At 34.3% G+C, this 65,613-nt stretch overlaps 3 protein-coding genes across 5 annotated transcripts; 1 reads left to right on the forward strand and 2 right to left on the reverse strand.

Annotated features, from left to right (window-relative positions):
- Window positions 1-1,178: 1,178 nt before the first annotated feature.
- Window positions 1,179-17,467, reverse strand: LOC120325640 (RNA polymerase II-associated protein 1-like). 2 transcript variants are annotated; one of them, XM_078112124.1, is made up of 20 exons: window positions 16,952-17,467; window positions 15,797-16,525; window positions 15,399-15,513; window positions 14,250-14,436; window positions 13,425-13,595; window positions 13,051-13,205; window positions 11,863-12,023; window positions 11,062-11,308; window positions 10,286-10,523; window positions 9,127-9,296; window positions 8,507-8,647; window positions 7,876-8,038; window positions 6,872-7,017; window positions 6,146-6,337; window positions 4,856-4,978; window positions 4,426-4,568; window positions 3,747-3,879; window positions 2,701-2,872; window positions 1,768-1,932; window positions 1,179-1,409 (listed from the first exon to the last, which is right to left on the reverse strand). In XM_078112124.1, the coding sequence occupies exons 1-20, from the start codon at window positions 17,205-17,207 to the stop codon at window positions 1,230-1,232; spliced, it is 3,987 nt and encodes a 1,328-aa protein (XP_077968250.1). In that variant the 5' UTR covers window positions 17,208-17,467; the 3' UTR covers window positions 1,179-1,229. The 2 variants fall into 2 exon arrangements, with proteins under 2 accessions (XP_077968250.1, XP_077968249.1); XM_078112123.1 differs by having other exon boundaries at window positions 11,854-12,023; window positions 16,952-17,462.
- A 101-nt stretch (window positions 17,468-17,568) lies between these two features.
- Window positions 17,569-27,197, forward strand: LOC120325643 (serologically defined colon cancer antigen 8 homolog). The gene is made up of 13 exons (XM_078112125.1): window positions 17,569-17,955; window positions 18,495-18,629; window positions 18,817-18,942; window positions 19,882-20,111; window positions 20,725-20,869; window positions 21,747-21,893; window positions 22,334-22,511; window positions 22,936-23,009; window positions 23,460-23,588; window positions 24,341-24,473; window positions 25,056-25,230; window positions 26,303-26,504; window positions 27,102-27,197. The coding sequence occupies exons 1-13, from the start codon at window positions 17,698-17,700 to the stop codon at window positions 27,123-27,125; spliced, it is 1,956 nt and encodes a 651-aa protein (XP_077968251.1). The 5' UTR covers window positions 17,569-17,697; the 3' UTR covers window positions 27,126-27,197.
- A 934-nt stretch (window positions 27,198-28,131) lies between these two features.
- LOC120325962 (metastasis-associated protein MTA3-like) lies at window positions 28,132-50,871 on the reverse strand. 2 transcript variants are annotated; one of them, XM_039392151.2, is made up of 18 exons: window positions 50,604-50,871; window positions 46,941-47,008; window positions 43,914-44,007; window positions 42,688-42,814; window positions 41,821-41,884; window positions 40,212-40,326; window positions 39,748-39,847; window positions 35,042-35,141; window positions 34,289-34,477; window positions 33,633-33,766; window positions 33,455-33,528; window positions 32,753-32,913; window positions 31,945-32,179; window positions 31,001-31,153; window positions 30,121-30,216; window positions 29,527-29,558; window positions 29,361-29,452; window positions 28,132-28,960 (listed from the first exon to the last, which is right to left on the reverse strand). In XM_039392151.2, exons 1-18 carry the CDS (start codon window positions 50,632-50,634, stop codon window positions 28,750-28,752), a joined length of 2,076 nt encoding a protein of 691 aa, XP_039248085.2. In that variant the 5' UTR covers window positions 50,635-50,871; the 3' UTR covers window positions 28,132-28,749. The 2 variants fall into 2 exon arrangements, with proteins under 2 accessions (XP_039248085.2, XP_039248086.2); XM_039392152.2 differs by lacking the exon at window positions 50,604-50,871 and adding an exon at window positions 50,010-50,500.
- Between the last annotated feature and the right edge of the window lie 14,742 nt (window positions 50,872-65,613).

Genomic DNA, 65,613 nt, shown 5'->3' on the forward strand with positions numbered 1-65,613 from the left:
ATTTGCGAATGCTTTGTGATTGCTTCAGGATCGAATTGAAGAGCATGTTTACTTTCTCTAGTCGTCAGCATTTGCGCGCAGGTTGTCTCTACTTCTTTTCAAGCAAACCACTAATCTTTTACTCAGTGCAGTCAGTACTCATATATTTGATTACGCGTATAGTTATTGTTGTGTGTATGCATTTGTGTGGTCGGTTGTAACATAAAATTGTACAATGCCTTTTTCAACAAATTTTAGGTATATAATATAGGGCAAATAATAATGCGTCTAGCTAGCTCATAATTAGTTTGTTCTTTGAAACAAATACATCGTTTATTTATAGAGACTACACACCCGTCCTACATTATTATAGCAACTACGGACCATACTGAACTAAAGTGCTACTTTGAAGACGATTTTGCACTATTATTTATCTTCACCCACAAAAGCTTCTTCCTGATATGTTCAACTTTCTAGGACAATATTGCGCAACACCCCTCCTCAAATCAATTAAACGCTGAGTAACATTCTCGCCAAATACATTTCCAATCACAAACCAAGTGGATTTATCACACTCGCAAAGTGAATAATACTATACGTGGTATTCTGTACATATGGCATAATGTGCATTATCAGACAACAATAGGCTTCCTTAATTTACCGACAGTCGCTTTATATAAGGCGGAAGAAGTCCGTTACACCTAACGATGATGAGTTAGGATGACGGTGATCATGTCGTCATACGATATGGCGTTCACTATAACTTTGGACAACGACACGAGGTAATGTTGGCATAACGAAATCGAAAATCAAAAGAACCAAGAAAATAGAGTTAAAAAACCTCCATTAAAACTCCACATATTGTTCCTGCTCGACGATATTCATAGAAAACCCATCACGAATGTTGTAGTTCTGAAACCATTCAATAAATCTGTTCTGTTTTATTGATAAAGGTGGGTTGGCACATTTTAGATTAGGATATAAGGGACTTATACACGATCCGAGTGGTATATATGTACACAGTAGTTGTTCAGTGTGGTGAGATTTATGAAGAATACTTTATGAGATTTAGCCTCCTGTATAGTCCAAACCGTCTGTCAATTTCGGCGAAAGAATACTCCCTGGATACTGTCACAAAACTTGGAAACGGCAATACTGCGTCCTAAATCATGTTCTTCGCGGGTATGATTAGCCACAAAGAATTTGCCAATATTTTATTTGAGCATATTCAAGTTTGCATCTGGGCATAATCACACTGACAAAAATGCTATTGTCCTTTTTCTGTCCACTGCCATTTCAGAGGAAAATTGAAATCCAGTGATACCATCTTTAGGAGAAATATAAAGAAGGATATGTTTACGAATTTCATCTTGTTTGATCTTCATAACGCCATGATATATCTCCTTTCTACTTTCCAACGATACATCAACCTTGGCAGAAAATACATTTTCAAATTAAAAAAATGGGATAAAATTGACAATATTTTATGAAGACCCGCGCAGTTAGGTCATAAAAGAACTTTGAGCTACACAAACGTTTTTGATGTAGATAGAAAATTCTGGCATACATAAGGCAAAGGAAATAGGAAAATCGTTCACAATTGCAATGTCCAGAAGCCGAAACATCAGTAAATCATATACTACTCTTACGGAAAAAGTTAAAAATACATCAATTTTCTTCTATTTTGAAAGCATTTTGTTATGACCATTCTACTAACATGAACACTGATGTAGCTGTTGCACACTGCCAAAAAGCAGGGGGTTGTTATATCATTTAAAGGATCATTACCTCATCATTGAATAGAAATTGCGCTGTATGATGAATTGCCATCAAATAAGGTACAGGACATCTCAAAGCTGAACAATAACCTTGAGCTAAAGCACTGACATAGGAGCGAATCATAAATACGTCGTTTTCGACTGGATACAAATACCATGACACTGGAATCAACAGCTGAAAGGAAATGGTAATACATAATCGTCTGATAAAATATAGTAACAGAAAAATTGAATAGTAATTGGCTCTAATCAAAAGGCTCTAAACTGCTAAACAAAGCATTTAAATCTAAAGCATCTACACCTAATTCAATTCAGTAAATTCGTTCAATCAGACTTATAAAAGTAAACATAAAATAAATTTAGGAACAGGATATAAAACTTTTTGTCTTGTCATGCTCCCTGCTGTTGTCGAAATGGCCCTATCACGTGCAGCACACAAAGTTTATATTTCAGAGTGAAAACCTTGGTCCACCAATGTCGTTATTCACGTAACAAATCAGTACACATTATCTATCGTAATTTATATATACTGTTTTGAAGCTATCTCCTAAGACGAAAGGGAAGATCCATATACCCATGGTGCCAGCTCTGCCAACCAAATTGTGTATTAGCACCCCAATCGCACTCGACTGACAAGGCTAATTAAATTGATAATAAAGACAGCTCATGTTAAAAAGGTTGTATCGGGAACAACATGTATATAAATTGTGAGCGAGTCATAAACAGAAGCACAGAATAAGATAAGGTAATATTAGACTTGGATAACACTGCCAGGTTATTTTCAAATTTATTTAGGCTCTTCGCCATTATATTAAAATTCCATCAAGTGGTGATTTGATAATTGTGTTCATACATTTGAGCATTGTGCAGTGCGCTGTTGATGAAAGTTCTAATTTCTTACTATAACTCCAGAAAATTCACAATTTCAATTTGAATGGCATACCTTTGATATTGGCAGACTCAGTATCCGCAATATATCTCTTCTATCAGACCATAATGCTTTCTTAATATCATTGATGCCATTATTCAACTGATGTAAAGGAAGTAATACAACTGCAGAAAACAATTCGTCACCATACGATACTCCTTCGTATTGTTCCAAAAGTGATATATAGCTATATTGAAAATTTTGTACAGATTTTATATTACATGAAATTATGAAAAAATTTACTATATATGTTTAAGCAGTGGTTCCCAAGCCGCGTCCTGCGGGCCAATTACGACACACATAACGATTTAATATGGCCCGCCGATCTTAAGTGAAATAGTTTTACACTTTATGATTTTACATTTTTGTGTTCTAGATACTGCCAATTGTTACGTTATTGTCACAGTTGGGCATGTGTATATTTGTAACAATTCAAATATACCGGTATCGGCCCCTTGCAGGCACTCCCGTCTCTATGCCTCCGAATATCCTTCGGTTTCTATCCTTCCTATTTTGGCCCTCGGTAAACTAACTTTGGGAACCACTGTGTTGAAGACTTCGCTAAATTGCTAAATTGTTGATAGGGTTGCGCAGAGGTCGCATTTTGTTGGAGTTTTGCCCTGTAGATTTAATTGCTACAAAGATCATGACAGAGATCCAATAAAACATTTATTCAAGGCAGACAACTGAAGACAAATAACCGTGGTGTATCATAACCTGTGGTGGGATTGATGATGATTGCACAAGATTGTGATACTCAGCAACCCCGTACTCGTTTTATGTTTTAAACGAATAGCGGTATATTTGGTCTTTCGACCAAAGATATTTGTAAAGCGTGTCATGTTAAAGTAGCTTACATAGTGACATACATACATTTTCTAAAATGAGAGAACCTGTTGTTAGTGACTTTGATACAAAAGAGAACTTTTTATTGAAACTTGGAATCCAGTCATGAACTACAACCCCATATGACACTTTTCAATATTCGAATCTTTGCATCAATTTAAAAAAGTATCTGAATACACAGACACAGGACGTAGTGGGTATTAAAAATAACTCACAAATCATAGAATGATGATATTCCCGGAATTGGGCATGAGAAGTCGAGTAATTGCAGCGATTTGAGATCACAATAATGAGAAAACAAGAACATTAAGCATTTTTTCACATTGGATGTAAGAAAAATGTCATTTCCTGAAAAAAAAAACAGGATAGCATTAAGCAGTAATAAAGTAGGCTATGCCCCATTAGGAAATTTATCTTCAAAAACAACCAAGCAGTTCAGTCAAATTAAATAATTAGATTCACTCTGTACATTGAATAACAGAAATTCAGGACATGCATTATCTATTTACGCATATACTCAAATTTGTCATAAAAACGGTAAAACACAATTCTAAAATACAGTAAAAATATTCAATTTCCTCGTATATTATTTAAAATATTAATATTCCAATTTGAGCTAGCAATGTAATGTAAAAAATTTAAACCTGTCTATATGGAGCTTTTAGGTATCTTTTGCTATATGTAACCTACGTATCTAATACCAATCATTTACCACTGTCTCAAACAGGTTCAGGAGCTGTCATAATTAGAAGCATGTATTTAACCACCAAATGTAATTTAAAAACCTTACTATTTACATCAATATACAGTACTGTGGTTCCACCAAAATAATCTATATAATGATGGTATTGTGAACTTTCAAGTTAAACAAACACCGAGCAATAATTCACTCACCCGCCAGAAAAACACACATCAGGCGAACAATCTTTGCCGTTACAGAAACAGATGCAAGACATTCTTCACAAGAATATTCCAAAAGACAAAGATACAACAAACTATTCGAAATATGTGTTAAACTTCCTCCAAGTAGTTCACCCCTGTTGAAACAGCATTAGATAGGATTTAGGATCGAATTTTTTATATTGATTTTGGAGAAAGTAAAGATGATAGGGCGGCTTAATCATATGGCGAATCATTGCTTTTCTCCTGGTTAATAGTCCATGCTGGGTATAACAAGAGCTTATCAGCTATTTGTTCCATATGCATGGACTTGGTGGTGAAAGAAGCCATAACAGACCAGCAGTTACACGAAACACCCGGCACTAGATAATTACACAGCGATGCAGCGACAAGAGCAAAAAAAAACATTATGTATTTATTTTACCTGGAAATACTTTGATCATATATTTGTAACAAAGGTATGAATGACCAGTCTGCAGGGACAGATGACTCATTTTCATCAGATCTCAACAGAAAGGTTGCAATGTTGTCAACTTTCTTATGTATTCTGAAAAATTGAATATCAGTTAATAGGTTTGTTTAGTAGATTCTACAACCAATCACTCCATAGTATTTCACAAAAGGAAACGTCTCACATTCTTGAGACTAATTAGGATTGTGAAAAATGACATTGATATGAAAAGCTATAATGAATTGATTTTTCATGCTTCACGAATGCTACTAAAAACAAACTCATTATGATCAGTGGACGTTAGTTAAATTGAAATGATCTGTGAGATAAACAAGCGCAATCTAATACTGACACCAGATGTTGACACTTTTTCTACAACAGACCAAAACAACAATTCATTGGAAAAAAAATCAGTACCCTCATTTAAATTATCAGAAGTTAGAAGAAAACAATCATAACATTGCCAAGCTGTTTGATAAACAGGACATTATAGGACCAAAAATTTAAAAAAAACATTATTCATTGATACTGTCCGCTATCATAAAGACCAAATGTAAAAATTATTTGTTAATGGTACTTTGTTTTTACACATAAGATGGGTTTAAAACTGCTCAAGTCCCTCAAATAAATCAAATGGCAAAACTATTATACAAATTCGATAATACACAAACTGCAGCTATTTATATCAATTATAAAATTCTTTGCTAAAAATTAAAAAGGGTTGACATATGTTAGCATCGGTTTCAGAATAAATTTACTCTTTTACTTGTTATATATCTGTATTCAAGTTAATATTTTATATACTGTAATTTATGGACCATTAGGTGCACTTTGAATCTTTTTTTTTCAATCAGTTGTGCGGCCTATAAGTAGATACGTCTGATGCAGGGGTGGGCAAGGTTTTTGGACAAGGGGCCAAAAATTGTGCCCACTTAGACTGATGGGACATGTAAGTGTGACGTAAATAGTTACATTAATAAACAGAATGGCATAAACTATGAACAAAAAAAATGTTAAAAGACCTTCATGTTATGGGTACGTTAACGTTTGTAGACACTCAATCGAGGCTGCGAATGCGAAAGTAGGAGGTGTGAGGAGCACACCGTCAAATCGAGTAAGCGAGAAAATGTGAAGTTTCGTTAACGTCCCCTTAACATGTAAATTATCAGAAGTAAAAGATTATTTAAAAAATTATCAGAAGAAATTTGGTAATTGAAAAGTAATAGCATCTTGTATATAATATACCGTACTGGCATATCATACCTGTCTCTGGACTCCGAGAGTATTTTTGGATCAACATATAGACTTGAAATGTATGTAGAACGGATAGATGAAAGGCTTGATACTGCTAAAGAAATTGTACTATCTGGATCACTTGCTATTGCTGATAAACTTTTAGAAACATCCATAGATGCCATTGACTGTGTTAGAACCGTGGTTGGATTTAGAGCATTTCTAAAAAATAAGAAGCGAGGCTGTGAGAAGAAAATTACATGTTCTTATCAATAACGTTCAGTTCTGCGATCGATGCACCATGCACTGGTTAAATAAAGGAGAAATGCTTGACTCCTTGCTATCGTTATTATTCAATTTTTGGCCCAGTTCATTACCTGAACGCGTTGTTTCAAACTCAAACGGCTGACTTTTATATTATGGGACTGACAGAATAACAATAAAATTTTATCAATCAAACAACGAGAATATCGGTCGGGGACCGAAGACTTATCGATCGAAACTGCAGTTTCGATTCATGACCCTATAGTGACACCGCGTGTCCCATCACTAATTTATTAATAACTCGCTAATTATACGACATAATTCATCCAAAATCGATAGGCTTCTGGTCCGAGATATGATGAATGCACTTGCAAATTTGGAGCAGATTCAACCACGCCTTTGTGAGATATCGCGTGCATCTAACAGACAAACAGACAGACAGACAAATACCTATCAACATACTTACCGATCTAAAGATCTATAAGTAATTACCTTATTAAATCAGGATGAAAAATGACGTAAGACAACAAGCAATGCATCAAGTGCTCATCACCAGAGCCAAGTTGTGTAAAACATCGAAATGCTGCTATGTAGAAGAAATGTCCATGCTGAGTGAAATTTTTCCCATAATTTGTGACCTTATAAAAAAAGTGTTAATGAGATGATTAAGTTAGTTAGCCAATGGTGTAACTTAATGGTGCACTTTGCCCATATCGGCCCTAAGTGTTGGAAATCTTAAATTCGAATCCCCATGCCTATCATCTGTTTTGAATTAGTAGACAATACCTAACCATTTAATATGAAAGCAATTTATTTACAGAAATTCTATGTCTATAATTAAATTTTGGCGAATGAAGGATAACGTTATTATGGCCGCAAAACATCTGCACAAATACTATGCAAGTATGGGTTTAGCGTCCTAGTCAACCATGTTGACCCACCACACCATGTAATCAATTAGGTAGGCAATGACGAATTAGCAATATTCCGTCATTCCAAAAAAAGCAGCTCCTCATTAACGGCTGCTTATACAATCCTTATTCAAATTGAAGGCGAAGTATAAAAAAGTAGGCTTCGGAATCATGTAAAATCAAATACTTTAGAATATAATTTTAAATACTGCAAATTTCATGTAAACTAAAATTTCATGAAATTATTGATTGATTATGCAAATCGTAAGATAAAAAAATGTAACGTTATGAAGAAGATACTCTGAAACAGTGTTCTTCAAACTATTTTCATCATCTTGGGTTCATTTCTATGATGGTGGGTCATTTTTTTTTAACATAAGTTGGTGTCGAAAAAGATTTTTAACATAGAATAGAGAAGGCACAAGGAAGATGAGTAAGTATGGCTAGTTCTGACAAAAATGAGTACCGCGGCCCTCATTCTCGATCAACCAGGAGGTTGGGACACCCACTAAAAGACGCAAATACAATTCAAAAAAAATATTAGTTTACAAAATCCTAACACAAAAGAAAATATTCAGTACCCACCACCAATTGATAAAGGTTGACTGACCAATACAAACAATATATTCTGGCTTTCATGTAATAATTAGATCCACATCCATCAGAAGATAACATCCATTGATAATTTTCTACTATGTGTGTGATGGTGGATTGAAACACTGGAGCTTGACAGCAGTTCTTATTAATTCTGTAAAATGATGAAACATGGATCCGAATAAAAACAACAAATTCTGTCTCGGACTCAACTCTGCATCAACGAGAAATGTCATTGAATATCTCTTAATTCTCTGCATTACATATTTGTCGGCAGTTGCCGCATCATGCTAAGTGTTAAGAACATGCTTGCCATTGTGGCCCTGATAATCATGCGCAATTTCGCAGGTTAGAATCCAGTTGGTGATTTTTTGGTGCGAGAAGATTACTGGACTCCTCACCATCCTAGGAAGTGGTTCATATGACCACTGGTCAATTATGGCTTCCTCCACCATCAAGTCCATGCATCTGAAACATATGGTTGGTTAACTATTTCCATACCAAACATGGACTGGTAACCGGATGAGAAGTTGTGGTTCGTCATATGATTACGATGTCATATCGAATTTCCTCTCCCCAAGATAAATATAAAATTCCTACCCTCCTCCCTGTTATATCTTACCTGCAGATTGTGACACAACATTGAAGATATGACGAAAGAAGTTGAAACTTCATTAAATCTTCTGAATTTGTTAATCCAACATCAATTTCAGGCAAAGATGGTATTTTTTCACTTATCTGATCACCAACAAGATTTTCGAACCTGAGAACAAACAATGGCAAATATGTACACCAAGTCAGAACTGATGATACTAACCACAGTAATACTTTAGGAATGAATGGAATCAGCTTATTCTATAAGGGGTGTGATTTAAACATGCTAACTCCATATGTTCGAAGTTCAACAGAAAATTTTTTAGAGTTAACGAACTATGTAAACTTTCATCATAATCAAGTTTCACACTTTTTGAATGACTTTCAGAAAAGTTCAGTCTTTTTGTGAGTGCTTGGAGTGACGTGAAGTTTGCAAATGTAATTTTAGTTTCAAATGCAACACAGGGAAACTTTTGTGACATTTTCTAGTAAAGAACACTTGTACATGTAGTTGAATAATCCTCTACCGAGAAGGTGATTCACTTGACAATTAGGACCATATATCCATTTCTATTCCTAACTAGCGTGCAAAATTCTCATTTGAACCCATGGCACTGCAAAGGTGAGAACCACAGCATCAGTACTTACTTGAGAAGTTGTATACACTTGTAAATAGAGGGTAGAACATTATCTGACAATCTTTCAGAGTAAGATGCCAGATTCACAGAACTATATTTCGAATCATTACTCTGCATTTCCAAATATGATGTCAGAAAATCGGTTGTTATTAGAAGTAATGAAACTGAATTACTAAGTTGCTGGAATAAAAAAAAAATTTGAAATCAGGTATATTAGGTAACTTAACATTAAATTTGCAAGGAAACATATAAATAACCTGGGATATGCCCTACTAAATACAAGAGAGCAGTGCTCAAATATATCGACACATAGTTGAGAAGACAAATATGTTCACTACAACGTCAACAAAATTCCAGTCAAATGTTGAAAGAATCATACTGAATAACAGATAACCGTATGTCGCTAAATTATAAAAATCCCCACAATTTGGACTAAAATAGAACCACAAACAGCTCGGAGAAAACTGGAAAAAAGTGAAATACTAAAAAATTTGAAATCGAATGGCCCATCAATTGTGTGGGGAACCCTTTTTTAAAATAACACCAAAAAAATCAATAACAACTATTCAACAAAACAATCCATATATGCACTTTGTGTCCAATTATTATCCCACAAAAAAATAAAATGCAACCTCATCCTCCTTCCTCTAAGGAAAGACTCCATTTCATTAAAGACAACAAAAACGAAGCATGTGAGGAAAAAAAAATTCAGGAATAAACTCATCCTGATCAAACAAGGGTTAAGAGAAAATACTTTGTATCAAAAAAAAAAAAGTTTCCACTCTTTAATCTGCATCATATAACCGGTATCATTTGTCAATGTTTTTTTGAAATACATTACTTCATAATACACTATAAAAAATAATAAAATCTATCCTTTTCAGCTTATAACTTTTTTACAATTCAATTTCTAATATTAATTTATTAATTTGCAAATTGAATTTGCATATCTAATCTTTGAAGATCGATTTCAAAATTTTGGTTGAAGTTTCAGTGTGGTAAGACCAAAAAATGGCCGGAACTGGAGCCTAGCCCCGGGACTGACAAATGAAGTATATTGAACCTGTGGCTTCGGAGCTGGTGCCATTGTAATTCATAACCAGCTTCCCAGCCCTGGATTCAACGCCAAACATATACCGTATGTCAAATTATAATCATCAATAACTTACATTACTTTGAAATATATCTGTTGCAATGCTCATAATAACCTCATTTTGTTGACCTATTTCTTCGCATTGAGATGTATTCTCAATTTTTGTAGATGAGAAAACAACTGAACATAATTTTAAAATCAATCCACATTTTTTCAGTGATCTTTCATTGAATTCCGAATCACCATTTTTGTTACAAGAAGATAACATTGTGGTACATGATTGGATTTGTAAAACGATAATCTGAAATAATTCGCTGCAATAAAAATAAAATTGTTATTTCCAGAAATATTAGCATAATAACAAACAAATAAAAAAAGTAACTGCTGGTAAATCAAATTTTCCTCCTTTCTTCATTCAAGTATTTATATACTCGACTTGGATTGGTCATTAAACATGAGGTTTGGGCAGTCATTTGGATGGAGTCTCATCAGATTTTCTCTTTGGGACTGAATAAGAAAAATCCTACCTTGTGTATTATTATGGATTTCTTGACATACCCCACTGGATAACAACTGCTTACCTCACTATACCAATCATACGGAAATGTTACACAGTACGGTTACAAGACTCGGTAAAGAATGGAATAGTTTACCACACAATTGATCTAGATACATGAAAGTGCAGGACACCACAACAGACTACATGAACCACCCAACAATCTAGCAAACCTCTTATACATATTCTGCAACGGATTCAAACAACACAGGGTGAACAGTAGTGCGAAATCAAGTGTGTTCTTAACACTTAGCAATATGCACCAGATAATCAATAAAAGAGAAACTAGCAGTTACCTGAATAAGTCACAGAGAAATCCATACGAGCAACAGACAATCCATAATTTCAGAACTTCTTGCTCAGTTTCTGAATAATTTTCATCTTGATCATTAGCAACATATCGCACTATTAATGCTTGAACATCTTTGTGGTCATTTAATAATCGAGATGTAAGATGTCTTCCAGCGATACATAACATTCTTAGTAATCTGATAGCTTTCGGAAATGGATATTTAAAAGAATTTCCTGGTTTGTCTCCAGAATCTGAAATTCAAACAAGTAATAATTTAAAAAACATACTATTTGTGTCTGCAAAAGATTAAATATTGTTAAGCTATGAAAAAACAAAAATGATACCCATCATTCATAATTTCTTTATGTGTCTGACATTCTCGCCTTGACAAAGTTCAAAGCTAAGTTTATAGTTACGCTATACTAAATTGCTCAATTTTTAATGTATTTTATTGGGTATGAAGTGGACCTATGAATCATTTCATCATTTTGTATTCTTACTCTTGTTCTTTTGTTATGAAAAAATCGCTTTTCTCATTAACTCCTGGACCAATTGCTTTGAAACCTTCTGTGGTTAAAGATTGTATTTTTCACTAGAAGGCTATTACCGTACTTTTATTTGTTTCAAAAAATTTCGTGGTCTCTAAGGGATTTCGACCAGCGCTCGGGGATTCCAGCAATCCCATGCAGAATAATCAGATATGCAATGGCAAGCGTATTCCTAACGCTTAGCACAATGCACCGCATCGATGAGCTCTATCTAAAAATCAGAAATGTGATGTCAAAAATATAATCACCAATATCACCCTTAACAACAGGAATCAAAAACTTGATAATGAAGGAAACCAATCTTGGACATTCGAATATTTCAACTGATGATTTGATAGAATGTTTACAAATCCTTATTAAAATATCCAAACAATGATTTATAGTCACAGGTGATGGTCGACAAACTTCTAGAATATATCTGAAAAAGTAATTAAAAAGTGTTGAAAAGTATGAAACGCGAGTTCTTCGCATATCACCAACTTGTGTATCTTCTAACTGTTTGTATTATAATACAACCAAATACACAATCATTTACATACGCAACCATGCATATTGAAGAAGATTGATATAAACAGATTGGACAAAATAGCATATCCTAATTAAAAGCGGCTTTTTAATTCGAGTTTCAATAAAATTCATAAAATACTACTAAAGTTGATGGGATTTTCAGTTATATGGTAAACCACACCATTTCTTGTCTGGTTACCAGACCGAATAGACAAAGGCAAATAGTGGTACCAGGACCATGCTGCAATGATATGTTCAGCAATACTTCACCAGAATACCATCTCTCATGAGCTATGAATGTGCAACCTCTGTTCTCTAAGGATGATCAGTGATGAAATAGTAATAATTAGTTTATATGTGCTCTGACTGAACCAACTGTTTTTCTATGAAATTAGTATTCTTATAGTTGAAACATGATCACTGCCAAACTTATCAAAGGAAATTGTGACAATATTATGGTTTCAAATTGCAAGAAATTGAAATTAATTGCATTGCAAGCCACCAGCTGGATATGGGCATACATGGTTCTAATCCCTGATAACACATAATTTCAATAGCTGTGAATATTGACACTCCAAGGGGGATTTGAGCAATGTTCCCTCTAATTTTTTGTAGTATGTGTGCGCAGAAATTTTGGTGTGTGCGCACTTTTTTGGAAATGACTAATATTTGTGCAAAAACCAATGAAGAAATTTTGGCGTTCTAACCGGGTCATAAGTGGGCCAACAACAAACTTTCTCAACCTGCCAACCGAGCACATTGTTACATTACATCGAAATACGTCTGTGCGCAGTAAATCTATGCGTGTGCGCGGCCTCTGAAAGCTGTGTGTGCGCGCACACGCGCACACCTTAGAGGGAACACTGGATTTGAGTCCCCTCCTTTTGAGATTTTCAAAACCAGAAAAATTCACTAATCTGTATGCAATACCTCATTACCTTATTCTTTGTAAGATTTTCATTTTGATAAGACCAGCAATAACATCTTTCTCAGCAATTTCATAATCAGTGTCATCTTGTTTTATACCAACATTGGGGTTTAATTTCATTGTCTCACAACCACGATTTGATAAAAACTTCAATTCAGAAAGTTCCTGAATGAAAAGTGAAAAGTACAACAAAAACTTTGTTTTTCACAATATTATTTTTTGGATTTATAGCAACAAAAGGTGCCAAAATTAAATTAAAACATTAAATTAAATTAGAAATTAAGAAAAATGTGATCCAGTGGTCCTTATAATTGTGCTCAAATTGTTGCGCTCTATAGGGAAAGGCACTAAGGCCAATTTTTTCTATATTCAATCCTAACCCACCTCAGTATGATTAGATGGACAAAGCAATGAGTGTAATGCAGATACGGAAGCTTGAAGAAGAGTTTCAGATTGTTCATCAAGAGACCAACGCAATAGAAATAATATTCCTGATTCAAGTAAATTCTTCAGTACTGGTTCAGAAGTGTCTTTGACATATTCACCTGCTTTAGCCTGAAAATGACACAAATAGTTAGCTACATAATATTAGTTAATTTAATGATTTTTTGAAAAGGATAATCAACAGGAATGCAATGAATTAAGGGCCAAAATAATCTGATATTTGTTCGATACATAAAACGATTTGCCCAAAATCTGCTCCTAAATTTTCAATTATTGAAAATAATTTAATGGAAAAGTCTGTTACGCTTACATGCTGGGGTATACTATGTTACTCTTTATTTTCTATATAACTCAATAGTCATCAAAAATAATACCATTCGATAAAAACACTAGCCTAACACTGGTAAGCCTCAATTTTGAACCCTGTTTCAAATTGCTACGTAGGTAGCCCAATAATGTCAACTTCTGTCTCTTGGTTTAAGTAATAAAAACATTTGGATAATTCACTCAATTAGTGGTTATCATTTATGCAATGTAGTCATGTAGAGCTCCCCAAATGTCTTCCAAGATTTCACCCCTGCTTTTATGTTTCTGTTTGTGATTTTTAAATCAGTGCATTCTCTTTAGTGCATTCATATTAGTTAATAAATAGAGCTCGCAGTCTCGCTCCAAGCTAACTTGTATAAAGTCAAATATATAGGTATATAAAATAGTTTCTATACAGTTCCTATCGAGTGACAAAATTACAAAATCTATAAATTCTACCTTCGCTAAAATTTTTCCAACTAAAGTCATTGCAAAAACTCTTTGTTGAGTAAAATTTGAACGTGAAAGTATAAATAGCTCTTGTAGATTATAACCAGGTAAGTCAGGTTCATCGCCGTGATGATGAAGACCAATATGAGATGGAATATTAATGTTGTCATCCAAAATATTGCCATCAAAATCAAACCTGTAAAATAGATGCAGGAGCCAGGAGTTAAGATGAATATAAGTTGGCGGATTAGAAACCAGGGATGGGGAGCCATGGAGCTGTGACATTTTGGTCAAACATGAGTCGGAGCCGGAGCCAGGCTTACTATGGAGCCGAAACAACCAGAAATTTTAGTGGCTCCAGCTCCCAACCATCTTATTATCTTTTAACATTCATAATTTGACCAATACTTCATACAAATAATAAAATCTGTCCTCTTGAAAGTTTCAAGTTGAATTTGTATATTCAAAATTTTAATTTTAAAACTTGAATACCTTATATCATAGTTTTAAGAGCATTTTGTATAGTGCCGAAGCTGGAGTGATTATAAGCGAGAGACTTGAAGTAGTTCAAGTCAATATAACAAGAAAACAGTTATGGATTTCAAAATTTCATATCTGTGTGGTTGTTAATGTAAGACATGAACCACAATGCAGAAGTGATGAATCCAGCAATCCTTATACACCTTCCTTTTAATCTGAGTACTCATAACTTTTTTATTACAATTATGAAAACAAGGGGTCAGAATATAGAGCGATGGTTGTGTCTTTTAATAAAATGTTACAGCATTTGGAAATGCAATTTAAAAAGTTCATAACCGTAAAATAGTTTAGAATAAATATATATTCTAGATCGGGATATGTAACCGTGGCATAACAAAGTAAAAGTAGAAGTTAATGCATATTTGATGAGTAGATTTTGGGAATGAAGATAAGTTAAAATGAAAATTATTCATTTTTTTTACAGTATTTTAGAAAATTAAATGATATATTGTGATACCTTTGAGAAATTTTGACTACAACGAAAGCCTTAAAAATTTTAATCTAAATCTGCCTTGAATACCAATAATAAAATGCAACAACTTTGTATCCACATCTCTACCACAATCATACACATTAGTAACATAATAAACTAGACAATGTCAGAAGAATAAATCTTACCTAGAAGAAATTTTAGGTTTGTTTCTATGTTTTTCTGGAATCATTTCCATCCATGCCAATTTTTCTGTTTCAACAATATCCATGTTTACAAATTTTTCTTTTGTTGTAAACTCATCTGAAAAGTTAGAATAAAGTATATTAACAAAATCTTCTAGCTACTTATTCCGCAGGCCATTTTTTTCATAACAAAAATTTTGTAAAAAGATCCATAGGTTCACTTTGTGTCCGATAATATGCTTGAACAATATACACAGCAAAGGTGATGCAGATAAATAACAAGTCATCATCACCATATAAAAACTTAAAAAATAACTAATCCAAGCCTTGTAATGATTAATTAATTTTAAAAATTTATTTCAATTGTACAATGCACAATATTTTAAACTTTCTATTATTACCCATATTGCCATCATTTTCTGTATCCATTTGTTGATCTCCTGAACTGATTTCATCTTCCCGATCGACACTGGTGTCCTCCACGACTTGCTTCGCTAAATCTTTCAAAAAGTTCTCTTCCTTTGTTATATGTTTTGACACAGATCGATTTTGTAAAAATTTCACCAATGTTGGATTCAATTCATGAATCAGTTTATCTTTTTCTGCAAGTATTTCTGTTTCAGACATAGTTGAAATTTTTTCTATATTTTCATCATGAATTTTCTGACATTCGTTGCTTGAAAATTGCGATGGCTTTTGTGATAGGCCATCCCCAGATACTATTCTTGATTTTGGATATAATTCCTTCAGTTTGTTAATTGAAATTGCCTCTGGAAGTGGTTTCAATGGACATGCTTCCACAATAACCGCTTCATTATTTTTCTTTCTATCATCCATACCGTAATCCCTTAATGATTTATTCTTGAATTGTCTTGCAAAAATGCTCTTCCGTGGACTAAATTCATTTGTATTTTTATTGGCAGAGTCTACGTTTTTGTCTGCCCTGAGAAATACAGATGGAAATGCACTTGTTCTAAAAGTAGGAAATGTTATTGGCATTTGATCCATATTACGTTCCTCAATTTTACTCAGAACTGCTGTAATGTGAGTGTCATGTTCATCCATTTGTGTTTCCATATCTTCATCCTCTTTGTTTGCATTTTCACATGTTGTTGAACTTGTACTTTTCTCTACAAATAAAAAAATAAAAATACATTGTGTAAAACTGAAAATTATTTTGAAATATGTGTCTATACCAAGAACAACTTGTCGTTATCAAGCCCTTTTATTTAAACAGCAATAAGTCAATAACAAAATCTAATACTGTAAAAAAAAATTAAAATCAAGCCACTGTTGATCTTGACTTTTCTGCATTTTCAAATTTAAATTCATAGAATTTACCAGTTTATACCGACTCCTAAAGCAGTATAGCAAAGGTTCTTCATTTGTTTGATAAACATGATTTAATTTAAAATACATTTAATATTCCATAACACAAATAATTGCATTCATATGTATCAAATATGACAATTATGCCAATATATTGCCTTAATACCGGTACTGTCAGACAGCAATACACAATCAGACAATGTTCACTCAATTTCAGAATCAAATACCTGCATATGTAACATCCTTTTCATCATTCCTTTCAAAGGGGGACTGTATTTTGGGCTTTTTGTTCAATTCTTCTAGTTCATCGTCATCTATTTTCACGATATCTTTGTCATTAGTATGTATAGCAACTGGAACTTCATCACTTTTGCGTTTTTTGATCACTGTTGTTGCAGGTTTAGATCCACTTGCGAGAAAATCCCGTTGAAACGCCAGTAAATCATCTTCCGTTTCGTCTGAATTCGGTCTGTTAGTAAACATGTTTTCTAAAATTTAATTTCATAAAAATTACTCCAATTGATCACCCGTTAATCCAGTTAAATGTGAAGAAACAACACAAAACAATCAAACAGCAACACATGTGATGCGATGGGGGAATACCCGGATAAAAATTATGTTGTGGTGAGAGTGCTTGAGTCGATTTTTGGTTAGAGCTAATACAAATATTCTTGTGTTTAAAAATAATTTATTATTTATGTTTAGTATTATATTATAAATAATTTTAACTAAGTTAAGGTATTCACGGTTTATATATTTTGCTTTATTCATACACAGGATTGCCACTGTAATAATGTGTGAGCTTTCAGTCGTCACAAACTCGGGGCACCACAACCGCTTACTCCAATTTAAAATCAAAATAGCCTATTTTCGTTGTGGTGTTTTGGTTTGCGAGTGCTTGGTATTCGCTGCTATTGCTGTATTGTGTTTTTCTGAAGTCTAGTCAATGTTATAGATTATTGGAGAAAGAGATATGTCATCTTCCAAGAGGAATTCTAAGCACGGAAATCGACCAGACCATAGATCGGAGAGAATTCCAACTCCTAAGCACGGAAATCGGCCAGACAATAGATCGGAGAGAGCTCCAACTTCTAAGCACGGAAACAGACCAGACCATAGATTGGAGAGAATTCCAAAAAGAGACAAAGATGGCACTGAAGAAATTCTTCAAGTTTTATCTCATCAAGTCGAATATGTTGACCACCTAGAGAAGGAAAACAAGTTTGTTAAAGTAAGGTTCAGAAATATTATAGTAGATTGTATGATACTGTACCGTATTGAATATTTTGAGATTTTTTTAAACTATTGTGTATTGATCCATTGATCTCGTTTTCCCTCTTCCAGTCTCGACAGTTTTATTGGGTATCCCGAAGTACACGCCCACAAGTATTTCCAGTTGGCATAGCTCAACAATTTTTGCTTAGGCATTCCTAACCCCCACCTGACACCTGACCGAAACTTACATCACTGCGAAGTCACAGTTACGTAATAAGGCCCTCCAAAGTATACGGATGGTCGTCCAAAAAGCGCAGATGATCATCCAAAACCGAGCAAGCTATTTTTTGTCGTAGCGATACTGATGAAAGAGAGATCGCTTGTGTTATGGAGTTCGTTTTAGTTGGCACTGATGCCATTTCGGACAATCGTAGCTATACGCAATGGTCAAATGGCTTATTTTATAAGAAAACTTTTTTCGCTTAAGTTATGTAATATCTTTTTTCCTAAAATCAATCATCAAGTTTGAATCTTCAGATTTCAAATTTTTTTTAGGATGAATTACTAAGATTTGAAAGAAGGTTGTCTGAAGTTGTTAAAGAAAATCAAGCATTACACGATAATATGAGATCCAATATCATTCATCAAACCATTGCTAAAGCAAGTATGGTGGCAAATGAGAATGAAAAGGTATTGTTAGTGAATTCTAATACTGTAGATATGGATTTGAAATATATCAGAAGTAAAAGGTCTATTCGTGTTCTTGTATTCGTTATCGCTAATGAGGAATTTGTCTAATTACAAAATGCCCTTATTTTTTACACTTTTAGTTTTATCATGTCAATTTCTAGTCAAAGCTATATATTTTTCCTTATAGGAATTTGTTGATGAACAACAAAAATATTGGAATGGAAAATATTCATCATTGAACACATCTGTAGTAAATGATGATAACAATGAAGAGTTCAGAGGTCAAGCATTGAAACAATGGAAACAGGAAATGGTAACTCATTTCAAATCAACTTGACTGATCTGCTTTGTAATAAACAGGGTCTTTAAGTTGAAAAAAATTTATACAAAATTCATATTTCAAGCAATTTGAAGCTCCCGACCGAAGCTCCCAAAATTCACACATTGAAAGGAAATTTCAATTGTAGCTGGGAACCAGGAAAAAACCAAATTTTGATACCAAAAATTTTCATGTGTGCAAGTCTCTTTAATTATAATTATCTATTAAAAATGCTTAGTCAACTTATGCCTTTCGAGTTTCTGCCGAAAATTTTGACTTCAATTATTGCCATTGGAAAACTGAAATCCTGGTTCTGAATTAGAAACTGAGTGGTACTCCTGAAGTATGCACACCAAGATGTTGCATAACCTGAACCCTAACCTGGTACACAACCTGAGTTCAGGTTATGCGCTATCTTGGTGCGCATACTTCAGGAGGTCCAACTGAGTACCAACTTTATCCAGGTCCAACTGAGTATCAACTTTATCCAACTTAAATCTAAAGCACATTTAGAATCAATCTTAAGTAAAACAAACCACTAATTAATGTTACCAATTAAACAAGAAAACACATAGTAGCGAATCGCTGACGCTCTCGGGAAACAAGTAAATAGTAAAATGAGTAAAGTTGAGTGAAGTAACAACACACTATAGTACCGCAATTATTTATGTATGCTTTTAAAACATGGTTAGGTTGAGTAAAGTAAGAAAACACTATGGTAAGGCAATTACATATGTCTGATTTTAAAACATGATGCAGCAATCATCGACGAACTGCAACTTCATAAACAAATAATTATATTGAATTGCAAGTTATCATATTACACACTGTAACTGTGGGTGGGGAGGTGTTGGAAACATGATTTCAACTTGAAAGCCCTAATGATTTTCTACAAATCATTTTGTATTGATCCTTCATTTTGTTTGGTTCCAGGAAAACATCAAAGCAATCTACGAAGCCAAAATTGAAGGTTTGGAGGCGGAAATCCACACAACGAAAAAGGATTTGGAGAATGCACTTCATGATAATAACGATTTAAAGGAAAGATTAAAAGCAATGGATGCATTTTTACGAACACCAAGTTCTGCAGATCAGAGTGTTCAATTGAAGAAAGAACCTCTCGCATTAAATGCAAATATTCCTTTGATTGAGAGATTAACAAAGTAAGTGTTGGACATGGTGTTTTGAACGTTTCCAAATAAAATTTTTCTTTTATGTTACTGAACCATCAATGTTACTTCTTTGTTATCATGACTGGCTGCTATGGGCAGAGTGGCCACACGATGGCCTAGTGATTATAGCATTAGACTTAACTGCGTTGATATGGCAGTTAACACATCTCAGATTCAAATCTCATGTTTGCCACCCATGGGAGGGCCATAGGGACAGCCATCTCGGGCAGCAGATCCAAGCTGAGTGAAAGCTGACATTGGGTGTATAGTCTTGTGTGACTGATTGTGGTGATGGTGAGTCTCTCTTCTCTTCTCTATCATTATCCGAAACACGCCCTGTGCTGGAGAAAAGAAACACGCAAAGTATTGAAAAATGCATTATTCCATGACCTAAAAAATTGGAATCAAATTTTTAATAAAAAGAAAATATAAAACAAAAATAAGGGGGTAATAATCACGTTATCTTTGTTCTTTATTATTCTTGACATAATTTTTCATTCTATTTTTTGTTACACAAAAATATTTCATAAATCACTTGCCGCCCAAGCATTTTCCATTCTCATTTCAGAAAATTCTTAACTTGGCGTTTAAATGTAATTAACAGAGAAAGAGATGATTTGATGAAATCAGTTGCTTCCATGAGAAATTCCGTGATGGAAGCACAGAAAATTGAATCTTCTCTTCGTCAAGAAGTTCAAAGGAGTTTAGCGATGGTTGAAGATATGCTACTTGAGAAATCTCAAACCAAGGTTTGTATTTCTTATGGAAAATTTTTTTCTTATATTTTCTTTGTATTCTATGTTGCTTCAGGTTCTCGCTAAAGATGTCAATAGATGAAATGTCTGTATTGATAATCAACTCTTTAAAAATATTTCAGAATATCTATCCTTATAAGATTTTGATTTAATTCTTAATTAGGCCGACAGTAAATATTATTGAACGTTTAACGAAAACTGAATGTTTTCCATACTGGCACGAAATCTGTTCGCCTGTTCAGATAGCGAGGCCTGTTTGTCGCCAAATTTGAGACTCTGAGTCGCCGAAGAACGACCAAGCTCGTCGTGGCGAACAGTTCAGTTGCAATGTCGAACCCTGTCCCGCAAAGCGCTCCAAAGTATCTTGTGGAACACAGTTTGAGAAACGCTGTTATAGACAATATTTAGTATTTTTAATCACTTTAGCTGCATATATTTTTGTGCCTACCTGACCACTGCAATTAAGGCAAAATACTGAATGAAAGCAATATAAAAGCAAAATACAGCAATAGAAGCAAAATACTACGATTCAAGCAAAATACTGAACGAATTGTTTTTCTATAAGTGGCCTAGTAAATTAGAACATTGGGTACTCGCGTAGTGTATGTGCCAGGTTAGGATTAGGCCATAGGACTTCAGTCCCTTTACACAACTTGTTGTAACGTAGTTACCTCCACATTGGTACATATATTTCTGAAACACCGAATATTGTACATAATTACGCTGGAACTTCATCCAAGGTGTAACTAATTGAATATGCAATGTTGAACTGCAAAAATTCCTTAATACCTATAATGACTGCTTGCATGAAGCCTTGTTTAGAGTGGAGGCATGAAATATTGCATAAAAAAATGCGTTGCCATTTTTTCAGCTTGAAAATGACAGATTCAAAAAAGATTACGATTTGATCAAACAAAGACTCGAATCAGAGATATCATCAACACAGAAAAGAATTGCAGAAGCTTCATTTCATCAACGACGTGCTTGTCAAGATGAAATGAATGAACTTTCGAAGAAGGTTAGAGTTATATGCAGACTGGGCAGCGAGTTTGAAATCACAATGACTTCTGCTCCAGCCATAGAGATTCATTTTTTACCTTTGAGCTGGACCTCGGCTTTATAGCATTGAAGTGTTTGTTGGTATGATCACTACCATAAAACGTCAGCTCAAATGCAGTTGATATTAGAAAGTGAATTTGAAAAAAATTATGAAAAAAGTTGAAAAAAATTATATTATTCTAATGAAGTATTGGCAAATAAGAAATGTAGATACTTAGAAACTGGGGGAAACTAACATTTCTGGTAGCTTCGACTCCAGCCCCATCTCCCATGGTGAGCTTGGCTCCTGCAACAACAAAATGTCACGCCTTCATGGCTCCAGACTACGGCTTCTCATCACTGGTTTTTAATCATCGATGTCTGAATAACAATGATATTATATTCTCTATCTCCGGACAGGTTGGTGAAATGACTGCAATTTTATCTACTTATGAAAATACGATTGAAACAATGAGTAGAGAAAGAGTAACATTGACAACACAACTTGACGAAGCAAGGAGACAATTACTCAGTGCTAACGAGGATCTTGGTAAAATGAGATCAGAAATTGAGCATGAAGTTAGATCTGCTGTTAAAGGTATTCCATTCGAGATTTATAATAGGTTGATCATAATAGTATACAGATACTGTTATAAATGGCATCGATCAGCCCTAATTACAGTACAATATATCACGATTATTTCGTTTTATTTTGAATCTACCCTAACTGTAAATATATTTTTTAACATTTATACGTGCCTGCTTCCACTATCCAATATTAGGTAATGAATCTTTTTTAATACCCGTGGGTTCGCAGGTTCGAATTGCGTGAGGGATAAATATGTGTGAGAGTCCTAGCCGCCTTAGGGTGGTTTACGTAATCGCTGGACGGTTACGGTGGAGGAAGCTAAGTCTATGCATCTGTCACAAATAACTTGCTGAATAATCTCATACCTGACATGGACTGGTATACGAACAAAAGGCAGTGGTTCGCAGCCGCAAATCCTATCTTACATCAACAGGTTATAAAGGAGCAGAAGACGAATTGAGGAACACTAAAACTAAACTACAACAAGAACTCACTAGAACACAGCAGGTATGTTTGAAATGATTATTGCTTAAGTTACACTTTCTGCCAAACCCATTTACTGAGAAATGCCCCTCCTACCCCACTTATCTTGATTTTATTCAGCCTGAACCGTCATACTTACCTTTACAAATAAAACTGAATCTGGACATGAATGGCATTGAAATTTTTGTTTGAATATTGTTGAATCGTTGTTATTAGTGATAGATATGTTCAAACGTACTTGGATCAGCACGATTTACAATCATTTTTGGTTTTAGGCCCCAATATACAGCTTTTTATGTTTAAAATGTTGATATATTGTGGCAGCTCTGCCTTGCATTGGTTGCATTCTGGTGATCAGGCGAAGTCGTGAATACTGCGCTACTGGTAGTCTTCTGTGACAGATTGCATACCTGTACTACTTTATTTTAGCCTTCCATATATTTGAGCATTGCTCTATTGTATTTTTATAAACAGGAAAGAGTTCGTTTTGAGCAAGAAGCTACTGATCAACGACGACGTCTCTCAGCTGCTCAATCTGAAGCTCTTGCGAGCAATGAACTAAATGTAACACTCACTCAACAACTTAATGATGCTTTACATAGGGTAAGTTTGGGGATTACACAAATTTGTCTTGGCGGTTCGGCCAATTGTGTAAAGCATTTTGAGCACACTCAATATAGAAATACTGATAACTATTTGTGTGAGACACATACCATAGAAAATGATTGAGTAATGCCCACAAACATTGATGACCAAAACCAATTAATCCACTATTCTGAATACTGAGTAATAATAGTGGAATAACAAAATGTTTCTTGAAATGAGTCATGAAGACAATGTATATTCAAGGAATATTTGGAAATACTGGAGAAATAACCAATGTTGTGTTGTGTTCAGTTCATTATTTTATTTGTTATTAGTTCATTTATAATTTGAACTCCTCAATTATTCTAAAAATTGAGACATTAAAATACAAAATTTCGCATTATTTCAAATACTCGTTTTGTTTTGGAGTCCCTGACCACATCATCATCCATATTAGCTTGTTGGCTACTGCTTATTCCATCAGCCAAGTCCAAAGTTTGGGTTGAGTATCTAATCCTATACCTGTCCTAGTGACCAGATAAAAGACTGTGGTTCGCTTTATGAATAGGCCACCTTGTAGTCTTCCATTTGCAAGAAATATAAAATCCTATCACATGATAATGTTTTTACTTTTAGGAATTTTTATTTTTATTTCAAGATATGCATGAAATTTTATCATAAAATCATTTTTTTTTTTTTTTTGAGCTTGAATCCATTCACCCTTTGGGTCTAATTATTGATGCTTATATATCTTATTTTGTACTTAACAGTTGCAAGATGTTAGACAAGAGAGAGAAAAAATAGAAAAAGAATTTCAAGAGGAAATAGATATGTTAAAAAATGAATCTGAAGATAAACAGAATAAATTGGAAGAAACGATTCAGAGATCTGGAGTGGAATATGGTTGGTGCATATTTCATAATTATGTATAATGTATAATTACAAAGTGAACACAGGGATCATTTTCCAAATTATTGGTGTGAAAAAATTGCTTTTCTCCATGACGAATGGACTAATTTTGAATTCTAAGTACATAAATATACATGAGATCATTAGAAGACTTAATTTTATTGTGTCGTTTTAAAATTTTTTCAATTCTTTTCTCTGTGTGATATTTGGCGCAAATTTTGCCATTCTTGTGTGTATTGTGCCACCAAGTGGCATTCGGTCTGACCAGTCTTCCATCTTTCCATCCAACAGCAAGCTCAACTGAGACCAATACCAACATGTATCGCTGTGGTGGTGAAATTTAACTTGTAATTTCAATTTAGAGCATATGTATGATCAGATAACAGATTTGTGGCCTTGCTATTTAAGCATTACTCTTTTGTTTCTTCAAATATTTTGTTAGATGTGGGTTTGAACCGATAGATGGAATTTGCTATAATTATGATTGTTCAAATACATATATTATTTTCTACACAAAGTATATAACGAAGAAATCATCTTGTTGAAGGATTTCTCTAATTTTTATTCCTTTTTCAGAACAAAGGCTTTCCGATTTAGAAGGTATTAGTTCAAAACAATCCAACTTGATTCAAAAATTAAAACAAGAAGGAAAAACAATGGAAAATGAATTGAGGAGAGTTACAAAAAAATATCGGAAAGAAAATGGATCATTATCGCAAGACAAAGCTATTGCGACAGCTAGATTAAATAGGTGGTTTTTATTAATTATGTCCTTGATGTTTCATGCTTTTCAATAGAACGATATAAGTATCCTTTGTAATCAGTTATTTAAGACTTTGCTAAATGCCAGTACATACGCAGTATAAGTATATTAAACAGTTGGTGCTCCAGAAGTGTGTGTACCAATATGGAGGTAACTAATTTTGTTCGCATACTCCACATCAAGTTTTATAAAGGGACTGAAACCTATGGGCAGAGGAATATTCACTTGGCTAACACAGACAGTCCCCAAACTCGTAATGGAACTAAAATAAGAAAAATTGGAATATCACCCTAACCTGGCACACACACTACGAGAGTACCTTAAAGTTTATATTTACATGATGTTATGATAAATTGTACAATTTTTTTATTGAGCTTTATTGTTAACTCTTGCTGTTTGAGTGTATAACTGATTGAGTTTTTGTTTATGTATATATTCGCATGTTGTTCTCTGTTTAATATGACCTATGTCGATATTCCATAATATTATATTAAAATGTATTCGGAATAGCAAATTATTCAGTTTTGACCAGTGTTCCCTCTGAGATGTGCGCGCGTACACAGCTTTCAGAGGGGGCGCACAGGCATAGATTTACTGCGCATAGACGTATTTCAATGTAATGTAACAATGTGCTCGGTTGGCAGGTTGAGAAAGTTTGTTGTAGGCCCACTTATTACCCGGTTAGAACGCCAAAATTTCTTCATTGGTTTTTGCACAAATATTGTCATTTCCAAAAAAGTGCGTACACACCAAAATTTCTGCGCACACATACTACAAAAAATTAGAGGGGACATTGGTTTTGACCATCCCCGGGCACACTCATACACATTAATAACATACCGTTTCGAAACGAACACTGTTACTTCGGAGAAAAAATTATTTTATTTAAAAATATTATAAAAAAATTGATTCTTGTTAAGCTGGTATCAAAATATTATTCACCGAAGTATTTCAATAAAAAGTTTCAGGAGTTTAAAAATCAAAATCCTCACTTCCCCAGAAGGAGCTTTTTCAAGTTTTGCCCTTTTTGCTTAAAGCCCTTGCTACACTGTATATTCAGACTCGTTGTGGCAAACGCGGACTTAGAAGAACAAGTAGTTCAACATGGTATAACTCATCGTGAAATGCAAGTTCGTTTGAGAGAACTAGATGAGAGAAACAGAAGATCAGCAGGATACGCTACAACGGTTCTTGAAGAGAATGATAAACTTGTTTTGGATAAATCAATGTTGCAGAAAGAAATTGAGTTCTTACAGTCACAGGTATTGCTATTTTCTTCAGGTAAATAATCAGTGTCAATGAAAAGATTAATGCTCATATGTGGACACGAAGATCAAATACTTTAAATCAAAATCAGGCCCTATTGCCATAGCAAATTATTCGAATCGGTTCAGACGAAAATTTTAAATAGCCACCATCTTGTTTTTGTCCATCGATGGTTGGGGTGGATTTCTCAACTTTTTTATGACGCAATTCGGATATAGGACTCTTTTCTTCAAAGTGAGTTTTTAATGAAACTTTATTATTGTGTGTGAAAGCTCAGCGAACTGTCAGAGTCAGAATCTGTGACATATCTTTCAAGTATTCAAGATTCTGAAAACATCAGATGTTAGAAAATACCCACCCCTGGTCACCATTTGTTGAGCATAAGCTCCTTAACTTGAGGGGGGAAACCCAGGGTACAGCTCCTGTCTATTTAGTCAGTTTAACTTGAATATGAATGATCTATTCTTATCAATACAAACTAAGGCAGTTTTGTTTCTTTGAATATTTTTGTCTTACGTTTTTATAGCATTTCATAGTGGCCACGTAATATGCACATTCTTGAAATACTAATGTTTTTATATGATTTTTTATAGGTCATGAACCAAGATTCCACCTGATGTGAATTGAATACATTTTATACTATTTTTATTTTCTTACTATATTGCAGTATCAATATATATTTTTTTAAATAAACTGTTTGAATTGTGTCAGACACAGAGAGAAACTTAGAAACAAAATGGTAGTATTCTGTCTCGCCAACACTACACTGTGTTATATGACATAATACTAGCTGACAGCAATGTCCGAATCTGTTGTTGTTCAGGAAATGTGGAATAGTTGTTGACAAAATTTTTGAATCACAAACTAAAAATTTTTAACAGTCATTCACAGGGAACACTCAGATTTTTTGATTGATAAAAATGTCAGTAGAGCCATCCATGGGCGTTTTTTGTTTTTTTCAATTACTGAACTGCACCAATTAATACACGAATGTAAACTTTCAAGATACGACAAATTTCTGGTGTAGCATTTTCGTATTTTGACCAGGGGAAAGAGAGGGAAGATGTCTCAATCATATGGCGTACCACGACCTCGCGTCCAGTTACCTTGTCGGGCACAGGATTAGTTAGCCAGTTAGCTCAAATGCACATATTCCTCAATTAGCACAATCCCGATTGATCAATCGCAGGTATACAATTAGTTAAAAACATAAATTTATTGCAACACTTAAAGCATTTGAAGACCCAACAGGCTGTTTATCTCCCATTTACAACTGGAGCTTCTGCTAGCTCTCTTCGACCGATGTGTCAGAGTCTGAATAGGAAAATGATATTGGTAGTTCGTAACTACCCAAGGCAATACACCTATGATAAGGACAGGATACCACTAAATACAGTTCCTCCGGTAAGAAATTATTATCGCTGCAATAATAAGGATTTGCCCAGACTGTATTAACAAAATCATAGAAATGTGGCATGCATTTGCTTTGTCAATCAGACCAATTGAACACTTGGGTGGTACCTGATGGCCTGGTATGGCTTCACCTGCCACATTGGACAGTTACGTCACTTTTACACCCATTTATTCACTCCAACCCAATCCACACACAAACCACAAATACTCTATTTTGGAAACTCATCTTTATTGTCTCTCTTAAACTATCAAACCAAAATTTTAATTCCCTAACACTTGCAAATGTATTCACATATTACAATAAAAAGGTATAAAGCTTTATACTCATGTAACCAAACATCCTTCCAAGGGCAAGCATACATTAACTCTCCTGCTTGACATGGTTTTTGCTAACCTGATACGCCATATAACTGCATAACAAGATGTGCTAGATACGGCTCTGGACGTCGTAGAGTAAAAAGGAGATAGACTTATGAAGCGTACTGTCTACCTATTTTACATTCCCAAGAGAATAAATTGGCCAAAAGCAAAAAAAAATGATCAACAACAATAGGAATAAATAGTTGAAAATTGAAATGTACAAAGCGCGTGGGTATCAGAATCCTCTATTATACAGTCCACGAAACATTTACGTTTTTGGCTGAACAGTTTCTTTTTTCAAAGGTAGGACAGACTCCAAAATCTTGATATCATTCGAACAATTTTTCTAGCGTTCAGACTGAACATTCACGCAAAGACCTCGACAGTGGGCCAATATACTCGCCCATCGAAGTGCCATTCAACTTTCTTGAACTAACAACATAGTCCGTGACAACATTAACGATACATTTAATCATCAATAACGATGGGTTCTTGAACCGCTGCACCGGTTGATACAGTGGCACTCGCTGGTGGAGTACTAGTTTTACTTTGAGAATCAGGCGGCAGAATAAGGGCTAATTTTTCCTGAAGAGCTTTCGTCGGCATAACCAGGATGGATTTCTGTGGTCTGCGTGCCGCACTTCGTTGATCACCAACTGTAATCTGCTTTCGAAATTCTCTGAATTTGAGAAAATAAAACATTCGGATTGTTGACTATTGAAGGAAAAACTATGTTCAAAGGAGTGTTAGCATCTTTCGTCAAAACAGAAAACGCCATTGGTATTCTACATGGTTAGGTCACACATACCAGCTAACAATCTTGCATCATATAAACCCAGGTTGGCAATTGCCTATTATAACCAAGTTGATATACTGGGTTTGCCTGTATCTACACTCATGTGATTTAAAAGACAAATTTAACATAGTACTTAGCAAATCAGTAGTCAATTTAAGATGAAGACGAGAGGTCTTTGAAAAATCTTAAAATAAAAAAAAATTACATGGCTGAATATTGCAGTGCGAAACACAATATTCTATGAAATACGATTTTTTGTACAGAAAGGAAAAAATAGTCATACCTGACTTTATCAGTGCAAACGAAGAACATATCATCAGAAACATCATTTGCATTAACACATCTTTTCTTTTTCTGAGGACCGTTCTGAATTTTCTAGATTACACATAAAAAGTGGTATTAAATTCAGCACTACTATCAAGAATAAATCTTGAAATGTCAATACTTACATATTGATTTCCTGAAATGTGACCATTTTTCCCTGGAAAAATAAATCAATTGATAAATATTTGATCTTGAAAATAATGCGGAAATGGGGTTGTTAGACGCCCCCATAATTGACTGTTTGGGCGCTATCTGATTTGTTGCCAGTGCTTTTTTGACAAATTTTGAAACCTTTTTTAAAAAGTTAAATCAGACATTGCATTGTAATTTTGTCCATCAACAAAAAGACTATCAGCAATACTTTAAGTCAAATCAGCAACTTTCATATTTTCATTTTCGATGAAAGTAAATTTTGTGCATTTCCCAACTTTATTTATTTCCAAAAAGCACAAACGACATTTCATATTCATCACAAAGAAAAGAGCGTCTACCAAAGTCAAGCCAATAATGCGGCTTAATCATATATCAAACCGTGCAACTTTTAACATAACAACAAGTGAATTTGTACGGTATCACAGATTCACAGTCCTTTACCATAGTATGCCAGCATACATTTTGTGATCCACCTGATATTTTTATTCTTTTGAATAAAGAAAGAAAAACTCCACAAATTTGTACATATTGATATTACACGAAAAAACTCAGTAATTGGTACTGACCTGTGACTCCATTTTCTCGTGGTCTCTTACTCCCTGCCATCGGTGAAGTTTTATTTCGAGCCATTGGATTGTTGTGAGATGACGTTCCGAGAATGGCTAAAACGATAGCAATGTTATATATTAAAGAAGAGGAGGGTATTGCAGAGTAATAGAAATTTCAGGCATTAGCTAACCATGGGTATCCCTGATTCAAATACAGCTGAGACATTATATATCCTGAGTATTTTGAAAACTGACATAGCAGTTGGAGTGTTGGCTTCGTCAATGTTAGCATTGAAAAGAAAATATAAAAGCAAAGCAATGTTGTCCTTGTTTTTTTTATCAAAAGTTAGTGGTGGTAACTGTTTGATTTTGTGTCGATATGAATTTCTAAACTTGGCATATTCTGAGGTCTTTACAATTGGGATAGAATAGAATTTACGTATTTATCCCGTGGGAGATAAAAGTCGATAAGACAGTTTATTCATGCGGCAAACCACGGCCTCTCGTCCGGTTACCAGTCCAAGTCGTGTATGGGATTAGTTAGCCAGATATTCGTTTTCGTAAGCATGGACTTGATAGTGAAGAAGCCGTAACCAACCAGCGGTCACATGAACCACCTTACGGCAGGCAAGGAGTCCAGCAACCCCATCGCACATAACCAGCCCCTACCCCCCCCCCCCAAACACGTGGTATTCGAACTCCTGCAAATTAATCAGTGCGATGGCGAGCATATTTCTAACACTTAGTATGATCTGCCACATGCCACACCACCGTGCGATTAGTTGATATAAATATGAAATTCATGACTAAACAATACTTAATTCTGCATAAATACAAAGTCAATTGCCACATTGATATTAAGAAATATCCATCACCAATTAAAAAAAATGTATCTTACATTTATTACTATTAATAGCAGGCAGAGATCTGTCCAATTTGGTTTTGTTAGTCGCAAGGGTGATTAGTCGAACTACGACAGTGGACAACGGAGGCCATTTCTTTGGAGTGAACACCAGTTGTTCCGGTGAAGTATTCGGAAATCTCAATTGGCCTGAAATATATAGATTTAAACAAAATTATTTTCCGCTTATGAAAGTGGTAAATTTCTTTGACAAAGCTGTCGCGTAAACTTGAACCTGACTCTAACTGAGTCATTTAAAAACGACACCCAACTCCTGGTTGTCAGATATATTTTGACTCGGGCTCCAGCTTTGAGTAGGCTTACCATATATCTGCAGATTGTACAAGCCAATTTTGATCCGATACAGAGGCTCAGTTATAGTTCGAACTTCTGTCATACATTACGCACATCAAAATTAGATGTAAGTTTATTAAAATATCCTATATTGGTCTTTGCTTCAAATATTGGAAATCTTCATTCAAATCATTAGAAAACTCGCAATTTGTTTTCGGCATTTTGATGATTCAATGACAGTACAGTTGGGTGTTAGATTAACGTATGATTCATATGAATCATAAATTCAAAATTTTTACTCCAACATCAATATAAACATGCAAACTTATACTACGAATCAGCACAGAAATGGAAATGTAATTATTTAATCAATATAAGTCTATTAAATAACCTATAGGCCAGAGAAGTCCAAAACGAATTAAATATTCGTTTACATTCGAAATTCGGTATATTCGTCGTAGTAAATAAATACGGAATAGTAAAAAAAGGAAATAAATTCACATAGAAAAACAATGACCTTTTATATTTATGTCGTTTTAGATATGATGACCTGAAGATATAGGATTCCTATCATTTTCAACATAAATGTTGCCCCCAATTTAGAATGTATTCGTTGTATCCTATTTGAAAAAATAAATTGCACTCACATTCAGCCTTGATTGCAGCAATATTGATAGGATGAAACGGGCGTCGACTGTAACGTCTTGGCCCCAGGATATCGCTACATAATCTCCGAGCAACCCTCGTTAATTTCGTTGCACAGAGAAAGAATGCCTGTTTTGTCTTGAGGGAAATACGTTGTGATCCTCCTCGCATGTTTGAGCCGTGATGATGGTTCATGGACATCGGCAAGATTTGATGAGGTGGTCGATACCTCAGTTCCTGTAAATAATTATATTATGGAAATTCATTTGATAAGCATGCAAGAAAACATTGAAAAGCACAAAGTAATCCCAATTTTTGAAAATTTTCTGCTACATGTAAGTATAAAATAATGCAGATAAGAATTCATATGAAATCAAATGACTGTTCATTTTAACTTACCTGCATTTCCGAATTCAAACTTACAAACATACATTGAAAGTTTTGAAACATGACTCAATTTAGATAATATTTCATATTTGAAAAAGTTATTCTAGAATGTATTTGAACAGCTGTTTATTCGGTTTTGGCTAAGCCAACTTGATATTTATTCGGTTTTGGCTGAGCCAACTTAATATTTATTCGGTTTTGGCTAAGCCAACTTGATATTTATTCGGTTTTGGCTAAGCCAACTTGATATTCATTCGGTTTTGGTTAAGCCAACTTGATATTTATTCGGTTTTGGTTAAGCCAACTTGATATTTTTTTCGGTTTTGGTTAAGCCAACTTGATATTTATTCGGTTTTGGTTAAGCCAACTTGATATTATCAACTTGGCCACGATTCCAAACGACAAGGTGGAAAGATCACAAACCTTATCTGTTCCTTTTATTTTGTGATTCTGCAATTTTTCTGATCTGCTGTTAGGGGGCATTTTCAGTCCACCGTACTTCTTCCAATACATCCAGCAAGTGGCGCACAACCTACATCCCATCTGAGGTGGTCCCCAAGAAAACCAGTTGTAAGAATTTGAAGCTGTAAAATAACAAGATAAAATTTTGCTATAAATTAATAGCAGAAATCAGTGAAAGATACAAGTGAAGTATGCGAATAAAATTCTAATGAATTTAAGGCCATCCAAAGCAGACCGTATTGGCAGAAACTATGCTATGAAAGAGTAACCTCGTTAACCATTTGGTAACAAAGATTTGACTTTAGTTAATGTGAGCTCAAAACTTAACATTAGAAAACTATTATCTAAACTAGATATGTATGGAGACTTCTTCGAAAAAAATTGACTTTTACATAAAAAAAAACAGAAAGATAACTATCATTTCATAGAACTCTTGTGTCAAATCGAACGGTTGTTGATGAAACTCACCAAAAACATGTTTTATTGTTAGCAATGTGGAAGTTAACAGTGAGTACCTATTTAAGAAATTAAAATCTAAACCTCCTTTATGTAGAGCCCAAGTTCTAAATATTCGTATAAGCAAATACAATTATTTGGAATATTGATATAATCAAAATAATAATACTAAGGCCTTACTAAGTTACGAACAACAAGGTTACTTACTGAAACATCCTTCACAAAGTCTATCTGCACTATCACCATTGACAACTTTTATTTGGTTTGGATTCGGTTTGTTGCTGTGAGTTAATAATACATAAGTGGTAAATTCAAAATAAAATCTATATATCATAAAAAAATATTTTGTAATAAAAGTGCCCTAAAAATAGTATCAACAACTTACTAATTAGGAATATAGACTTGTTTTAATTTGCTTTCAGCTTCTGCTGCTTTTAATCTTTTCTGTTGAACATATCTGTCGGATGTCTTCCACATGTAATAATATTCAACGATACTTGCGAGAGATTTCCAGGCGAGCTAAAATCAAAGAATGAATCCATGTTAGTTCATCTAAAAAGCAAAGCATCGAGATTGCTTTAAAACTTGAATCCTGGGAGCGAACTTTTTAACAAACTGGGTTATGAAGTTGGGAAAAAAAATTTGAAATATAACTCCAGACTCCCTGATTGACAACAATTTTGAATAGAACTCCAGGTTGAAAGACTACAACTCCAGCCCCCAACTTTGAAAAAACAAAATTTTAGACTTCTTTCTTCAATTGACATTCAATAAAATTTGGGTCATAGTTTTAATGTTTTTTTGATTTCTATTTGAAATTATGGCTTTGATTACCACCATTACAAGCTGGATAATTTGAAATTTTTATTACAGCTCAGCTCCAGACTTTGGTTACTCCTGCAAACAACAGCCCATATTCGTACATAATTATGGCATACCTCAACATAGGAGTAAAGGATAGAATGATGCTTAAGTTCTTACAATTAAAACCTTGTTGCACTCAAGAACTACAAAAGATCTAAATATACTTAATCAACGTACAAAGTCTTGTCTTATGTCTGCGAAATCTTTTCCATATTTTTCTAAAGCTTCTTCGAATAATCCTGCTTCAGAAGGCGACCATTCCTCCATTTCATCTTTACAAAGTACTGGTCCACCACGAGGCACCAAATTTGATATTGCTTTTGACATGTCGTATCCGCTATTGTGTAGTGTGTCCATGGCGTGGAACTGGAAATATTAATAAAATTAGGAAAATGACTTTATATTAAGCAGGCATGTACAAAAAGGTACAAATTCTAAATTGCAAGGAATCAGATTCAGGAGATCTTGAAATTTAGACCAGTGTTGTCACCTTTTCAAAGACTTTGAGTGACAACAGTCATATGAGCAAAACTATTCAACATGAACTAGGCTAAATGCTAGGAGACTCGAAAATAATTTTGAGAGTCGTTGAAAATGTATAAAAAAATGAAAACTCGCTGGGATTCGGACAACAATTTGCAATGATCTTTGACTATACTTGATTCACAACTCAGAGGTTCAGAGACTTAAAGTCAAGACAGCATTGTGATCAAACAAAATCATGCAATTACAACTTCTAAAATTGGCATACTGGAATTTCTCTTATCCCATCAAAGATTCATGATTGGCTGATTCCATAAGGATTGCCAATAAATGCAATACAGCTCCTAATTTTCCAGCATTAATATAATTGGTGACTATTCATCATCAACAATAAAAAATAGAGGATGAACTGCCCATCCAATATTCATAACAAAATAAGAAAATTACCAATGTGATATCTCTGGAAGCTGCAGCTGCACTCATGTGTAAGCTTGGTTGTCGAATAGAACTGTTGCAATCTAGTGCACGTGCAAAAGTACCGACGGATCTGTAGAATATAAATGAAAAATAAGTCAATGTAAAATAATTAGAATAAAATATATTTAATTCGATTAGGGCATCAAGGCCAAATGCAAAGCTGTCACACATTCATCTATATCCTATTAAATAAAGCACAAGAAATTCCTAAAGCAATATGGTTTGTAAGATGTGTAGAGTAACGATAGAGGATTTATTCCTCACTTCAGTAGTTGTGATATCCTAGACCAGGGTAGTGCAACATTTTTTGACGGTGGGACATAATATAACTTCAGACATAGCTGAGCTGGGCCATACACAAAAAATTAGTTTTTCCATGTACACAAGAATTTAAAAAATTAGCGACAACCAGAGCAACACGGAAAGGCAAGAGGCAAGGGAAAAAAAGAAAGGCAAAAATTCGCATTGCCCATTTTTATCTCTTGTATTGTATTATTTTGGTTTGATGGTCAACTAATAAAATTTTGGACCAAAATGGTTAATATTGTAAGCCTACACACACATCAACTGGTGAGGGATTTTAAATTATGAATTTTCACTATTTTTTACAAAATTATATATTTTTACCCTATTAACAATAAAAATAGAGTATTTGGTTGGAAAATAATGGGATTCCACTATAGTGTTCATGCTTTCAAATTTTCAGCTATGAATTGGAATTTGCATATACTAACTTAATCTTGCATACAAGTGGTGCATTTTGTGAATAATTTTATCGAAACTATTTGCGTGGGCGTGAAATTAACAGGGGGAAAACAATAGGTCTATAACTATAACGGTGAAATCTTTAAAAGTGGCAACTCCTTTCCCAAACAAAATATATTTTATTTATAAATCTCTCATTAAAAACGGTATAATGAATTGAGTGTGCACCCGTACCGGAAATAGCCCAACAGATAATGCTACGTTTCGATAAACAAGTGCGTGTTATCATCATGCTCGGTCGGCAGGCTTAATCGAGACAAGGAATGACAGACGGGCAGGAACTATGCTATTTCGCAATACCTAGGACCTGTGACGTCACAAATATTCATGCGTCGACTTTTTTTTTCCCGCGCGAGAACACTAAAATTTATCAACAAAAGCCAACGACGACCAGATCACTAATTATCTTCCACAATATACGCCCCGAAGCTAATCTTTCAATTTTGCACAACTTTGACATGGCCCAAATGTGATAATGCCAAAAGTGTGACATGTTAAAACAAAAATTGGTAGCCAGGAATATGATAAGGCATGGTCAACTTAATAATTTACCACGCATAACCGATGGAACTGAGTCACGACGTGGAAAGTGTGATATATGCGCTCAATATGCCACGCGCGGCCCGATACAGATTTGCTTTATATGTTCATACCACTACTCGCAGTGTACACCACAAAATATTTTTTCCTAAACAAATCAAAATAGTCGGCCATTTTCTTTGTTTCCGTGATAAGTCAGTCAGGTAGAGGGGAGGGCAAAGAGGCTTTTATAATCGTGACGACGACGACGCCCCAAATGCGTGAGACGCACACCCACTCATATACACGCGTGTGTGTGCCTTCTTTCACTCTTCTTGATAATTTCTCAGTATTTATTCAAATCTGGTCAACGATGTTGTGTGCATGTTGATGTCTGCCGAGAAGTCCTGTCTATTGTGTACCACGAGAAATTTTAACAAACGATCGAGACAATTGAAATCTCAAAACTTGAAATGTAGCCGTTTCATCATGTATCGGTCGAAAAATGGATTTCAAAAAAATTGTAATTTGGCCGAATCACAAATTCGAAGTATTCTTGTAACAGGCAAAGTATATACATGCATAAGCAATATTGATGATACCATTGGTTCCAAGTTTTCAGTACATAAAATGCCATATCGGGGTATAGAGTCCAGGAAACTCATAAGGAGGCATATAGGACTATACACAATTTTTTTAAACGGGCAAAGTGAGAATTCTGAAAAATGCTGAGCATGGTAATAATTTTGACGAAACGCTTTTCTTCTTAAAATTAAGAAGACGACACGAGGACTGTAACTTCGATTGCAACTGCCGGAAATGTGCATCGAAAAATGGAGGCAGATGATTGGATAAACTTTTCAGAATACATTCGCGTATACAAATGTGGTTCAGAACGAATACACTTTGCATAATGAATGTAAAAAAATAGATTTCGATTTTTCTTCGAAATAATTCGCACGGCCCCGCGATCACGATGATAACCAGTATTCCTAATTAAATTGTACTAACAGGTGTGTTCGATATTATTAAAATGTATATGTTGTGACACGCAAAATTTTTATGAATATAACATGATAGATAGTTAACACCTAACGCCATAAAATTTATCAACGGTCAGGAAACTGGCGTCCAATTTACAAGCTCAGTAAGAAAGTTGAAGTGCATTGATCGAGCACTGCCATGAGTTTCGGTTGTTCTAAGGCTGCCTTTGTCGGTATCAAATAAGTTTAAATCAAAGCATGTCAAAATGTAACGGCCATCGTACGGGGAGCGGTAGTTTTAGACAGGCAAGATGCTCGTGGATTTATAGGATTCGGTGCATGTTTTGCAATTAAATGGGCTGATCGGAGTAAACATACAAAGTGGGATTTATGGTAGAACGTGGATCGCATAAAAGTAATCTTTACCAAAGACCGAATTTTCACAGATTTTCTAAATCTAAAAGGTAATAAGAATTGAAATACATAATTTGGGATGTGATCGGTGAATATGTGACAAATAAATAGTAACATTTTTATGAATATAACACAAAAAATAAAGCTATGGCCCATATTGTTACAATACGATACATCCTTTATTTACGAAATCGTTGTATTCTGACGTGAAAATCTCGCCAAATCAACATGTCCGTCATACGAAATACGAGCGATCAGTCACGGACTAATGTCAATTCGACGACATCTAGCAAAAGAACATTTGAGACTGACCAGCGCTGGGTTGGTCTCATTTATCGACGAAAATTACGGACATAACATAAATTTAACACCACAACTGTTTTAGGTTTGACTGTAATTAGGTTCATTAAATCGAAAGTGCAAACTTTTTTCCCGGGAATATAAAGCCTATGCTACTTTTCCATGACTGCTTATTCAAATTACAAAATGAGCGCTAATGATATATTGTTATTTGCTTCACTACAATTTCAGTTAGTTTTAATTATGGCGAAAGATATACAGAGAAGATAGGGAAAAAATTTTAAATTAGCTTATCCTGAGATAAACATAATCAAAGAACAAAATAAAATGGTTGGGCAAAAGCAGGACATTACAAATTAGTCGATGTGTGCCGTTGCATTTTCGTACCGATCATGGAAAATGGGCGTCAATATTTTGCAGGTTTATTGGAATGGTTGAAACACCAACAAAAACAACAATGGTATCTATTTGAAGACAAACTATTATTCAACACCACAATGATCACGTGATTTACTCATTCGTCGAATTAGTCACCAAGTCGATGGTGGATTACAATGTATTCAAAGCGTTGATGAATTTCGTGAAATAAAAATATTGTGATCATGAAGCTCGTGAACAAGTTTGTCGCCGTGAGACGTGAGACGACGGATAAAAAGAGGAGTGTCAGCGTGGCACCTGTCTCAAGTTTTAAAAAATATTCCAAGAAAATGTGTGAATGGAAGAATGGTCAAATTAACATTGTATATATTTAACAATATATTAAGATTCATTCCAATGATTTAGTTAGGTTTCTATACAAAATTTACTTCTAAATTAAAAATTTCAAAAATGATTTTACAGTAAATTCAAAAATGTTTCAATTAGCATATTTCTGAAGCAAGAGGCTTAAAACATGAATTGGGAAAATAAATTCAGCATATATGCTGTCACGCTTAAAATAAAATATATCATAATCAATCAGAACAATGTTCAGATCACAGATTTTATTTTAGGAAAATGGGTTCCCAAAAAACTTGTATTCTTTTTACTGCTGCTATTTTAAATAGACTTTTTACAGTGGTATTGTAATTTACAGCCTTTCTTAATACATTGATTATGTAATAATGTATGCTTGGACTGATCATGTTCATGCAATAATGATTAAATCTTATAATCAGGCATAACCCACCCAGACTGAAGCCAGATGAGTGTATATTGATAGAATTATCTTAACCACTTCCATTTTTTTGTCAAATAACTATATGGAATCCTTACATAATCCTTACTGAAATGAACACATATACATATACAATCACATTCGTGAATATGTTTTATATAGCACTTTAGCAAGTCAATCTTTTTTTTTTACTCTGTAGTTGGAATGTCTTGCTAACCATAGTACAATAGGAAAATAACTGTTACATAGAATATAACTATTTTTACACTATTATTGAAGCATTATCTTTGCAATAACATTTCATAAGCCATGCAGATTTGGAATACGATAAATACAAATGAGATTGCCTATTAGGTATTCATTTTGTTAATGTCATGCGCTTAAGGTAATCTAGAAATAAAAAGGCGCAATATAAGTTAAACCAAGATAAATTTTCGCTATAGTTAGTTACTGTTAATGACAAGGGTGTTTAATTATTTAGATGACATTTAAAGTGTGCCAAACCATAATATTTAAAATAAAAAGGACCAAGTTAATACCTTGCTATCACTAAAAATTGGTCTATTTGTTGTGTGGTAGCTGAACTTTTATTGGTCCATATAGGAACTTCTAAAATTTCTGAATCTCGCGGATCAGGACCTAAAAATAAATGATATAATTCAAGTTAGAATCCTAAGTGATTCGATAGTCTTGCTGCACACTAACACAAATATATTTCTGTAACGTTTCGTCTGACCTTGGTCAGAATAAAAATTAGTCAGACTTTTTATTAAAACTCATATCTGAGTGACTGTCAAATGTTGTTACAGTATGTAATAATAATTAATAAATATCTGGGCCCCATGTCTTGAATTAAATGTTGGCATTCATATCTAATTGTGAATAATACAAAAAAAAGGGCAGTGTCACACTAGTAAATCTGTAAAAAGAATGAATATAAATCACAACCAGAATCAGAGTACTACAAAATACTTCAAAGTGTATAGAGCTGAATCTTGCTCACCTCCAAGTAAGGGTGGAATTTCTGCCTGATATTTAGAACCTACTCGAATTTCACCCTTGTCAGCAAGTAACGTTTTCTGTGCGGGATCATATACCAATGAATAAAAAAATGTATCCTGAAAACAAATACAAATTTATATATAAATAAAATAGCTCGCTATTAATAAAATATTCAGTATTCTTATTTGCAAGTAGATATATTTTTCTTGCTTCTTATTTTGGATGATGATATGGGCATGTCAACCAAAACCAATGATAAATATTGAGGTATAATGCTGATCTTAGCATTCAGTTTGCATGGCATAAACAATTCATCCAACAAACCACTGTATACCAAAGAAGCGTACTTATTTAATGATTAATAAATTTCTTTTCACTTTACTCCTACAAAAAATTGAAAAACCTTCCATTTCAATCAAATTCAACACCAATCAAATATTCGAATAGGTCCAAAATACATTGTATTCAATATTTTAAATTGATTTCAGGAATATTTTAGAATAGTTTTATTGCAAAAATTTTAAAATTTTGAGAAATTTAAGCCTCGTGATAACGTACCAAACAGAGGCCTTCATTCATTTCTGAAAACTGTGAAAAATCAATCAAATTATTTGTTAATTTTCAAATGAATTCTTTGAATGTTTAGCGCTTGGGAACTTCAATGTCAACTGCCTTGTCAACGTCAACAGTCGACTTCCTCAAGATTCCGATTACACACAGTGGAAACAAATTAGACAGGCTTAGTTATGTGAGCTACATCCACTTATCAAACCCGTTTTTTAGCAGTTTCTTTCAACTTGAGTTATGACTACATGTCATTATCAGACACGGCGTGTACCAAAGTGGATAGTTTTGGTATTATGTTGTCGTTATAAAATATCGTTTTCTCTTCAATTACTGTACCAATTGCTTAGCTACTTTTATTTGTTCTTGAATTTGAATTCTCTGAGATTTGATATTTCATCCAAAATTTCCCTATTTCAATTTATTCAAGGAACACCGTTTTTATTCCGCCAAGTGTGTTATTTTAATTTTGCGAACTCTGTGCTACTCCGCAGACACATTTCCAAACGAATCAACTAGGCTACCGGCACTGCATTCAGTTATTGGACCTTTGTGTTCGTATACTCCCGCTTTGTTCTCTTGTTTTTAATTGAATGCTTAAAAAATGCTTTACCAAGTCAGTTTTTCACTGTCATTAGTCATATAAAATAATTTGAAGGAGGTACTTCATGAGAATGGAGGAATGTTTACTCCAGCTAAACAGTTATTTTTCCTATTTCATATATCTATGCATTTTCCTGTAATCAACTTATTCCCTCATAACCTCCATTTCATATTAAAAATATCACAAGCAAATTAGCTGCAATCTCCACAGGCTTTGCAAATTAGTAGCAAGATAAAAGATACAGTTTGAATGTATACCTCATGTTGATATTTTCATTATGTAGGCAAATTTTTAGCTCCATATTGAGAACATTATTTTTCCACTGCAGACAATGCTCTAGCAACCTTAAATTGGCATTCTTGGTTTATAGACTCCACGAATGTATAAACAAACGATATAATTGGCATGTACGAGTAGTTTGAAAGTACAACAAACAACTTACTTCTTTGCAAATATAATGTCTGAGATCTTCTGTTTCATTTAGTAATGTTACACTGCATTTTCCCCTAAAATGAAAACACAAATTTGTTTATTATCAATTTAACACGTTCAAAAATGTAATAATCAGAAATAGAGACAGTATTGGCCACATGCCTGCAATATTCACATAGCTTATATCCTCACTTCTTAATAGGGCTACCAGTAATATGTGATAACATTTTCACATGAGCAGGAGTATTTCAGGAATTCTACATGCCTAGTGTGAACCGTACGTAAGTCAGTGTGAAGAACTTGTTACTGTCAGGTCTTTTATTACTAATTGTGTGAATGATTCATAAAGAAACATTGTTTGTACTTTAGATCAAGGCTGTCCAAACTGGAGGGCCTGTCGCCCCAGTGGGCCGCGAAAGGCTCAATGGAGGTGACTGTAAAATCTTTCCCGACACTTAACTTAGAACAAGATATAAATCAAATTTGAAAGATGAGGATTGTTTATGTGCGAAAATATGCAAGCACATCAGTCTCGTTAATTAAAGGTATTATCGTTTTTATTTATATTTTTAATGTTTTCAATGTTAGCAGCATAATAATTTGACTGCTAAGTACGGTAATCGCTTATCCCAAGTTGCAACCAATCCACAGTATATCAGTCTTTACCATACATATTATAAGGCTTTGCATTATTATTACTTGCTGTTTGATCCCACCCCCATCTTTTTCATGTATTATTATTATTGTTACAGATGTTCAAAATGACAAATGTGTATTATTTCAAACACAATGGGCATGGATGAAAAAGTCCCCAGCCTACTGCTTAGTCCCGAAGCTATACCTTGAATGCAGCAAAATTTTATTATAAGTGAACTACCTGATGTGTGTTGCTGGTAATGTATCCAATTGTCTTGATAAATATAATTCACGATGATTGAGTTGATGTCTGTCCGCTTCTGTTAATTCACTTGTTGTTTCAGCATCCATGTCTTCTTCCATGTCCTCTGCAAAATATATGATTGAAACATCATATTATGACCAAGTGAACATTGATTATTTGAGATAGTTTGCTTCATACGCAAACACAAATTTATGTGCAGTTATATGTTATATTACCAGATTCGAATTGACAGGTTTACATAAATATACAATTGAGCGTTCAACTCATTCCAGATTCAAAAATTGAGGCACAAAATAAAACTAGCTTGTAACCCACTCATTGTTCAATACAAGCATGAATCGTGAAGATAGTTACGGTAGTTTGCTAATCCAGTGTTCAAGAAGATCAAATGCAGACAGAGCAGAATCTCATACAAACTAAGAATGAGGTGAAAATAATTATCGAAGAGTATAGTAATTTCCTCAAAAACAATTTTCAACCTCAGGGCTCGGAATCTTGAATTCATGCAAACCGAGTAATGAATTCTTATTTCAGTAAATCAACAACGAAAACTTATTATTTTTATCAAGGATACTCAGAGCAATGTGAAGTTTTATGTGCAATTTTATTTACAAATTCTGCCCAGAGCAAGGTTGGAAATCCCCGACTACAGTTGTAGAAATTACAGTAATAACAAGAAAGTTGTAAGCACCACTAATGCACTAAGAGTAAGTATATAAATAGAAAGAAATCGAAATGTATGTTGTTAGCTTTCAATAAGAAAAATAAAAAATTCAAGCTAACAAGGTCAAGAAGACAGCTCAGAGGAACTGAATTCCACGAAACAGATTTATTTGGGCAAAACACTTCTTTCTGTACTTCAAGTTCCCAAACATTGACAAAAACAGCTTGGCATTAATATCATGTTGAAGCAACATCAGCTAATGAACTTGCTTCTGATAGCAACCAACAAATTAAACAAGGTGCTGTCTGTCAGGCCTATGCCAGAAAAGAAATGGTTCTAACAAGGATATATTTGTATAGGATTAACAATTTATGTCTGCTGCATATACAAAAATATTGCCAATTGAAAAGATGGGAAATTTCAACAAGTCGTTTATTCTTCTTAACCATTAGCAAATAAAATCAAAATTCAGAGTGCATATTTAGATCTAATTTAAATATTAAAAACTCTATTTGATAATGGATAAATTTCCACTTACTTGCATGTTTATCTGCGAGCTGCAACAAACTAGTGGATATATCTCGCCTCCTATAAAAACATATAACTTTGGCTTCAACATTTCCATTGGTAGTCTGAAAACAAAATTGTCCAAGTTAATATAAAAACCAAAACAGATATTGATTTGCAGTTTGTGATACAAACTAACAATAATAATGTGTAACTTCTAAAAAAAACATGACTCCACAATTCCGCATAAAACAAATATATGGACATGAAGGAAAACAAAGTAGTATGGCAATGTAATCTATCACATTAGACTACTGGTACCGCAGCCTTCCTGACTTCGTCTGACCACCAGATCGCGAACGCGGTACCGCCACAAGGTGCGTAATTTTTAATTTTGATAATGGCATTGCACATAAAAAAACAAATCCCTTAGAGCCCACAGAAATACATAAAATAAATAAAAGTAATAGCCTTCTAGCGAAGAATAGAATCTTTGGCCACTGAAAATTTGAAGCAATTGGTCTCAGTAGTGAAAAAAGGTTAATTTTTTTATAACGAGAACACAATTCATCCATATGTACACTTAGTGTCCAATTTCTAATTATCATCTTGGCATAATCATAACATAACAGTGCTTCATTTAATATATTCTGAGAGTAAATTGAAACAATACTTTTCATATCCTCACTATTATTATGCTGTCGAGTTTGGTTGAAAGGGTTTACATTGACATATAAATAAACTAAAGTCTTGCCTACAAAGAACACAAAAGCACAGTTTTGAACTTTTCAAAGCTGATTTTTCACAACTGCGATCACATTCGTCTTTTACATACTATACCTAAAATCAGTTATTTGGAAAAAATGTTTTTTTAAAAAACTACCCTTATTTTAATGATGTGATTCAGTGATATATTTATCATTCCTATGATCTAGCCAGCATTCCTTTCACCTGTTACTAATAACAAAAGGTAGAGCAAGCCATGACTCATACCCTCATATCATTATTCTTATCACACACCTCACATTGAAATACATAATGAAACTTAAAATACAAAAATATAAAAGCAAGACTGAGAAGGAGTCAACTTCATACAAAATAATGGAAAGTTGTTCATGACACCTCAGATAATTCATCCTCGTCATCAAATTTCAATTTTTTTGAATATCTCATTCTTCATGGTTATAGAGATAAAATGATCATTTCAAAAAGACAACTCAGTAAACTATATCTTTTTACCAATCTCGAGTGAATGCTATATTTAACCTTTGAACTTTTTTGTTGGTATGATGACCCAGTCGATTAATGTACCACCCCACACAGACCCTGGATATATCAAATTGAATTGGCATGCAATGGGCAACCGAAAAGGTTACAGCCCTTCCAAAATATAGCAGCTTATAACATATCAGGGGTTACTTGTACACAGCCCTGCTTGAAGTACAAAGCATGTAAAGAATAACAAAAGTTGGTCCAGCAATGTTTTATTACTTGAAAAGCATTGAATGCGGTGATGCCTTATGTTAACGAATTTCTTGAGTATATAATTTTTCAAATTTTTTCATGTGACCTTAACTGTTGGCTATCAATATAGTATCCACCATTAATCAATTATTGATTGATTATTCTATCTAATGGAATGTGGAGCAGGTTAGAGATGTACAATCAAAACCATAACACCATGCCTATTTGGAAAAATAAATTCTCATTTTGGAATGCTATTTCATTTTGAAGAGATTTGAAACCCCATATTGTAATAGCTTATTATGCTAATTAATATGCATTGGCATTAATGTGTTCGAATTTGCTCTTGAAAGTTGACGTCAAGAGAAAATGCAGGCTATTTACATTATAGAGTAAGGCAAGCCAAGATCAATCACTCTTCGGCATGGTCAATATAGTAATGCTAATTATAGACTCGTTTTCTAAAATATTTTATACATGCGAGAAATATCCTCAACACATTTTATATTCTTTTCCTAAATCTATTGCCTTATTTTAAGTTCTATACAAAAGGTGTAAAAATTGATTTTTTTATATACAAATTTCATTGCATGTGTTTTATTGACATTGTGGATATATTCTTAAACACTCCAATTCACCAGTGAAGTACAAATTTGGTAAACAATATTGGTCATATTCCAGTAACACAAAATGAAAGTATACCAGAACATTCTTCTCCTTACTGTCAGATAAGTTAAACAAATAATGAAATTTTTCCATAGATTAACATTAACAAAGGGTTAAGAATGGCATAAAGATCATTAATAAAACGAGAATGAAAAATTGATTTGAAGTAGAATATTCCAATGATATGTCTGAGAAAAGCAGCAGCCTCCTAGAGCACAAGACTATAAAATAAATATATGGCGGTTTCAATATTTCGTGGCACCTTGAACCCACTTTACCCAATTACTAATATTAATATATTATTCAAACAATATTATGCCTTGTAGATGACATTATATTTATATATATTATTTATTTTTGAATTATAATTTCTATATTATATTCATATATTATAATGATAAATACAAGGTTGAGGAAACTTTTTTACCACAAGAAAACAATGGTAATATTTTAATATCAAAATACCCAAAATATTAGCAAAACTTACCTAGACAAAAATAATTATTTGAATATGTACATAATAAATATAAAAATATTTGTATCAGTTTACATTATGTTAGAGCAAATTTCTATGGGCTCTATGAGATACGTTTTTTGTGTGCAATGATGTCATCAAAAATTGTGTAACTAGTTGCAGTTCCACTTTCGCGGTACCCATGAAGGTTGCCATACCAATGGAGTCTACTGTGACAGATTGCATACCCGTACTTCTTCGTTTTGGCCTTTACTCTACGGCGCACTCGGTTGTTCGAGCACAGAATTTCAGAGTACTGCAACATTTTTGACTGGAATTTTTTGGTCGACTACTGAGTTGCTCAAGTATCAGGTCGTTGGACTACCTAGGTATCACTGTATATGACTTTTTTTAAATTAAATACCATCTTGAAAAGCAAAAAGACAGTTTTAAAAGTTATAGAAAATCTCTCACTTTATTTAATTCTTCTATTCTTCGTATTAGATATGGGTTGCTGGATGAATTTTCGAAGTAGACATAGTCTGAAAAAAAATATGGCAACATATTATTTGTATCACAAAAACAATAATATACAAAGTTATATTTGTATTTTGAAAATATATGAAAAGGGACTTAAAAGCATGTGAGACACAAACTTGACACAAAGTGAAATTGGTTCATATTGAACCAATTTCATATTGATGTTCAGTTAGGATAAGATTTACATATTCATCCCGGAGGGTGAGGAAAGTCGATAAGACAGCTTAATCATAAGACGAACCACGGCCTCTCCTCCCAGTACTAGACTAGGTCGGTTATGGAATAAGTTAGACAATTATTTTGTTTTCAGATGCATAGACTTGATGGTGGAGAAAGCAGTAGCCAACCAGCGGTTACATGAACCACCCTACAGCACGACGAGTCTAGGACAATCCTCTTGCACATAAATATCCCCCATGGAAATCAAACCTGCGATAGTCATGCTAGGTAATCAGTGGTGCAGTTGCGGTGACAAGTGTATTCCTAACGCTTAGCATGATTCGTATTTTTTTATGTATACTAGTAGATCTTTTCAACAAACTGACATTCAATTTCAATGAAGTCCAGTATTGCCACTAACTTATTTTAGCCTAATGGTTATTACAAAAAATCTTTTTTACTCTATAAAGGTGTGCAGCGAGATAAAAAAGTTGAGAAAAACTGTGATGTGAGGCTGTAAGACTTGTTAAGAAAATTTGGCTTGAAAATTTATAAAAGGAAATTCAAAATATGAGAAGCACACTTGTTTACTCTAAGAAAGGACGGTTTGTGGTCTGATCAGTCGCAATTCTTCCACCAAACGCTATCACATTCAAATATCTAGTCTAGTATATTAGTGTGGTTACCTATCCCAATAATGTAAGTATGTATTCGTCTGGTAATGGTAAAAATATTGATAAGCTGACAATATCGTTTGAGAAGGGATGCATGCACATGACAAAGCCACATGACAACATATACCGGTATATAAATAGGGACACAAAACACCCAACTGAATTTAAAATTTTGTCATCATTTCCAGGATCAGACCATGGTATGCTATTATCTGTTAGCAACCAAAATCCTATAATTCTGATCCTTCTAATAATGGTTCTAGGTTTAAATATTTTCCCAGTAACATTTTTTTCGAGTCTGTGGGTCCTAAAACGATAATATGTAATCACTGTTCGAACAGTTGAAATAATTAATAATTTTTAATTTAATTTAAAGTGGAAATCATAGTAAATATCTTACAGAGCAAAGTAGATAGGTTATGCATCATCGTAATTCTATTTAAATAGGGAGAGGATTCACATATTTATCCCGGGGGAGAGGAAGGCCGCTGATACAGCTTCATCATATGGCGAACCATGGCCTCTCGTACAGTTACCAGTCCATGTTGTTAGTTAGCCAGGTACTTGTTTTAGATGCAACGACTCTTGGAGGAAGCTAACCGACAAGCGGTCACAATATGAACCCTACAGCATCGGGGAGCCCAGCAGTCTTCAAAAATATAATTATCTCTCACAAGATTCGAATTTGCGATCCCACACAGGGTAATCAGAGGTGCGGTGGCGAGCGTATTCATGGAGTTTCAGTAGCTCTTGTCACTTCAATGGTCGATCGACCCTAACTTTGCTCATAGACAGCCTCCATAACATCTGAATGATTGTAACTTTGCCTCAAGTACATTTTCTTACAAAAAGCAGTGATATCAGTACCACACACGTAAAGCTAGTTATTTCCATGGTCTGCTTTCTTGAATAAACGCGAACTTTTTAGTATAGGTGATATTAAAGTACTTGAGTCGTTTTTGAAAATTTGATAGCAAGGTGATGAAGCTTTGTGGCTCACTTATTACAAGATAGAAATAGAGATTATGTATATAAATGATCTTATGGATAATCAAAAAATTTAGAAAAACAGATTTATTACAATAATTATGCAAACACTTATTCGTATTATTCTATTTTGGATAAAAATATCACACAATTTTCGTAATGAAGTTAATCGCCTTGTTGCTGGAGTTATTTGGTACAAATCAACTATATCTTGGCAGTAGAATGGACATGGACATGTAACGTGGAAGCATTCTCAGTTTCTGGTTTGGACGCAGTGGTTCTCATCCAGGGTTTTGCGGCACAATAGGGTTCCACCAGTAGAGTCAATAGGTTTCGCGAGTTTACATTTAAATCCAAGAGTCTATATCAAGGGGGGCAAGGTTTTCAGACCGGGGGCCAAAAATTTTGTTCCTCTAGACTGGCGGGCCATTAATTACGAAGTAAAAGTTACATTTTGTGGACAATATTTACATTGTTACAAAAGCAAAAGTGGAAAATGATAAGCCTCATGCCAAAACTCTATTTGATCACAATCCCAACAATTTCTGTGAGCTATTTTTTGCTAAAACAGCAAAATTTGGTTTTAGTTTGATTGTGACAGCATCAGGTGGGCCAGATTGAATTACGCAGCAGGCCGGATTTGGCCCGCAGGCCGTAGTTTGCATATGTCTGGTCTATATTATTATATGTATAATGTTTAAATATAATCAAATACCGATAAGGTTAGCCACTATCATCAAATTTGATGTTCTTTAAAGATTATTTTGTTTTGTCAGTTTCAGGTTTGCTTTTAAATATATTTATGGTTTGTACAATTCTATTTACAGCCTCACGAGTATGGCACAGGAGTTTTCTGAGCCACTGGAATGTTTCAAATGGAAATGGAAATTCAATTTCAAATGGAAGTTTGATAAGCAACTGTATGGCAAACTCAAGATTTTAATGCATTCGGACATATTAAAATGCAGGTTATTTAATTAAGAAAAAAAAGAAAGCAAGCTGGCATTGGTAAATGATAAAATCTGTGGCAATCTTAAAAAGTATAATAATAATAAGTATATTTTGATTTTCCCGCAAAAAAAAATCATACACAAAACACAAACAATGAACACACAGAAGATTGGGAAAGTCTGGGTAAGCTGGGTGCAAAAATCATAAAAGACTGAGTAGGTTGTCCACTAACTTTATCATGGTGCACATCATCACACTGAAGTTGCCAGAGTTGGTTTGTTTTTTAGAGTTTCAATGAGTTTGCAGGTGTATTACATTTAAATCAATAGTAAAACAAAATACTCAAGTCGTATACCGTCATCCATAATCATAAACACAATTATTACCAAGTTATTATACAACGAATTGCCGCCGAAACTTCAAAAAAACAACAGCAGTATTATCGACCATGGCTTCGCTCACGCTCGACAGCTACATGGGATTTTGAGCGCGAACGACATTTCTATCGAGACACAATTACATTAACTTAATTTTAGTGCGACCACTGCGCAAAAATTTTATAAGACAAATATTCAAATACGACATTAAAATGAACTGAACATGACAGATTAAATAAAAACTACAACTGATTCAAATTTGAAACCATGTCTGATTGATTTCATCTGATATTATCTAAAGCTGCATATATTCCGAAAACAATACCCGTATGACACTCGTGGTCGCGCACATTACAAGAAACCAGACGCCGAATAAATCGAAGTCAGCCTCGCAGAAGTCGTTAGCATAAAATTTTATCAAGATCATTAAATATATATAAATAACTTACCGCCAATTCTGTACATATTACTCGAAGCCATTTTATTTCTTTGGTGTTTATACTGTAATCCTTCCAGTTGTTACTATATTCATTATAACTTGAAAAAGAAACAGAAAACGATCGTTCTTTCCTGACCCAACTCCGAACAAGTCCGCACCGCTTCCTCTAAAATGGAATGACGTCACATCTCCATGCATTTGTCTACGTAACCCTATTTACTCATTTCGCGGTTTCGTCAGGCTCAAACTGGTAACCGTTGTCCAATAAGAATCTTCGAATTCGATACCGAACACACTGATATCATAAATGTGTATTTTAAGTTTGGGTATGCATGAAATTGGGATAATACATAAAATACGTTTTTGCCTAAAATTGGCGTTTATAAAACAGGGTGAACTCAAACTATCATCGTGTATTTTCTCCTTACTCGTTGATAACCTTTTTCGGAAAACACCATTATCTGCGTAGAATTTGACAATTTTAGTGGCGATCAGTTGAAATCAACACTATTGACAACAACCGACAACAGCAAATCACACGTAAAACCTATGGATATTTTCGCACTACAATTTACCAAATATACATAATATACAATATATGCATATTTTCTACAACGTCTTACGAATTTGTAAAGGATTACATGTGTGTGAATAATATGCCAAAATGCCAAATTCATCGATAAAATATTCAACACACGCGTAGCACCAACAAAAAAACTTTTGCTTTGCGTAAACGTTGACGCAGTCGAACGTCTTAATCACGCAATGTTTTGACGCGATTTATTGAGCATCAAGTCGTCAACGATCAGTAACGTCAGACGTATAATCAGCAAGCTCCATTCACCAGATTATGTATTCACTCGAAATAATCCGCTCGGGTGATCTGCACTATTCAACTTTTACGATCTGCGGTCAATAACATATAACAGGCAGAAAATTCATGCTGCATCCCTATCATGTAAAATGTATAGAGATTTCATGAATCCCATGTCCATTGTGAGTGAGCTTAAAATAAACAGGCTGCGAATGCACAAAAAGTCAACATATCAATATTACTTATCGCAATGTGTAAAATCTGTATCAATAACGGGTCTTAAAAGTTTAAGATTCAGTCACTGATATTTCAAAATATCAGAAAAGTAATAAATATTATTGCAACATAGGATATATAACTGTTTAGGTACACGTAACTACACAGCGATTTAAGTTTAATAACCCTGGATTTGAAAATAACGTCTTTGATGTGTGTTGCCGCGTCTCCTTTAATATGTTAGCATATCTAAGCGCAGGTTTCCAGTTCATATTGAAGTTTCACATTGTAATCTATTTTGCAATGCTCAAAATATACTTTGCCTTTCTACGGCAATTTGTTAAAACAATTCGTGACAAGTTTTCCAATCACGAAACCGTTTGTCGGCGCTTATAATCGTTAAGATATGTATAATGGCTCTTCTCAAAATAAAACGCATTTCTATATAATTATAATGTAGCTGATTGTGCTTATTTTCACATAAAGAGCATCACCAAATTTTAAACTCAGTAGTTTAAATGTGCCGCGCGCTCCACGGTTGAGCATAAAATTCCAATTAAATAGACTGAAAGTTTTGACAGTCTAAAATTACAAATATCCGTAAGGGGTCGCTGGTGGATAGTCGTTTTATCACAGGCGATTCCGCTAGCATTGCCATTGAATAATAGTCAACCAACTCTTTTTATTTGATTGTTATATCCAAGGAGTGTAAAGGGAAGGAAAATATATGCTCAAATAACGCATAACGCTCAATAACAAGAGCCTACATATCTCAGTCAAATAATGGCATAATAAAATTCATTACAGTATCGTCAGTAAAAATGTGCGACATAAAAACAAGATAAAGAAAAAGATGAAGGCGGACAACAATTGAACCGAAAACCATTTTAGCTCAAAACTATATAAAATTTTACATATTTTTACACGTTTCAAAAAGTGAGGTGATTTCCTTACGGTACTTATTTTAAAATACTTTTAGCAGAAAGCCAGTTAAACTAATATCGATGTAGAATAAATACAAGGATCCGACAGATGGCCTATTCAAATACTGAAATGCATAGATTTTGGTTGACGAATTTTGGATTCTGATTGTGGATTGAACACAGGTTTAGTTGGTAATAGAGTCGGCGATCAGTTCAAAGTGACAATCACTATGATCTTCGATTGCAATTCTATAAATAAGACACGCTGTTCAATCTCACTCCAACCTTTATCCCGTGTTTATTTATCAAGATAAATGATCCCATCCTAAGTTTGATTTGAGCTTAGCTTACGGGCTCACTTCTGGTGTACATGACGTGTATTGACTTGAATTTGTTGATTCGAAATTGCCGCGCGCCGAAATACATAACGAAGTTGTCCCCATCTATTCATATTTGCATGTAACTCCACATCCTACTTAGGTCTGTACCATTTGGGTTACATGCGGTACCATTTGTAGCAAGAAAGTCACAAGTTTGATAATTTTAATGTATTGATAGATATAATATTTGTCTGTGGTTCGTCCCTGGCATAGGCATATTTTTTTTCAATTATTGACGTTTTGTGCCAATAATCACACCTCTTTTTGCCATGTGTAGATACGTAGTACATGTGTAGATGTGTAGTGAAGAGTATTGCTGAACTAAGACTTTGCCGTCGCAGGTTAGATTCCGTAGCGATTATTTTGTTAGCTATTCCCATAGCCGACCTGCAAAGGTAAACGGACAACAGGCCGTCGCCATTTTAACAGATCACCCTTCCACAGAAAAAAATCGGTAGGCCTACTCCCGTAGTATGTGTACCACGTTATGATTAGGCTATAATTTTATTCAGATTTACCTTATTTTAGTTTTAGTTCTATTACGAGTTCGGGGACCGTCTGTGTTAGCCAAGTGAATATGCCCATAGGTTTCAGTCCCTTTACAGAACTTGATGTAAAATAGGCGAACAAAATTAGTTACCTCCATATTGGTACGAACACTTCTGGAGCGCCGAAAGCTCTTATGTATAACTTGATACGTATAAAACTAAACTATGGACTCGAATATGTTGATGTCTGCTCGAAGAACAAACAGATAAAGAATTGAAAAGGAGATAAAAAAAAATTCAAAAAAATAAGTATAAACAAAGATGAAAATGTTTTGGGTAGCGCATACATTACAGCTGCACAGGTTAAACACCAAGTAATATGAACATAACCATCTTGAAAAGTGTTTAGAATTTAAGTCAGCAATACGTCATTTAAGTAAATTGTAAAAAAAATATACTAACGATAATATATTCAAATAAAGCAAAGATATTCTCTGATTGATGAAGATAAATTCCAAAGTAGAAAACTTATCCGCTCAATATTCAACAACATTGTCAGTCATGAAACATTGGCGATGGGTAGATTTTAGGCCCATGTTAATGTGAAACTATGGCATTCAGATACAGTTTTTCGTCTGTGGTACATGCTCCTTTATACCAAGATTTGTTTCTAGTACGTGATAGTGATGTCTATCATAAAGGGAGAATTCAAAACGGCGAAATAAACGGGGACGTGGGAAGTTCAAGAGTTGTGAGTGACTAAGTAAAATATCCCGAATCATGATTTTAAAATAATGCTGTGTCATTTATATTATTTTTTATTCATAAAAATGATGAAAACAAAAAAAGATTGAAATAACATTTTCTTGAAGAGAAAAAAAAGTTAGAAAGGTGGTTACGGCTAAATTGGATTTCATGACAGCTATTTTATTGTAAAATAATGATTTCGTGATACTGTTCAGTACAATGTATTCTCAATCTTTAATAAACTCCAAACGTTCTGTAGCGAAACTTGAAGTTATTACATTGGATACTCCCGTAGTATGTGTACCAGGTTAGGGTTAGGCCAAAATTTTGTTCCGATTTCTCTTATTTTAGTTCTGTTACCAGTCTGTGTTAGCCAAGTGAATATACCCCCTGCCCATAGGCTTCAGTTCCTTTACACAACTTGATGTAAAGTGGGCGAACAAAACTAGTTGCCTCCATATTGGTACACATACTTCTGGAGCGCCATTACATAAAACAAATAGTTCTGGTGTGGATACTGAAAATTAGATGACAAACGTTATTTTGCACGATATTGAAAGTTTCCAAAGTAAATAGAAGAGTTAGGAAGAGCGCATATATAGAAGCTAATTGCATATTTTTGCAGAACAAGGAGGCTAAAATCGATAGAGTAAATTATTGAAAAATTGTCCGTGTAACCCAAAACAGAGATATTCATGTGTCTCAATTATATACAAAATGAGTTTTATTGATGTATCCAACTAATTTATCGAAGTAAAGTAATATAGCAGTTATATGATATGTACGATATCAAAACTTATACCAGCGCTAACAAGCGTCGGGAGGGTGTTAGTGGGATTGGTCATAACGATAAAATTGATTGCCGAGGCGTAGACTAACCCACTTTTAAATGAATATATTTTAAAAAGCTAAATTGAACATAACTGCCTTCTGCTTCGAAAAAAATAAAAATCGCAGACGAAAGGAGACTGTGTCACGTCTCACTGATGAACATCTGCAAGCAACTCGAAGTTTGGTGTCTGCTGACATGTTGAATCTCAATTTCAAAGCCATAGTCAATGAAAAACGCTGCCAGCTAATTAGCCAGAACAAATAATGACTGTAGCCTGAATTGTTAGCCTACTAGTATTTATATTTTATTGTGTTTCTGTAACGTTTCCTTATTGATTGACTTCTCATTATGAATTGCGGCCCTCGGGTATTTTACACGTCCTTATTTGACCATCAGACCTCTGGTATTGAGACCTCTGATTAGTAAATAATCAAGTCAAACGATTTCAAAGGATTGCACACGAATTCTCTTCGATACTGGACCTGGAAAAATTCGTAGTTAGTTCTGTACGACTTCTGACCATTTGAAAATCGGGTTGACTGAAAAATTGACCCCGCCTTTAGATTACTCGTTTATAAAAAGACTGACTGACTGACCCTGACTGCCAAATTGCAAAGTTTCGATTGTGAAAAATTAGGTCCCGGATAACTTTAATTCATATTGATTGACCTTTGACTTTGGGACGTCAGAAATCGCATTGCGTGGTCAAAAAATGCCTCACAATTCACATATGCAATATTGTATTGTCAGTAAATCCAAGCTGACCGAGACCAAGATATCCTTCGGATACAGATGCACAAATCTGTTGCAAATTCACATTATTTATGGTAGCGATTCACTGAAAGTAAAGAATGAAAAAAATTCAACAACGTAAATGCTTAATTCAATAAGTTTATTAATCTGAACCGTAATATATATTACATAAACACGTAATAAAGTAAGTTTCACAAAGTTTCATATAGTATAAAACAATAGAACATAAAGAGTAGACACAGTCCAATTATTGGCAAAACTATAGCGAAATATTAAAATGAAACAGCAAAATTTTGGGTTGAATATCGGTCACGTAGGACACAAAATTAAAAAAAAAATATCTTACTATGGAATTTTTTCATATTCAAAACTGAAAAAATGAAATCAATTGGTTCAATAATTGTAAAAAAAATCAAGTTTGATAACACGACCCATTGATCCATTTGGTGTTCAACAAGTCTAGAGGCAAACATGGGGTATAATAGGGTCGAGTCCCTCAGAGTCTAGGAATCCAAAAATGAATGCAGACGTATGTTATTCGAATTTCTATATTTCCAGAGAAACAACCAAAACAATTCCTATGGAGTGGATTGAGGGATTGGAAATCAATTTTGAATTGAATTCTAACGAAAAGAAAGAGTTAAAATATAATAAAGAAAATATAAGAAAGGATTTCGACGCAATAATATCTATTATTGGATTTCGAGTGGCAACAATCGGTCAAAATAACTTACAACATTTGCCTAATATTCAGCTTCAAAAACAGTATTTCACCCCAAGTTTCACCCCTCCTTCCTTAATTGTTTATGATCAATAGAATTCACTCATAAAAACTGTGATTGTATTAAAATTTATAATAATGCTTCAACTTACCGTGAGTTTAGTCCAATTCTTATTTACATTTTTTTTTGTGATTGAATGAGTGCGTAAGTGCGCAAGAATGTTTAGAATTGACATTGCGTGCACACCCACAAAATGACACGTCACGACGCACGCCATCGATCGAGTTCCAAAAACGTATATTATGACGGTTTTACGCGAGCCCGCGAATACGAGGCCGGGGATGAATACCTGATAAGAATTTGAATGCGGCTTCGGTCTATTTTTCTTATTGGGAGAATCAATGTCTTCTTCCGCCGCGCAATTGATTAAACATAAATTTTGCTGCGCAATTGCCCAAGTCGATTAAAAAGAGGAGGGGAAACGAGAGAATAAGAAACGAGAGAGATTAACTCGTGCCCCACCGATGACACATGACCGCGTCCAACGTGAAAAAATCGATTATAATAAACAAAGGGTGAAAATATTTCCAGAACTTATGTTGCCAAAGATAGATCAACCAATATTCGACACAAAACATTCTTATGCCTTTTTTCGATTTTTGTCGTCATCGAAATTTTGTCTCCATTGGCAACGAAAAATTAACTAATGACGTCACTATTATAATTAGGAAGAGTCGAAACATTTGATGTTGTTTTTTCGGCATCCTTGCATATGCCAACAATTTCAATTTCGGCCAGTTAAAAGTCGCCATGGAATCGGATATCAAAACTTTTACCAGCGCTAACAAATATTTCGATTAATTTTTAAAAATTATTTTGGACCTTTCAATAAGTATAATTATATGAATTCTTGGCGTCATAACTCTACGTCATTGACGTTAGTAACTAATGAATATGACGCGCATGAAACAAAAACTATGAAAATCAGAAAACAATGCGATGCGATTGAAAAAAAGACATTAAACTTCATCTTAGTGGTCGTTATCGTATTTGTAGATAAATTATTCCCGCTATATATTTCATCTTTTGGATGAAATTAATCGTATATAATATTTCTTTCATTATTTTCACCCGATTAAAAAAACTCATTATTTTAAGAAAGAAGATAAAGTTATAAGATATACATAATCTCTAAATAAATTAATTTTGAAATTAAGTTTGCTATGTCATTTACGTTTTTCAGGATTTTTACTGAATTATGATTTCATTACAAAGTAATATTACATTCATTTCATTATAGACAAGTAATTTGTGGCAACAAATGTTAAAAAAAGAAAATGACGACGATTCACGCAATTTATGATATATATCTGGGAGAATTTGCATATAATCCACGTGATGCCATCCATATATACAAAGAAAACAGCTGCTTGTAAAGTTATAGCCGCGAATTCGTCGTTTTTATTCAATTTTCGAGCAGCTCCGAAAGCAATAGGGCTTGCTTGGATTATACACTTTATATTCAAATTATATCGTTAAATGTAGGAAATAAGTATTAATCAAGTATGGAACTTATCGTTTGTCGGGATGCAACTGAATTATGAAAAACTCAATAAAAGCTTGCGAAAAGTTGAACAATACGTAGCGCCATACCAATATATATATAACTTGATGACATAATGACTTGACAATATTATACAAAATTGTGACGTCACAAAAATAATTAAAGCAGGAGGGGGAGACATAATTGCCGAAAAAACCTCCTTTGCGGAGAGATATATTGAAACATATAGTTGTAGATAAATTAAATATAAAGCTGAAGGCTAATGGTTGCATTGGGCATACACTGTACATGATCTGAGAGTGGCGGTAAAACGATATTAGCGGAACTTCTTATAGCCACTAAGTATAAATAATTGTATAAACTGTAGGATCAAACTGGACGAAGGCCGACTTTCGAGTAGCACTTTCGATAGTGCCGCTACAATTAATTTTTATTTATTTTGAAGAGGTCATCACACAAAATTTCGAAGTGAAAAATGAATCACATACAGCCCACAGACAGTTTTGAAAATAAACAATAGTGGACCTAATAGCCTAATAGGGAAAAATACAATCTTTAACCACTAGCAATTTCAAAATATTTGGTCCATTAGTTAAAAGGAAGAGTGACTTTTTTCATAAAAGAACAAGGAACAACAACAACACAAATAACAAAACGATCCATATGTACATTTTGTGTCCAAAATATGTCAACATCATCACCTTTGTCGAAAATATTCCCGATGCGAATATCCGAATAATTTTAAACAGTCTCAGGTCTATAAAGTTTAAACTGGGTTATTCTGGAGCAAGCTTTTATAATTTAAAACGACTTGAAAACGAACAATAGTTTGAAACTTTATGTCGAGGTAAATCCGTCGTGCTCGTGCTATTTGGTCAATGTTTAGTCATCTCAATGTTTAGGCAACTTGCATGAGTTGCTTTGCAATATAATTTTCCTGCTTTTGAATTAGATCCCTTTTATGTGAATTTAATCTTCGGAAATGTATAGTATTGTGCATTAAATTCAATGTGGAATCATAGTGACATGTTTTATTGTTACTGACAAACCTGTAGGAACTTGTGTTTCGTTTTGATTTAGTTTCAAAGAAAAAATTTTGTTTCGATGTCGAAACACCAATGTTTCGTAAATGCCAAGCCCTATTTGTAATGCATTTCACAAATCGATATTGTTTGACTTTATATTTGTAAATTGGCATATTTAAAAAGAAGTGGCAAAATAAGAAGATTATGCTCACTTACAAGTTATATTATGTTACAAAATTTGATATATATAGAGAATTTTTGACAAAACTGATTTCTTCTCAAAAATATTGCCATTCGACCATGGCCATTATATAGTGACACGTGAACAGTAAAAAATTGAAGGAAAATATATTGTAGAAAATCGTCGGTTCGGATTCCCCTACAAATCTTTATTCAGTCATTTTGGGACGTCGAGATGGGAAAGTCACTTTGAAGCAATGTAGTATTAGACCACATATCGGATGATATATTCAACAAGGTACATTTATGGACGGTTCAAGTAGTTGAACAAGGTGGTTTCCGTACATTTGAACCCACGACAATTGCACCTGCATACTATTGCACTATTGAAATTTTTTTTGTTTTGCGGATATTTGAACCCATACTAACCCTAACCCATGGGTTTTAGCACCCGTATATAGATTGAACCCGCAGATATACACATGGGTTCAAATGTACATGGGTTCAAATGTACGGTCACCGAACAAGGTAGTCTGTAAGGAGGTGTAGCCTATCAACAGCAGCATATGCGGGGGATTCTAAAGGTTAGATGCTGATAGAAGAGTCAAATCATATAGCCATTAGAATATGATAGAACTCATTTACTTTCTTTTTGCAATAAGCTAAACGTCAACATTGGGTTTATAGACAAAGTGGGATTAGATATAGCCAATACCGATGTCCGTTTGCGTGAGCGCTATCGACATTGTTTGGGTGTGCTTTATATGGGCAGTCAGTGCGGATACGCATAGTAATATTTTCGACTGAAATTGCGATCATTGAAGACCGATCCTAAGTGCTTATATAAAAATTAGAAAAAAGGTGGTTCATTGCCGGTGCCTAGTTTATGCGATTAATATCTTAATTCCATATTTTTTTTGAATTATTCATCACGTTCTGCGCCTGGTGATCATTTATCGGTGGATTGGAAGGGGAAAATTTTAATCAGTAGTTGATTAAAATATGTAAATTCTATCGTCACTTTCTTGACAATAGGAGTATCGCACTCAACCAGCTAATTGTAAGTATGTATGTTCATTGTCTGCATTACAGTATACGTTCCCCAGCTTTTCATTTCATAGATACTCAAACACAATGATAAGTTAGGAATTAAAGCGCGGTGTCATACCTAAAGATTGGGATAGGGAGATGTTTGGATCTGGGGGTGTAGGGAAATTACTCTACACATATGAGCATTTAGCAATCGGTAAAACTCTACTAAAATCAACGCATTTGTTTGTATTGAATATGTTCGTCCTGTGCAGGGTTGCCAGACCCCAGCGATCAAACAAAGCTAAATCAAGACATAAAAAAAACCAGAAAAAGCCAACAATTTTACTAAGTACAAAAGCCCCATGATTTGTCAGGTTTAAGCCCTTGGCAACGTACTGATGATGATGTAGAGCCATCAGTTCATTCAGTGAGGCACACGAATAGAAAGTCAAGTTCTTATAGACCAGAACTGTAGAAAGTAAAATAAATATCAAGCGGACAGCATCATTTTACCATTCAATATTTGCAATACAGGGTGCCGCCTCAGTCTGTCAGTATGTAATATACCTACATGTGTCTACTTAAACTTGTGATATACCTTAAATAATTCTTCCTACATCAGTATATCGTGCTTTACTATTGAAAATTTTTTCACTTTTAAAATTTATAAACCATCAATTTTATTAAAAAATTATCTAACCCCCTGCCGCTCACAGGTGGACCACTGATATCTAATTCAGTAATTTTAGCGTAGTTAATCACATCGTTACTGCAATTGCAGAATTAAACTAAAGCTCACATAAACCGTAACAGGCATATGAAAATTAAGTTATACAACTATTTCTTGAAAACAGAATGTAAAACTGACAAATAGGCAAAACTATGAAAACGAGGCAATGTTTACAACCCTGCTTGAACATCTGTCTGAGCAGCTGCAGAAACTGCAATTATTATGGTTAAATGTTAATGCTCAGGGAAATCCTAATGTTAAGTAGCTAAGTACCTATGTTGTTACACACTAAATATTGTATTTCATATGATTTTAATAATAGACACTAGAATAGATTTGAAAAAAGCCAAAAAAACGCCAAAAAGCCAAACGGATATTCTGACGCCAAACGCGTTTGAAAAAAAGCCAAAAATGGCAAATTTGGCGTTAAAAAAGCCAATATGGCAACCCTGGTCCTGTGCAGTTCACGTTTGTCAACTATGTAGCCTACATGTAAACTCTAAAATATTTCCACCGCCATTCACCTTTATAATCACGTTAGTTGACTATTTGTGGCCGTCTTACAGGTATTCGAAAATTTACTTCTGATTCTGGTTAATAAAGGATTGAACTCCAAACTCCTGATCGATATATATTCAAGTTTGTATTCACTCAGAGTCGTGGTCGAAGTTTTGAATGGTTTGGATTTTAAACCCAATTTCAGAACCAAGGTTCTAGTTTTACTGTTTCAATTAGGGAATCAGGCTCTGACTCCTGGCCTTTTCTGGAATTCCGATTCCGACAAGTTTATTTTATTGAGCCTAGTTATGACCCTTGGACTTTTTAAAACTTTTGTTATTGAAAAACCGGGGGTCCGGAGTCGAAAACCCGTCAACCCAAAGTCATTTTGGAGTATGGAGTAAGTATGGAGTATGGATATCTTCTTACATAATTCCAATAGATGGCAGTAAAGAGAGCAAAAAAAAATTTACGACATGCCTCCGCCTTTTCTATCTCTCATTGTTGCGGTAAGTGGTTCTGCGTTGGCATGACGCACAATGCCTTAGCTTGCGTATTACAAAACTAAAGTCATTAATGATGTTGCTATTTAAGAAAAACAAGATGATGTTGATAGCAACAATCAATTCCTTGTAAATACTACATCACGTTTATCACGTAACAAATGTATACCACGCTCGTAGCTCCCTGATTATATGAGTTTCCATGCCATTCTTGAGGTCGTAATTTCATATAATATTAACAGTACGTGAGGGCATAAACTTTTAATACTAGAATTCAAATGACTGTTTTCATCTTTGCACTAATCAAGGGGTGAGTGTTCCTTCACGATTCATAGATTTCGCAATTTCAACCCGCCTCACGTATTTTTTCAAACAAATACTTCATTCTTAGATCAAGTTATATAGCATTTCAAATTGAAATAACTGTATCCAAATTAGATTTGTGTATGGCAGGGTGGACAACCAGTCAGAGACCAAGAGCCGCATTCCGTACTTTATTATCGCGAAGAGCCACATTATAACAAGAACACATGAACATCGGATATACCTTTGTTCAGCTCTGTTAGAATGTTAGTTTATTGTAAAGTTGCTAACCAACATGATTATGACAGAAATTTGCAAGCCATTTATTGTTCTGCATGATACTTAGTGGCATTCCCTGGATTGAACAATCCTCTTTTAATTTGGTTTGTATGTCGTTGTATCCAATGAAAGAATTCTTCACATGGGTGTCAGTTAGTACAGATCAATGGTTTGATTTCACGTGTTCCAAGGTAGAAAACACAGATTCACAGACGTATGTTGACCCAAACATCGGTAATATCTTAGGCGCCGCTCGTTTGACATTGGGGTATTTTTCCATGACTCAATAGTCCTCTCCTTCAAAGCGCATTTCAGTTGGTCTTCCTCATAAAGATCGACCATCTTCAACTCAGTCGCAGCCTCATTTGAGACTAGAGGGAATTTCAAATAATTTGTCCCAGAATTAAATGAGCCATCAACGACGTAATCTGTGATGTTTTATCTCTGACATGGGCAAACGACGGCCCGCGGGCCAAATCCGGTCCGTTGGATGATTTAATCTGACCCGCCTGATGCTACCACAACCAAAGTAAAATCAAATTCTGATGTTTTAGCTAAAAATAGCTCGAGGAATTTGTTGAGATTGCGATTAAATTTAGTTTTGGCATGAGGCTTATTGATTTTCACTTTTGCATTGTAACACAGTAAATATTGTTCAAAAAATGTAACTTTTTACGTCACACTTACATGGCCCACCAGTCTAGGTGGGAAAAGGTTTTGGCCCTGGTCCAAAAACCTTGCCCACCCCTGTTTTATCTGCATTTCAATTACTTCACTCAAATGGTAAACTGCGCGTTTTCTGCTGAACTTCGTTTTCGATACAATTACGATAGCCGTTATACACGCGTCAACAAAGAATTTGATTGAGACATTATGATGGACGATTACATGGTGAAGTGACTGAAAGCGTTGGTGTATCTTCGACGTAAAAGAAGAATGCACGATGAATCATAATATGTTTATTCGAAACATGATGAATCGTAGTTTGCAATTATATTTTCCTTAAAATAACCAAGGCGAAAAGAGCCGCGGTTTGGCCACTCCTGACGTATGGTGTCGTACCCTAAATTAAGTGTTCACTCGTATATAGTCACATCGTTGATAATATCGACGTTGGTGGTTTTATTTTTATTCTTACTTAAACTTTTTTTTAGGTATTTTCATATTGTAAGTAAGGTATTATTGGTTCAAAATAAGCGATTCTACGAGGAAACTATAGTCGTAACGGAAAGTAAAATAAAAAGTTGAGTATTAAGCATTTTATTTTATTTATGGCAACAATGGGGAAGTTTTTTTACATCTTACACTTTTGGAAGTCAGAGTAGTAAACGAAAGTTTGATTAATAATCTTTTTATTCTATTTTTTCAATTCATACGAATTCTTATTATCTTTAACTTTGATTTCAGAATCCGATTACCGATGCGCTTTTTGGAACAACATTTATGGATAAACAGAATTTTTTTTGCCTTAATTATCGCATCGAAATTGTCAATTTCACATAAACTTACAATTTCATCGAATGAAGTCATACTCAATTTTTAGTTTATTTTTCAATAATACAATCCGCAAATACCTACGTAGGCATTTTTCCATACGTCAGAATGAAAAGTACCATGGATTTCAGTGTATTGAAAATGAAACCGACTGTTTGGCAGTCGTCCACAGAAAACCTCACAACATGTCAGCTATGTGACACGGAAGAAACTCTTTTTCGTTTGAATTTTTAACCGTAGTAAAAGATTTAGAAGGAGATATGGAACTATGTACTAGTATTCTTCGTGATATTACCTAAAAACATCACTGAATATCTGCTTAAACATATAGAACTGCAAGTTGGGAGACGATAAGATTGTATGTAGACTCGAATATTAGATATATCGTAATACTTTCTTCTAAAGCTATAGAAATAATTGTGATATTACATACCGGTTTATTATAGTTATTTTTCTAGTACGTTACATATCACGTACACGTGGGAATTGCAGGATGATAGTAAACGGTTAAATATCTCTTTTCAATATAACTCAGTCAGTCCAAATCTTTAATTTCAAAATTATTATTTTGTATGTCGTTGTATCCAATGAAAGAATTCTTCACATGGGTGTCAGTTAGTACAGATCAATGGTTTGATTTCACGTGTTCCAAGGTAGAAAACACAGATTCACAGACGTATGTTGACCCAAACATCGGTAATATCTTAGGCGCCGCTCGTTTGACATTGGGGTATTTTTCCATGACTCAATAGTCCTCTCCTTCAAAGCGCATTTCAGTTGGTCTTCCTCATAAAGATCGACCATCTTCAACTCAGTCGCAGCCTCATTTGAGACTAGAGGGAATTTCAAATAATTTGTCCCAGAATTAAATGAGCCATCAACGACGTAATCTGTGATGTTTTATCTCTGACATGGGCAAACGACGGCCCGCGGGCCAAATCCGGTCCGTTGGATGATTTAATCTGACCCGCCTGATGCTACCACAACCAAAGTAAAATCAAATTCTGATGTTTTAGCTAAAAATAGCTCGAGGAATTTGTTGAGATTGCGATTAAATTTAGTTTTGGCATGAGGCTTATTGATTTTCACTTTTGCATTGTAACACAGTAAATATTGTTCAAAAAATGTAACTTTTTACGTCACACTTACATGGCCCACCAGTCTAGGTGGGAAAAGGTTTTGGCCCTGGTCCAAAAACCTTGCCCACCCCTGTTTTATCTGCATTTCAATTACTTCACTCAAATGGTAAACTGCGCGTTTTCTGCTGAACTTCGTTTTCGATACAATTACGATAGCCGTTATACACGCGTCAACAAAGAATTTGATTGAGACATTATGATGGACGATTACATGGTGAAGTGACTGAAAGCGTTGGTGTATCTTCGACGTAAAAGAAGAATGCACGATGAATCATAATATGTTTATTCGAAACATGATGAATCGTAGTTTGCAATTATATTTTCCTTAAAATAACCAAGGCGAAAAGAGCCGCGGTTTGGCCACTCCTGACGTATGGTGTCGTACCCTAAATTAAGTG

This window comes from Styela clava, chromosome 4 (assembly GCF_964204865.1).
Source record: "Styela clava chromosome 4, kaStyClav1.hap1.2, whole genome shotgun sequence".
In the NCBI taxonomy this organism is placed as follows: domain Eukaryota; kingdom Metazoa; phylum Chordata; class Ascidiacea; order Stolidobranchia; family Styelidae; genus Styela; species Styela clava.

Bases quoted from the DNA above. Each gene is read 5' to 3' on its own strand.
- LOC120325640 (XM_078112123.1), bottom strand. From the start codon at position 17,207: ATGTTTACTAACAGACCGAATTCAGACGAAACGGAAGATGATTTACTG. The intron at 11,309-11,853 runs GTGATTATATTT...TTTGAATTTCAG, and splicing joins TGTTGTTAAGGGTGATATTG to ATTCTGGAGACAAACCAGGA. The intron at 8,039-8,506 runs GTAAGATATAAC...ATCATTTTACAG, and splicing joins TGTTGTGTCACAATCTGCAG to AATTAATAAGAACTGCTGTC.
- LOC120325643 (XM_078112125.1), top strand. From the start codon at position 17,698: ATGTCATCTTCCAAGAGGAATTCTAAGCACGGAAATCGACCAGACCAT. The intron at 18,630-18,816 runs GTATTGTTAGTG...TTTTCCTTATAG, and splicing joins TGGCAAATGAGAATGAAAAG to GAATTTGTTGATGAACAACA. The intron at 23,010-23,459 runs GTATGTTTGAAA...TTTTATAAACAG, and splicing joins AACTCACTAGAACACAGCAG to GAAAGAGTTCGTTTTGAGCA.
- LOC120325962 (XM_039392151.2), bottom strand. From the start codon at position 50,634: ATGGCTTCGAGTAATATGTACAGAATTGGCG. The intron at 39,848-40,211 runs GTGAGCAAGATT...ATTTATTTTTAG, and splicing joins AATTCCACCCTTACTTGGAG to GTCCTGATCCGCGAGATTCA. The intron at 33,529-33,632 runs GTAAGTTGTTGA...ATTAACTCACAG, and splicing joins CAAGTCTATATTCCTAATTA to CAACAAACCGAATCCAAACC.